The following is a 72,089-nucleotide window of genomic DNA, read 5'->3' on the forward strand; positions in this document are numbered from 1 at the left end:
TGGTCTTTTCGGTCTCCTTTTCCAGAAGTGATTGAAGATTGATTTAAAACGGGGTTAAAGTTGCTCAGAATACTTACATAATATACTAAAATCAGCCTAAACGTCAAAAATTTAAAAAAAATAAAAAATCATTTAGGGTTAAAATCGTACTTGTGACTAGTTTTTACCCATTTTTTTTTTTTTTTTTTTTGAAGAAAATACAACAACATTTTGAATTTTTTGTTCAAAATGTATGACTATTTATTCGGTAGATTTCTCTAACTTATGCTAAAAATTGATGGAGAATATTTTTGTTTCTTATATCTTTTTAAAACGACATCTTGTGGAAAAAATGGGTAAAATCTAGTAATTTTAGTATATTCTGAGACTTATAGTAAAACATTTCTGTACAATATTCTGAGCACCTTTAACCCCGTTTTAAATGAGTTTTCAATCATTTCTAGAAAAGGGGACCGAAAAAAACACTTCAATGAGTCGGTTGAGGGTATTATATACCAAAATGTTATCAGTAAAGGGCTAAGCAGAATGCTCGCGTTGAGCCATCCGTCGCGTTATATGTTATCGAAAATACAACAACCACAAGGGAACGATAACACAAACGCTCGAAGTTGATGTGCTCTGCGCTTCGGAGTAAAATATATTTTAACTTTTTGCGTGCGTTAACGCGATAGCAAAAAACGCTAAACGTGAACATTCTGTTTAGCCCTTAATATTGCCGAAGATACTATATACCTAAAATGCAAGGATTTCAAAATTATCAAAATTCTTGAAATTAAATCGGAGGAAAAAATATATATGGGATCTATAGGGGCTATATCTAATCGGAATCGATTTTCAGGAAACTTAACACACACCATTCTCGACCTAATTCATTACGCTATGCAAAATTTCATTCAAATCGAAAGAGATATATGGGCTTTACTGCACCATTTACATTAAATCAGAGGAAAATATATATGGGATCATAAATGCGACATGTACTTTGTTTACAATTTAACATGAACAGACATGCATAAATCGACTTAGAATGTGATTCTATGCATATTCTCAAAAGGAACCATACTTCTATCTCGTTTCCTTTTGCCTGTTACAAACATATGCACAAATACATAATACCCTGTGGTGAAGGGTATAAAAACTCACCCAACTGACGGGAGTTGGTAAAAAACTATTTGTTTTCTAAGAAATTTTAATGAAAACTTATAAAATCAAAAGAAATGGAAAAAAATTGTTGGGTGCAATTCAAGCGCTTGAAAAATGTTGAGCGCCTGAATTGCACCCAATTTTTTCGATTTCTTTTGATTTTATAAGTCTAGAATGGTATGTGACCGATCAAGGTCAGGATGAAAAAAATGTATCAGATTCGTAATATTATATTTATATATTTAATTCCATTGTTTTATAGAAAATGATCAACAAATGATCTTCGGCATATCAAAACGGATGCACAAGGTGCTAAAAAGGCTTATTAGTGACACCATATTTACATACATTTTTTTCTAAAGTTATTCGAGAGAAATATATTTTCCTTGAGGATCGAATTCCTTTCGGATATTCATGATAAGACTCTTTAACGAGATCGCCAAATTGAATTGAAAATGCATTAAAAATCTATGTCCTTTTATGTAAATTAAGAATATTGATGTTTAATTTCAATTCTATGTTGTATAATTGACTTTTTCTGATTACAAATGTACGGATTCATTCATTTAGTTTTGAAGATTTTAACTATTTTTTATTTGAACACTTTTTTTATAAATTACATAAACCATACACGTGTACACTTCCAGTAAAGTTGCGGCAAGTGGAACGCTACGGTTTTTAGTGTTCCGATTTTTAGTATACCAAGAACACTGTGATTTCGTTGTGCTATGAAACAATAACGTTGAAAAGATTTTATTGTTTGAGTCGTTGGGCACCGTTGAACACGTTTTCTAAATCGTAACTAATAGGCCATGATGTAACTTTGGATTTAAGCACGACTTTCTTTACGTTAATGCAGGAAGAACAGGGCTGGCATTGATTCTTGTAGTGATTATGTCCAAAATAAACCTAAATATATATATATATATATATATGGGCAATATTGCCAAATTTTTAACATAGCTGAAACGGAGGTTCACCCCTTTGTAACTCGGGAATTACTTAAGTATATGAAAAAAAGTGAATAGTTTTGGGTTAATTGGTCTGTCGTTGCAAACTTTTCATGATATTGACCACCAAACTTTATTTTGGTGGAAGCTGTGTCTACTTTAATGTATCATTTTTCAAAATTTTAACTGCATCTACCTTTAAATGATGCTGACATTTTGAAGCTCGATTTTTTTAATTTTTTTTTTTAATTTTACTTCTAGCTTTAATACGCAAAGAGGAATTTCCAAAATTATATTATTTCGATTATAAGATTATTGTAGTCGCGAATCTGCGATATGTATTTTGTGTATGTAGTATGCACAGCTTCAGAGTAGTACTCATCCGATGGTGAAAATTTTGTGCGATCAAATCTAAAAAACCTATTTTTCGGGCCAAATTTTTAGATCTGTCAACTGAATGATATGGGTACCCGCGATCAATAAGGTGTTTTACGTTTCGGATGATATAAAATCTTCTTCGTTAAAATTCATCTACTAAAACGGCGGGAACTGGCCTTCCAAAAACACGAAATTTGGCAAAAAATGGTTTTGAAAATATCGCGGATTTAATTGCGTTTTCTGTGGATCATTTCCGCTTCAATAAATGACCTCATACGGATTTTGATCTTTTTCGAAAAGAGAACTTTAAAAACTTTAGCCGAAAGAGAGATGTACCCAATATATCTCAAAAATAGTGTGAGCTGGCACATCCATGGTTCTTAATGGACTACATTGAAATCGGTATAGATCGATTTATTTTTTTAAGGTGCACACCGAAATCGGATGCGCGTTATGGCATATGGAGTTTTCGGAAATTATTCGCGTTTTACGATTTTTTGGGTACTGCAATGTAACGTGTGGCACATCTTAGCCGTCAAATGGAATTTCGCAAAATATATATATGGATTGGAAGATAAACTTCAGTACTTTCTGGAAACCGCATGGGCATAAAATGACTTTGAGAATTACGCGATTTAGACGCAACTTAAAATGTATATTTCGTAATATTATTTTATTTTAAGATTTATTCCTATTTATAGAACCCCAAGATTTATCGGAAGGGTCTTCATATAATCCGCAAGGAGTATACTTATACACAAAACGAATTTTTACATAGAGGAGATCGGGCCAAAGAATATGCATGCCTGTTTTGATAAAGATCGGTCGATATTTAGCGGGTCAAATGGACCCTGACTTTTGTGTGAAAAATTACAAAATTTGTAATCTATGACGTATATATTTTCTCATGAAGGTCATATATCCGAGAAGTTGATTATATATCCAAGAGGAGTGGTTGACCTTTTAATTGTTACCAATTATATTGTCGTATGTCCTCGGATGTGAGAGTTACACTTAAATATTTACAGGTACTTGCGTATTCACATATTAGTTAATAACCCATTACCACACTAGAGGGCGGAAATATAGCGCTGATCGCTTTGAAATGTTTCATGAGGTTCCAGTTATGGTCAAGTACAACGCTTATAAATTTCGGTGATGATCAGATAATAAGATAATAATTTTTTTTTTGTGGATGAAGTTACAATTATAAGCCGAACATCACAACACAACCCACGAAAACTGAATATTGGTTATTTTTTTTGTGTTTTTTTTCAATCTCTTTCAATCTCTTGCACTAATTATGAATTTTTCGATGTTTCATTTAGCGGCCAAAGTGTGCCGCTCGATGCACTTTACTATGCAAAAACCCTAAAAATGGCTAAAAATGACACAACGTGCATAAGATTTTTATGCGCATCAGATTTCAGTAATCTCCTATGAAAATACACAAAAGGACACCTATTTTAAAAGGATCGGTTAAGAACCGCGGATGTGCCACCACAATTATTTTTGGATAAAATAGGCATATTATTCGCGTATCGACCTATTTTCACACAGATTCGCGAATATGATAATACATGTATGAATGTATGTAAAATCAGTTCGAAGAAAAACGCGATTATATACGCGAATTCGACATTCAATCTACCTATATCCGCCGTACTATTGGGCGGAATTTAACATGGCTGGGCTCATTAGATTCGGCACGTGAGAAAACTAAAATCACGCTGGGTTCAACGGCATTTGAGTGGACCGTCTTAAATTTAGACTCCAAATATAGGGTTTTTATAAAAATTTACACACCAAATTTTCAAATTTTCGCGTCCTGATTATAAGAAAAATTAAAAAAAAAAACAACGAAATTCCGGCTTCAAAATGTCAGCATCCGTTTTGGGTGGATGCAGTTATTATATCGAAAAGTCTTACATTAGAACCATATTGTCCATGGAGTATTCTGTAACTTAGTCACTGATCACATGTGCGTGCGTTGTGTAGTTTAGCCACAAATCAGGAAAGAACACAAAAAAAAACTCGTTGGCTTCAACACATCTTCACCCATTTTTTCACATTATCACCATCATAGCTTCCACGCAACATATTATTTAATACCAATATTTTAAGATTTTGACAAGAACACTTCATTTTATAAAAATGAATTTAAATTATATACAATATGTTCATATTTCGCGTGTTATAAGCTTGCAAACCTCAGTTTCAGGGAATTTAAAAGATTTTTGTAATTTCCCATATATATATATATGCGAAAACGTGTTCACCCATTTATATTCGGTCGAAAAGCTAGCCAACGTTGTTGACGTTGCTGGAGAACAATATTGCCATATACAAAATTAGTTACTGGTCGGAAAATTTTTAAACCAAGGTGCACCCCACTCCCTCCCTATGGAACGGTACAATAGTGTTTACTTTCGAACACTGGTTATAATACAATTACAGGTTGGTATTAGAAACAACTTTACGACGTATAATAACATTTAAAGACGCTAAAAGAAAAATCATCACATTCGTTCAGAATAAAGCCATCATACTTTTATTCTCCCTACTGCAAATGTCGATTAGAGTAAAGTCGAGTAAGCCAACTCAACACACAGGTACGATAGAAGTTTCACTTGTATCCAATGTAAATTTACTATCAATATATATTTTTGAAATAAACCCAAATTAAATATTTCAGCATCATATTAAATACATTTTATTACTATTTTCAATTATTAAAACTAGTATAGTTTAAATAAGGATTATTGTAACTAGATCTAAGGGATATTGTTTATATTTTTAAAATTATCGATTATATACATAAATTGAGGAGTGAATGGAAGGCTAAGGGTAACTTCTTAAACGACTACACATGCGGAAAAGGATTCTTAATCAATTGATCGATCGCACGGCCAATGTATTTCCGCTAACGAACGAATAAATTCAAGCTAAATTCATAAGGAAACTGTATCGATCCTTGGGATGGTCGGCATTTGTATTGCCGTATGTTGATAACGTTAGTACTTATACTAAGAAGATTTGTCTTACTTCTATATTTAATTAATTTGTAATTAACATTTAATTTAAATACATCTAAGTGTCTTTTCTAGTTATGAGTTTCGATGATGACAATGAACAAGCTTTATACTCTATATAATTCATGGACAAATAAGATATATATATATATATCAGTATAGTTTGCAAAATAACACAAAAATGGAACGGGACAAGATAAAACATAAAAAAGGACTTTGAGTTTAATATAATATGCAGTGTTTGCTTATCACTTCTATTTTATCAGGTTTAAAGAAACGAAACCTGCTGTTAAACTATTCTGCTGTCTAATATTTCTTTGTCTGAAGGAAGGGTTAATCTACGTTTTCCTTCGCCTTAAAATAGCGAATCATTTATAAGTATGAGAAAACGATTTGGAATATGGATGAGAATCAATTATGGATACATTTAGTCTTGTATGTATCTGTTTCACTGTGAATATGATGTAGCTCCTTATATTTAAATACTTATTTATAAATGTACATAAATGTAATATGAACTTAAAATTAGGCCGGTATATGCCGACGAAGACGCATGGATGATAATGATTGGAGGTGGAGAAGAATGTGTTTTGTCTTGCACGTTGGTAACTTGGCAAACCAGTGAACCGATGAGCCCACACAAGATGTATGTTGCTTCCCCAATTAAAGTATATTCTTGAAACATTTGATGGTTCTTGTCTAACTCTAAATACAATTCGTTTGATTCCTCAAACTAGTTTAAATATTTACAAAATTCATTGAGTACTCATTGTGTGGCACTCAATCGGCAGATACGCTTGCCTTTCATGGAGGACTGTGTCTGGATTTATACACCGAGGTTTAATTAAAATCATATCAAGTTATTGCTGGTAAAACGTATTCGTGATGCCACATACAGTCAAGGCTACGACTAGGGGGTTTTGCATGTTACGAGTCCGCGTGTCAAGTTGTGTTTATGTGTGCGTATACGAAGGGAAGGCTAATATTGATATTCCTTTTGTATGCGGCTAATTTTACAACACCGCCCGCCCATCCATTCGTCAATGTTAAGTGGAAATCACCCACTTGCCTTGACTGCGGTGTGTTAAACAAACAAAATAACGAACAACGATTGCTAGTTTGGGTTTGTGCATCTAGGCAACAGGTGCTTATTTGTAGACATCCTAGGTCCTTTTCATTTCACAAATTTCCTTGAAATACTGATAGACGACAGCCACATGCCATTTGGGTACTTGTTTGCTTCTTATTGTTTCTCTATTTACAGATTTTGCTTATTTGCCTTTAAGACGTCTATGAGAAGACAGGAACGACATTCAACGTTTCGTTTCTACTCCATTCGACGGGACGGGGTAGCATAGTGAATTATTTCTATCGTGGCCTACGACGACATGCCCTATGACGTTATCGCAGCTGGATTGGGACCGTTGATTAAAGCGGGATTTGTATGCTTAGACTTTCCAGATAGAGAATCGGAATCATGCATTGTCAGTTCATGGGCTTCTGGTAGTGTTGCGTCCAAGGTCCGGGATGTTTCCATACTGTGTGATAAGTGTGGAGTTGGGCTGATGCTTTCGTTTCTTGAACACAGACTACTGATGTTTCCACTGATGTTGTCGTTACATTCCTTATCTTTGGCACTGGCTGTGGTTGGCGTACTCACCGCTGACGGCACATTCTTGGTGGTGTTCGCCACAAGAAGTCCAGAGTATTTGACGCCGTTTAATTCAAGGTTAACCACCAACTGTTGTTCACCATTTTCATTGGTACCTGTGTGAAAAATAAAAGGTTATGAGATGTAAATATTCCTGAATCCAATCCATCCACAAACTGACTAACTTACCGTTGCGGGTGACACGAAACTGCATACCCGACAATAAATTTAATGCATCCAAAGGATTCAGTGAAGAGTTGGCTGGCGAGAAACTGTTGTTGACTTCGTTGTTGCTTCCGCTAATGCCACTCGATTCACTTCCTTGATGTTGGCTGTGTTGCTTAGACAAGTGTATCTTTTTAGTAGACACTGGAGAAATGTGTTCGTTTCCACCAGACACTGCCGATGTGGAGGGCGAGTTTTCTATAGCAGAATCATCAGACTTATCGTTGTGAACGCTGCTATTACTACCGTGATGTCGAGGTGGCCTACCCGTCATGCCATTCATTTGTTGTCTTTCCATAGTGTCATCATGAGAAGAGTTCACTGTAGTATCGTGGTCACCTTCGTCGTCATGTCCTTCCTCACCCTCCGCATCGGAGTCTTGTTGGTTATCATTCTTGTAATGGAAGTTAACAGCTGCAGCAGCAGCGGCCATATTGGTGGGTATGTAAAAATTAGCGGGGAATCCGGCACGTTTTGCGGGTGGTGGTTGGTGGTGGAATTCCTTATTATCAGTCATGTCTGGGCTAGGTTCGCGTTCACGCTCACGCTTAATGGTGGTAACACCAGGTGGCGAATCCGATAGGTTCAGGGCTTCACTACTATAAAAAGAAGGTTCCGTTAGTTATTGTTTCGTTGTATTGTGGTGAATATATATTAGGTTTACAAATGGGCTACATTCGCCATGCATAATAGTGTGTGTACAGTACTGTACAGTACCATATTGTATAAAAATGGATACATTCACCATGAAGAATATTGTGTATACAGTACCATATTGTGTACATTACATTCTGCCTTGTTGTTAGCGGTCTTCAATGAAAAGCAGTGTTGCCATTTTGGGCATTTCGGACCAAATTTTGTCCGAAAACAAACAAAATCTATGATGGCCAGAATTACATTTGAATTTTCAATGTTGATCCGAAAATCTCTCTTTTTAACGTACATTTTGAGCTGATTTTTTTCGAACGCCACTACTTACAAGATTTCTACGATTATTACTAATGCGCCAACACTTACCTATTGTTTAGCACATTCTGCTCCTTTGAATCCGATGCTGGGGGACTGGTATTGTTGTGATACATTTGCCACAAGGCAACCCGTGACATTTCCAACGCATTAAAGGCCTCTCGGGGACTGATCTCTGGGCTCTGTGAACGCTGTCTTTGTTGTTGTTCTCGCTGTTGTTGTTGTTGATGTTGCTGCTGCTGATGGTGCGGCGATAAGCCCATGGCAGCAGAGCCATTGCCCATTGCATTTTGCTCCTTCTTCACTTGTATCAATTTCAAGTATTCTATCATTCGCTGCTCGATTTCTTGCGTCACTAAATTTGGCACTTGGCCGAATGTGGGGGCCATCAGTCTGTGATGGGCCGCCGCTGCTGCTGCAGCCGCCTGTGCCTGTTGATTATTTGCCGCTGCGGCATGTGTCACCAAAGCCAGAGGAGACATTTGCTGCATACCGCCGGGCAACGTTTGCCGCCCCAATGGTGGCTGCAATAAAAATGAATAATTTTATTATTGACCACCGCTTTCCCCTTTCCCTTTTCACACTTACCATTTGCATTTGATTGTGCATAGCTTCATATTGGCCATAACTCGAACGTCGGCCTTCGCGACGATTGCCATCGATAGCCGCCTGCAATTCAGCCGGCGTACTTAAATTTTTCTTTTCACATTCGTACGGATACAAGTATTTCATATATCTGAAAAAAAGAAAAAAACATAAAAGATAACACTTTAGTAGAGCAATTTCATCCTGGTGATATCTTCAAATCCGACCGAAGTGGATATGGTGCTTCGGTCTGGGTATTGATTGATTCAATGGCATTTATTGACAACAAAGGCGTAATGTTTAATGTTTGCAGACAAGCGGATAGCAGCAATAACGACTACGCCGGTATTGGAATAAATAACTCGGATCGCATACCACCTGTAGAGCACAAGCAGCACTCGCATCGTGCGACCACTAAATAAGGCAATCATAGTGGTTAATGGCCAGCGATGTTCTTGTTGCTCGCTGGTCTTCGTAGACGACCAACAATTTTCGTATAAAAAAGCATCGAGAATGCCGAGAAGTATAGACGCCAGCCTTTGTCGATAATGGAGTTGATGCATTTGTGCGTCGTTGTCGTTTATATGATCTTTGTTGTTTATTTTTCGGCATCTTGATCTCAAGATGATATGTATGTACATACAAATGTGGATATGTTGCACTCTGTGTTGTCGTAGCTGTTTGTCTGTCTGTGTTTATAATTCATCAACACATGCGTGCAATATTTTGCATTTAATTCAATAAACACTTAAGAACTCAACCAATAAATAAAGTATATTCACTCTCACAGCAGAAGTATAAAGGTAAGAATTAGGTATGCCAACAAAGATAAAATATATTATATAGGAGCGGAAACCCAGGTGGTGACTTTTTTTTGGTTTGCAAATTATTTATTTTGCGATTACTGATCCACGTTATAAATTCCAATAGAAACTTGAGGGCGCTACAGAAGCAAGAGTCGTTCCATGAACCTATGTAAATGATTAAAAGTTTGAAAGAGTTTCGATTTCATGTAGAAAACTAATTTCAGTTCCACGAAGAACGGCATCCCTAACACCTATATAGGAATTTAATAATCACGGAATGCTTGGTTTCATATTCATTAATATGTATATACAATCTATTTGTATGTCGGGACTCGTTATGTGCTGCTTAAACATAACCAATATTCATTTGAATATCAAGATCCTTTGTGTGGCCATCGATATGCCTACCTGGGTCTTCTGATTCGTGTCCGAATGTGAATTCATTCTGTGAATTATCAAGTAAACATTGGCATGTAAACAGTGTAAAGTGAAAAAAAGAAAAAAAATGTGTTTGTTCCGAGACGGTCGAATCACCACGAAGCACAAAAAACACAGACGTGAGGCATGATGCTAATTATTACAGGCATGATTGTACCTTATTGCGTGTCGTTGGTAAGAGGATTCGTGCATCGCCGTGGCAGAAGATGAGATGCCACCTGATAAGAGGGTTTCTGTTAAGCCTAATTTACCAAACATTACATTGACATTTCCTAATATCCGCGTTAACAAAAAATGTGGCAACTATGACAAATACAAAAGCAGAGATTTTGAAAAGACTTCGTCTGCATCGGCTTAGCTCAATTCACACAATTTGGAGTAAATAATGATTGCATATGTAGAAATGTACTAATTCTATTTATGACAGACCTAGGTAAACTCTTTATTACTTCAACGAAGAATAATATGCAACGAGTATGAGAAGAGATTTGGCCTTAGGACGACGATCACCACTTCATAGACTTATTAGCATTTGTTGTTGTGTCACTTTATTGTAAAACCAGCTTCTTGTTTAATTTTCAAGCATCCCTTGCGAAGGGCTAACACTATTAAAATCTAACCAACTATACTCTGTCGCGAAAGTATCGCACATGTTAACAAATACTAGTCACTAGTCTGCACGTTCTGATACATCTTCGATATCCAAATAAATGTCCATGCAAATTATCGGGAAATGTGGCCTGTACAGCAACTAGAAAACGGTTCGAAATTAATTTTTTTGTTCAGTTCGATCTTCTAAATTCTAACTGAAACCCACGACAAAAAATATATTAATTAAAATTATTAATAACAGGTTGGTATATGATGAATATAACAGAAAATTGATCTACTATCCTATTTTTCGGGAATTATTCTCACAACATAGTGAAACTATCACATATGGAGGAAAATTTCTAAAAACCCCACTAATCAGTTTTATTATACAACAAATTATTCCAATGTAATGTGATTTTATTAGAAAAATCAACACCATTAAAACAATCAATCGACATTTCCTCATCAAATAAATGGCATCATTTGTAACGAAGCTAGTTAATTATAAAATGAAGAAGAAGAATTACTATGTGCTTATATGTGTTTGAATAAATGCGCCATATTTAACACCTTTAGCTGAATGATGAGAGCGAGCCTCAACAACAATTCAAAACAAAAAATTGAAACTTTTTTTATTTCGAATATCAATTGTAGTATTAATATTCAAATTTTACATATGCTAAGCACGTAGCAATGTATGTGTTTGTGTGTGTACGAGTGTAAGCTCATATTGTGAGAAAGCACATTCGTACTCGTACTCACGATACGATACACTAACTGTTATCCAAGCAAACAACAATCGACTGGGAATCCATTATATGTACCCCCACTTGAGAGATACCCAATACACCGGACAAACATTCAGAATGCATAACCCCCACCACAACAATTTGTTTACATATATTGTTTATTAGATTAACAAATAAAAGTGTTATTTTGCAAATCAAGCACGACCATTGGCTGGTCCCCTCTGCCACGGCTTATTTTGTTCGAGTGTGTATGTGTCTCAGACACATGAGAATTTGACGGTTAAAAAGCAGACGCCATTTTTATTTGCTTCGAAAATAACGGTTGAATGTTCATAATGAAATACAATTAAATGCATTTGTGATATTGCATGTGCTTATACGTACGTACGCACATACATACATACAAATATGTAGTAGTAAAAAGGTGCAAACACTCAGTCTTTCGCTATAGCCTCGCTCGTATTCAACGAGAGACCCTACTACCAAAGACAGTTAATTTCTAGAAATACGTTGAGACTAGAGTCATTGACATATTCGCCAAGTAATGCCCATCCCACCGGGCTATATATATTATATACCAGTTGAGCGTACACTTCACGTTTATTGGACCAAGGGAGGTGTTGGTCGCGTATGTGATTTGAGACATTGAAACTCATAAAATTCACAACACTATACGACACTTTAAACATGATTGAGTGCCCGACAGAATGACGGCCGACGGAATTTGAATGCAATGCCGCGTGCGTTGTAGTTCATGCAACAACAAAACATCATACTAGAAAATTAAAATGCGAACACCCGAACTTTTCCAATTTGTGAACATTGTATGGTCGCTTATAGGAACGCTGAAGTTTTGGTAGTAGTGTTCACGAAACGCCAAGTAAAACATATATATATATATATATAATATGCATCTGAATTAGGCATCCGGTTTGTGACTTGTATTCTCTCTGTGCTTCAAACGTGCTATTCGAATCATCCCAGACAACCAAGTGATCTAAACAACAAATGCGAATGGCGAATTTTAAAATGTGGTCGAATACGTCATCAAAACAATATTTTTCCGCATACAATTTGCAACTGGCAACGCCCATGGCTAGAATAGCAGGCCGAGCCCTCTCTAGGCTTTCCCTATGACAAATCGTACGGCAAGGGATTGCCTGTTGCTTGGATTTGAATGGCATTTTTGACATGGCCTCGATGATGTTGGTTTCCATCATCATGTATTGAATATCTTTTATTGCTGTCAATAGATGTGGTCTTTGTTGTTGTTAGACAATAACCACCGTCTGCTTAAAAACCTATTCCGCCGTGGTTTGACAAACCGAAGACAAACGACAATGGCTATACGCAAATGACTCAACCGTCAGTACAACAAAGCTTGTCTGCATAATTTCCTTCATTATAATTATGGTAGAAAATAATAAAATGGAAAATATACAATAAAATTGAAAAGCAATAAAAATGCTATATTTTACATGCCAGTATTGCCTATACATACATATGTATGCATGCATGCAAATCGTTATATTTACATCTACCTAAATACATATACATATGTGGTAGTACTTACTGTGTTCTTAGCGTAAAAGCTGCACTCGTAATGCTTGATGGCAGATGCAAGCCTTTGATGATTTCTTGCCACAACTTCTTGTTGATGACATCCACCAAACCACCACGTGCAATTACCAGGTTATACAGCTCATACAGATCCAAAACAGATTTGGCCATAATTGGCAGGCGATTAATGGGCGTGCCTAAAATAAAAAGAAAAATCATTTTAGAAAAAAAACCGATACTATAATAACCAAATAAAAAAAAATAAATTAAAAGTGCAATCTGCATCCATCTACAATATCCATCTCCTGTTGGACAAATAGAATCTCAAAGCACAACAAAAATATTATAATAATGGCTGAAAAATAATTAATTAGTAGGTGTATATCGATATAATATTTGAAACGTTCAAATAGTAATAAATATTATTGAATTCTCCCTGTGTGGTTGGTTCTGTTTGATTATTAAACAAACCTCCCAGAAGGGATATCTCCTAATGATCTGCTTGAGATTTATTAGACAATCGGCAAATACAAATACAATCGGTGGTATTGTGAGATACCCAAATCGTTTATCATGATGCGTTCGTGGTGCTTAAACATCGACAATTATTGGCTGCTCTTCAAATTGTTTATAGAAACGAAATGTTTGGCTCGATTTATGATGCAATTCATCAATTTACCCATTTAATAGAAATGATCTTTTAATGACCTTTAAGTAGTGATCTCTAAACACCCTCACACCGACCAATTTGTAATAAAAAATCTAATTTGTAGTTTCACAAGGAATGATTTTCATACAACGTGTGCCTTTGTTGTAGCCGGGCAAAACTTGCCTGTTGTTGTGTTTTATAGATTTTTTTCTTATTCGTACATAATTTTATTGTTTTGTTTTTTTGGCCGTACTGCAACATTTATGGATCTCGTGTTCCCAATTTATTTTCGTTTTGGATTTGGATGGGTATAATGCCCCAAAGGTATCAATCAAAATACATACGTACATATTTATAATCAACTCGACATTCGGCAAGAAATACCGTGGCACATACCAAAACAAAATCAAACAAAAACGGCAATGCAAGTTGATGGACATGTTGATTGCGGAGTGTAACACTTCGACAAACGAAAATATCAGAAAAAAACACAAAACCAGAGCAAAGAACAAGAAATCGATACCCATGCATTTGTATGGTCATAAACAATAAGAAATGCATCTGCATGGCAGACTAACCACCTTCACGAAATGGGGGCGAGGCGCATACATACAACAGAAAAGTAATTAAGCATATGTAGACAGGTTATGAGTAATTATTAATGGAACTACAATTGACGGACGAAACATTCAATTGTAGCATATTCTAGGTCTCAAATGTATTATATTTTGATTAAAGTGTACATTTAATACACTGTGCTTATATTTTTACTCAACGTGCCGGGCGGGCGGCATTGCTGGATTGAATTTCAATATGTGTTTTCATACGAAACTATGACGATTTTGTTTGCACCCCCTCATATGTATGTAGATGGGTGACCGTGGATACTCGTATTACCGATCCATTTGAATAATTGAAACTAAATGTTGCCATCATTACCGGTAGATACCTTCCCGCAATGTGGGGAACCTCCATACCCCACTATGAATGTCATTCGAAAGGATGTGAACCATATGTTTTATAATATCGTACATACGAAATCAAAAGATGCATTCGGTACTCGTTGATTTGTTAGAACTTCGAAAATGTAACACAAATAGCACCACATTTTCCGAAATGCTTGCTAGTCTCGAGGAGACAATATTTGCCCCTAACAACGACACGCCAACATGTAGCATTATTGATGCCCTACTCTTTGTCATACTGATCGAAATGTCAAAATGACACTTTGATATGTGAAAATAATTTAAGAATAATGACTATTTTGGCTCTTTTATCAAATGACTGGTTCTTGGGTGTTTTTTGAAACCATCGGTGGTTCCTATTTTCTTTTTTTGGTTTCGTATGCTTAGTCTGCTTAGAACCGACAACCGTGAACACTAAGAGGGACAAGGTTGATTTGGCCCTACGTGCTTTGGCCCAATGAGCTGCACCAATTTCCTTCTATTAATAAAATAATTTTCAAATCCATCACACGTCATGAAGAATTTAAAATTTTTAATATGAAAACATTTCGAAATAAACATTTATGGTGTGATACATTGTGACACATTGACTGATGGATGCAGCATTAAATGAGTGCAACAACGTCCTGGTAGATAGTCTATGCGCGTATTCGATATTTGAGACCTATAGCTAAAAGGGTCCAAAACAAAATATTTCATGTGTTTGTGCTTATATACACACATACATATGAACATAATAAGTGTGTGCATCTGTATCGATTTGCATTTGACATTTGTGGACCAACAAACTTCCACTTTATTGAGAGAATATTTTATGTGGTAATTTCCCAAGTACAAGTGGAAATTTATGTCTATACATTGGACATTTAATTAACATAATTTGCTTGATCGAACTACCATCAAATACTACATAAACAATAAAATGAGAACGAACGACGTTCCTGATTGTGATTTCTTGTTTATTTATTTGTTTCCAAAATGCCACCGTTCACGTTTTGAGTGCATTTTTGCTTTCTGTTAGCTGAGCAACGAAAAATGCGTTGCTCAGGCTGGCAGACGGCAGGGGTAAGCAGTGAATACGTTTGTGTTTTTATGACATGCCTTGTGAAGTGACGAATCGTTCAAGTGTTGATCATGTCATTAGCAATCATGTTGACGTTGATGTTCTTGAAATTTTAATGAAATTGTACGACCGTGTCTTCCCCCTTCCATGAGGCAGACACCCCCAGACCTATCCTGTCGCCCCAATAATAATGGTTAGATGAATTCAAATGCAAGCATCAACACACTCAAAAATATTCCGGGGGCAAAAAAAAACTGACTTCCTAAGTAGAAAAGCCTGCTGCTGTACGTGTGTAGTGGGGACACGATGAGTCGTTAATAATGATGATGCCCCAATAGTCCGCGTATACCCGATGTCGTAGCGACGAAGGCATTGCAGTGGGCCTCCGTGTGTTTTGTTGGTGCAGTTTGTATGATATTCAATGCATAATGCGGTCCTCCCCAAATTGTTTTTTGTTTATTGTACGAATGCAACAACAACAATATTTAATGCATTTATAAATATTTTTTATTGCCAGTCATAACACTCACAATAAAAGTCCCAGAAATGCCTCAGAAGACGCCATTAAACAAACAACATTAACATTTACTCGTATTGATCTTGCCCTGACGTCACCCCTTCCCCCTTTCCACTTTGATGACAATTAATAAACTAAAAGATTCCCTGATATTAAAAATATGTGCGACCATGTCAATATTCTATCTTTTCGGGAACACTATTCATAAAAAGACGTGTAAGTATGTGCAGACCAAGTATTTTTTTAACATATTCCACGATAACATTTTAATTGACTGCAAATTATATTTTGAATTTAATTAAGTTCTTATTTTATTTTACTTACCTCTTTTCTGCATAAAAGAAAATAAATCATCTAAGAATTCTTTTCGCTTTGGGTCATCGTTGATTTCGTACAACTGCAAAGATAAATAAAGAGAAAATTACATTTAGACATCAACAGTACACACATTATTCGTTAAAAGGCATCACAAAGTGGAGAGGTAAATGCATTTGAAAAAGGAACCCGACAAAATAATATTTTGACACTTTCACAGATGCCGCCGCCTTATGATCTGAAAAACAATAAACTCTCCCAAAACCCGAAGTGTGTCAGGTTGTGTTGAAGTAAAATCACAATGAATCGACATTTCCCAACATCGCCTTTTATATCACGGTAGTACACGGTGGTGGGTTTATGCCGGTAAGAAGATCTTTATCATTCGGATGCTTGTTTACAGTAGCAGAATGAGTATCGTTTGTATTGCGCTCTTAAGCCTGTGTCCACAATCACCCAGGGTGGTGTTGATAATAAGCCCATGAATAGCCAGCCAATGTCAGAGCAACAGTGGGCAACGCACGCTTTCATCATTGGTGCTTGGCAAGGACGCATGCCTTTAACAGGATAATTATGTGCGCACTAACAAAGGAAAATGTGTATTCCCTCTAATTCCATTGCGATATTTGCCACCGTCGTGTTGCCCAATGTGGTAAGATCACCCAGGTATGTTTTTGTTTACTGTGTGATAATAGCATTTGAAGAGGGATAATCGGGATGAACAATCTAATTGGGCTATTCACAATGCCGTTGCAACCAATAAATCACTTAAATCCCCAGGAAAATATTTACATTAGCAAAATTGGTGTGCACTTAACACTGCTCAATTCCATTAAATGCCATAAATATGAGTTTCTTTCTGTCGAAAATTAAGCTCAAACCCTGAGCTTAGCTACTGGTCATGAAAAAGGCTTGCAACGCACGCAAATCATTATGCGCAAACGACTGTAATTTGACAACCGGTGTTTAACCGAATGAAACCTATAATCACCAAAAAAATGTCTGGTAAAGTAAAAGACGGCGACGACCGTATGAACCAAATGGCATATGAATATCAGAGAAATCACACTATCGTGAATAAATATGTATACACATATAATCACATAAATAAAAAATAATCACAAATGCATCAACAATCTTTATATATTGTTAATTAATTTAAGTAACACTCACAAATTTTTCCACAAAGATTATAAAACATAATCTATCGTATAGTTTAAGTTAATTTTAATAAATCTCAGGATCATTAAAATATCCATACCTAATAAATAGTTACATTTTAAGATACTAAATTCGTCTTAATAGGCATTGTTCTCTTGGCTTGATATAATTTGTATTTATTATTAATTATTCACTTCCATCTTCCATCTTTTGTTTATTTTTAATTTTTTCTAATGATAACCATATACCCAAACCGAATCATAGGCATATTATGGAAATGTTCTCGGGCAATGAATATTTTAACGACTTAAAAAATGATTAAAAACAAAATCAATATGGAGGTTTCAGAGGTAGAAGGCATGTACATTTTAAGATCGCCTCTGGGTGGAAACACACCAGAGAGAACGAAGTAAAATAATGAAAAATTGAATATTTAATTGAAAAATTAAATGAATCCATGAAAATGCCGCGAAGGCATTAAAACATTTTTGGTTGTACTTGATAGATTGCTCTCAGTCGATATATAGGCGATAAAGAAAATTAATAAAACTTCCAATTTAGTTGCACCCAAGATTACTATGACCATTACAGCTATTATAATTATATTGTTATATACTAGGTGGAGGATTTGGAAATTCATATAGTTTTCGTAGAATGGTTGAATGACTTCAATTCCCTCGTAAAATTTGTTGTAGACAAAATATTCTGTGCTATGTTAGTATTGACTTGCAGAAGTGTTAATGTATGCGGTTCTGTTTTTTCGCCTTCGCCGACTAAACTTTGGTTGCAACGAAATGATTTGGCTTTCATATTTTTGGTGTTGATCCGACTATACCACGAAGTAGAATAGTATTAATTTAAAGCATGCCTTTGTGAAAATAGCAGTGCGGTTTACACTACTGCATCTGCAGGTGCTAAGGATGGTCATAGAGATAGTATAGCAGATCACGATGGTGTCGATACCATCTTCTCTGCAGAAATATGTATCCCGGCAAGATTTTTCAAATATTAAGGCGTTTTTAGGAACTGCTTTTTTACTGTTGCTTCTTATGCCTTTGTTCTTTGTTTTTTCTTTTCTTTCAAAAAAAAAAGAGTTTATTATTAGCGCGGCCATAAATCCTGCTTTGTAGGCGTAGCAGTGTGGTATCAATCAAAAGTGAGTGACCATCCATCTTATCCGTGCAATGATCCAAAGCTGTTAAACTTACCTCTTGAATTTGATCCTCAGATATCAACATTTTGTTTGCAAAAGTTATCTCAAGGTTATGTCAAGCGACAGTGTAATGTTAATCCGACAAATGCAGAAACTTTGTATCTTCTTCTTCTTCACTTATGATATATGTTGTTGATGTTGTTTCGTAGTTATTGTTTATTTTAATTATTTGTTAATAATTTGCTATTGCCTATTTTTTCTAATCACTCGTGTACACTTTATTATTATTTATACTTGATTGACTAACATCACTGGGTGATGCTTTCAATTTGTTCGTATTTTTATTAAGTATTTCTTGCCGCACTGTTTGTAGTTTTATCCGCTTTTAATGGTCCAATGATGTTTCAATATCAAAGGTCTTTAATCGACTAAAAATAGAGAGACATACGCACAATCAACCAAATATTACGATGACGATGTCGACGGTACTCTCAGTGCGTTCAAAGAGCACATAAACACACACACAAACACAAATATTCACACGCTAAAGAGTGGTACGCACTTTCCATTCAGTACATAAAACACACATGCACACGACATTTATTTCTAATCGCATACAGTCTCAGACATACATACACACGCACTCGAAACGGACAAATTGAAAAACATTTATGGTTGACCTGAGTTCAAATATGGTGGTGTTAGTGTTATCGAATTGAAAACGTTGTTACTTTTTCTGTTAGAAATCGACGGCGGTAACGGCAAAACAAGCAGAAGACAAATGATATTAATGATCGTGCAACAACAACAACAGCAACCTCTCTTATAAAATAAGCGACACGCTAAACCTGCTTTTGAGTACAGAATAGATACGCTAACAACAACAACTCAGCGAACCAAACACACACGAAGAACAGAGAGGATTATAACGACGACGGCAGCAACAACAACGACGGCATCAATCATTCACAACAATAAGTTCTGTATATTAATCGTAGGGGAAATTTTTAGACCAATCAAAACCCGAATCCAGCCATAAAATAAAGCAGACATTTTTTCATAATCTGATCCAGTGATAAAATAAACGCGTTTATGCTACCTCTAACGTGGTGGCAAAAAGGTTGTGCTACCACTTTAGTTGTTGTTGTTTTCTTCCTTTGTTTCTAGTTACTCTGTCAGCCACGTAAGTAATAACCACCCGTCCGCTAATCCAGATAACTCTGTTCGGAGGATTTTTGAACCATTTTTAACCGTAATTATGTGCATATGCAGTATTCTTGGAAATCGAAATCATTATCTCGTTTGTCCAGTTTATTCATATTTTATTAGAGCCTACCTAAGTTTGTTTTTCTCGCTCGCTCGCTCGCTCACTCACTAACACACAAGTACCCGCCCGCCCATACACTCACTCCACTGCTGGATGCAATAAATGTGCTCGCTTTCAAACACATGTTGATGAATTTAAAACCGTGTTTGTTGAGTCCATTAATTGATGGTCATATATCCTATAGCGTTTTTATGTGTATGTGTATTAAATTCATGTTGCACATACACACTTATGCTCTTTTATATGGGTATTGGGTATTTTTATCCTAAACGATATGTTCAATAAAACGATATACGAGTATGCATATGCAGTGTATGTCATTTGTTCATATGACGATTAACGATTTCATATGAATTCAAGTATTCAGATTTCCATATGACTTGTCCCATGTTTCTTTTTTTTCTTCTTATTATTATTATTACAATTCTCAGTAATTCTGGTTTGTGTCATTTATTATGAGCTAAATGAAGAAAGGAATAACGTTAAATCGGAATATAAATTACATTGAAACGAGCATTTTCCTAATATCATCGACATACACACTCATCAGTACATTTTTTAAATGATATTTTTTTAATGAACATTTAAGTCGCATATTCAAACTTACAAAACTAAATCACCCCCTAATCTAAAGTACAGAGAAGTATTAAAATCAATATTTCGTATCCTTTATTCTGGAAGACACTAGCACATCCTTTACCCATATAGGGCATTACAGTATATTTCGTATCCTTTATTCTGGAAGACACTAGCACATCCTTTACCCATATAGGGCATTACAGTTTTAATTATTTCAGACGATATTGCTTTCCAGGATATTTTTCCTGTGGTTTTTGGTTAATTTTTGAGTTAATGAACTCCAACAAACTTTGCTTGTTCAGGCTGCAATTTGGTGCAAAATACATTAATAATCGATCAATAATTTCTAGGCTAGCTAACAAGTTTTTGCAACTTATAAACCCTCACGAATGATCGCGATGTGAATTAAAGACATTCCAGCGAGATAACGACACAAAACATACGCTAAATTTGGTTAAGCGTTCAATTCTCTGATATTAATCCAATCCAGAACTTGTTGCAGATCATAAACTCAACAATTAATCAAAAATGCCAAACCAATGAAGTTTTATTTGCAATAATAAATAATTGTATATCCTTTATATTTAAAAAATGTATAGTTGTCCTCCACAATAAAGAATATGTAACAAAATATGAATAGTTTTTTATGCTTTAAACTAGGGGGTGCTTTAGTTTTGTACGCCTGCATATCCGACTTAATATATATATATATATATACATATGTATATATATATATATATGTGTATATATATGTATATATATATATATATATTTTTTTTAATTTATAAAAAAATTATGTAAAGTTATAAATTAATTATATGAAAAATAAAAACAAATTGTATAACATTGTTTTCGTAAAAAATTATCATTTAAAAACCTGTACTAAGGGGTTTGGTTGGCCGATACTGTGCATGCATCTAATATCTCGTTTGCCTAGTTTTATGTTAAATTCTGCGATTGCCGATATTTTATCCGGTATTATAAGTAAATACTGCAGAATTCAATTATTTAATTTTTAGATGACAGCTTTTTATCAACTAAGAATCAAAGGTACAAGTAATTCGTTCGGCAATCGTGGCTAAAGAAGTAGACCAATACAAACAAGTTAATACAACAAATAACATAAATCTGAAAACAAATGTGAAATGTTTGTATGTAGCCATAACCTGTCATTAAAACATGATGTGAAAATCCAATTATTATTTAACAGTTTCGCAACATAACTGTAGACATATTGATTTCAAAATCAATTGATTTGTAACGAATTCTCAAATTCTTGAAGTTTAAAAAGGTTTACCGCCTAATCAAAAAATAATATTGAATTTTTACATTTAAACAATTTGAAAACAACCCATAGAAGACCGGCAGAGTCAACGTAGCAAAACGTAAGTATAGTCTGTATACTCGTTGTAATGTTGTAGTTTGCAAATTTCATATTGTTGTCGGTCCTTGTCGGTCAACAATAAATTTCGGCTCTACGACTACTCTGTAGATTTACAAACCCTACAAGTCCATATGTCTGTATCGGAACTAGTTTATATATATATATATATACATTTTACGTCTTCTTCTATATTAGATATACTTATTGGATTGATGTTGTTATCTCTTGTTTTGTATTTATTTTATAATTCGTAACATTTAGAACACTCACCACATTTATGTATGTTCATTTATAAACAGTAAGAAAAATAACAGTAATTATTAACAAAGCAAAGTTACAATTAAAAAAAAATATTTACGGAATATCCCGGGGAAATTCCATGTTATTGTTCATTGCCAGCTATTGAAATGCTTCAACTTCATTTTGAATAGGAAATCTTAATTTTAATAGTAATAATAACATTCAACAATTGCGAGGGAATTCCATAAATATTATGAAAAATATTGGAAATGCGATTGAAATTTAACATTTCCATTTCACTTCAATTCGCCCTATTATTAGAGATTATATATTTCAAACAATATTTTGTACCCAGTGTAATAAGCAATTCAGTAATTTCCGTTGATTTCAGAAGCAGTAAGACCGGACAATGGCATATATTTAAAAATAGTATACCAATGTCGGCATACAGTTCTTTGTTTCAGATAAAATTGAACATCAATAATGTATGTACATACTTATATTCTAAATTAACAACAGATTGAAATTAAATTACTCAGCATGGAAAACTCAACATAAACTGTAATTAAGGGATCCTATATATGTATATATCGACACATATATACATACATGCGAATGGATATTGGATTCTCATGGTTGTGTGGGGATACAAGACGTGAATACTCGCGCACATAATTACTCTGCACCAACAAAATATAAATAACAAATATAAAAATTGACATTGATTAATGAAAGTCAAAAATGTAAAAATAACTATGGCCACAAAAACAATACATCTTACAATGGACGTCTTTGGCTGGGTGAAGATCTCTTACGTAGTTCCCTCCCTTTGAGGGATTAAAATATGAAATTTCAATATACATAAACCTAACAGAACTGCTACAATTATATTTTTTGGTTTAATAAACGAAGTACTATGCAAAAAAAGCGTAATTATTTGCGTAACCGAAAATATTGTTTGTATTCAATAATCGGTTATTATTCAATATTATAAATAAAAGCGTTTCTTATAATGATTCATTTTGGCATTATTGGATTTCGAAATGTTTAAATCATACACGATGCATTTATTTTAAATGTTATTATTAGGAACTTGAAATTCAATAAACTAACACAATCCTCCAAAACCTGAAATGCAGCTTTTCTATCATATGTGGAAGGTCCACAGTTAAACTTAGTTTGATGATAAAAAAGTGAAAAGATTTTATATTTAATCACTTCATAGATGCCGTAAATTTATAAATATAGAATAATTTGTTTTATGGAAAATATTAAAACTATGAAAATGCACCCGATCAGAGCCTCCTGCAAACGACATTTTGTAAAACACATATTTACGTAATTTTGGCTAGGTCGAAATATTTGTATTGTGCTGAAGCCAACAACACATTTTCAATATTATGCTCAATGAAGCGCATCCATCTCATTATGGTATAGGTGCATCAGAAAATGCATTTCAAAAGTAAAATGTAACACAGACATCATTAGGCACCATAAATAGATTTTAAAACGTTGGTTATTGAATGCAGGAAATGTCATAAGATTACAGCTACAACTTTACAATCATTTGACATTATAGCCTCGTGTAAAAAACAATATTAAAACAATATTACAGCTATTTTGTATTATTGGGTATTGAAGAATCTCAGTGGGAAAATTTATTCAGTAAAGTTTTGTTCAAACAAAAAGCAATGGATATAAATGTCAACTCATGTATTTTTGAACAATTTTGAAATTTTGTACAAAATGCTGCCTTTATATGTTTTGTGCTCTTAATGTTTCAAGAAGAATAATCTCTCTTATTCTCACTGACTCTTACTGAGTAATCATTACTCGAAAAATGCGCAGACAGACCAAATATTGTCACTATTAATGCTATGTTCTGACGGGCATTCGAACAACGTAGTTCGCTCTCAGAATTACGTACATGAATTAACCCGTTCATACAACACTATTTTAAATTCATGTCATCAGAGTTTTTTATTTCAATTTTTTTGTTTCTAGTTTTACACCAAAATTGTAACATATATTTGCGTGAATCATATATGGATCTAAATAGAAAATATAATTATCTTTCTCCTGACTATAGTATGAACCCATATCTATTTACTTTTAATTCATGTTTTCCATTTTTTTCTGAAAGTATTGTTTTTTGAGTATATTTTCATTTATTCTCAATTGAAATGTCACATAAAAAAATTGGAGAATTTTTTGTTTGGGTTTCCCCAAATTGGTTTCTCGTTTTGTACGCTAATTAGAACCAAAGGGAAAGAAATACGTATTGCATTTTGTAGATTACAAAATTTACTTCCTTCTGCATATATAAAAAAAATAGAATTTTTTTTATTTTCATTCATCATTTTCAATTTTACTGAAAAAGTTTGAAAATTTCACAAATATTTTCATGCTGTCAAAATTAATTTATTTTCGATAAATTCTCTCAATTGTTAGGGTTGGGACAAATATCTTGGTTATTCGGAGAGTGATTCAAATTGAACAACGTACAAAAGTCGGTGTTCGCTCCGACAATTTTGTATGGGGAACTAAGTAATTACTTCATAATTAAGGGTCGAACAACGAATGAGAGAGCGAACGACGCCCGTCTGTACATGACATAAGTTCATCATTTAAAAACATGGCACAGTTTTACATATCTATAACAAAACCATAGTTGTAATTTACAGAGGCATCGATATAATTATCAATTTGTATACAAATTATTCTAATATGCCCAAATGTCAACGCTTTAAATATTGTTGAGCGTCTTCAAAAAGTGCAAAATACATTTAATGATATTTTCCGCACAACAACCTTTGACAGAAAATGTAAATACAGGGTAAGCCAGCTGAAGTCTTCATTGACTATCAAAATTTATTCTTTTGAAACAACAAATATTTTTACTATAATAACGTTTTTGAGAAAAATATTTTGAGTTTTATCTTTGTTGTATTAGTTCGGCTGTAGGCTTTTTAAAAGTAAAAATCGTTTTTAATTTTGATTTTTAATATTTATTGTTTCCAATATTTCGATTGGATTCTCAATCATCCTCAGGGAATTGAAGAAAGTTATGTTGTCTTTAAGTCAACGTTCTTACTTCAACTTTTTGTTTGAAGTTTTTATCCTGGTTGGTATTTCGCGACTAAAAAGTTGACAACAAAAGAAGACAAAGACATGAATTCGCCACCTGGTAAACCTTATTTATAGGGCATGATATAGGGTTGTGTATTTCTTGCAATTCGACTTAATGTCCGACATGTGCCCGCTTTATGTCAAAATTATTATGTTGGCATATTTTTGTTTAATAAATTTTGAATACCATAAAAAAAGGCGAAAATAAAATTGAAGGTTTTTCATCTCTAATATTGTTTTACAATACCATAAATATTATTTCTTTGTTTGCAATCGAATACTTTTAAACCTTTTATGATGATTTAGTATGATTTAGGTCTAGGTTTGTCCATTCCGGAAAATCATGGTACTGTCGATCAATAAGTTGTTAGTTCGATCACAAAGACAAAATAGTATATTAAAAATAATAGTCAATAATATGAAGAAGACAAACATGGAAACACATCTTTCAATATTCTCCCAATTTGAAAATAGTCAATGCTGTACGATGAGAATGAGTTGATGCCAAATGGCTTTAGGCCCCATTCGAACATCATTAAGTTTTTCATATGTAGAGCAGGGCGTAAGAGTGTATATGGTCCTATGTTCGTGTGAATAATTTTCATTATCTTCCGTCCACCATTAGACGCGTACTCGTACACACACACACCCATACCAAATGTGGATACATACATACAAACATGTGAGTAAATATTAAAAGATGAAATACGAATAATTAATTATTCGGTAACGCCTTCTAAAATACGTTGTTTGTGATCTACATACAAATGTATTTTAACGTTTCAATGTATCCACGTATATCGAAATACATACATAAACACAGGTATACTAAGTGTAGCAAATATGATGTTATTTTTATTTAAATTATTTTTTGGCCAAAAGATCGATGTTGTCATTGTTGACGACAGCGTTTGTTTCAATTCGGCAGTTCTAGAGAAAATATTTCTCTATGAAAAGAATGGAAAATAAATAAATTAAAAAATTTAACAAATTAAACAATATTTTTTAAATAAAACAACATTGTTTTTAACTAATTTTAAAAAACTCTCAAAAGTTTTCTATTTAGATTATAATTTTCATTACCCATAGTACCATATGCCATTTTACAGTTAAGCCAGTAAGCTTCTTATAAGGAAAGATATAAGTCAAAAAATAATATAGATTATTTACCAAGACCACTATGGAAAATATTCGAGTTCCAATTGTATTTTCTCTATAAGAAATAAATAGTTTGACGGAATACAGTCCATTGGATAACGTCTGTACATCTATTAGCTATACGCTGTTAAAAGTAAAGTAAACGTTTAACCGCAAAACACAGGCCAACGGCAATAGACTTAATAGAACAGTGGTTATCCTTCACAAATAGCACATATAAACTGGCCAATTCAATGCAATGTGGTATTCTTTGCAAAGGCTTACGAGACGAATTTACGTTAATTACCATCAACTTGATTACTTTCATCCTTAAAACGATGTAAACGAAGCTAGTTGAATGGTGGTGGATCGGTTTGTTGGATTTTTATATCCGTAGGCTGCTGTGGTTCACACTATTTATGGGTTGTATTTTTTTTAGTTAGATGTGGAAAGTTCCACTGTGAATTGCAACATAATTGAATTCGCCACAAATAATTTGCGTAGAGAATAAAAGGAATCGTCTTAGCGTGGTTGATGGGAAATTAGAAAAGCATATAATTGAGCCTGAGAGCAACCCAATTTGAAATAGAAATAACAGATGAACAGAATGAATTAAGTAGTTTGCCAACGTCTGAATATTCAAAACAACCACTTGCTGTTTGATATGTTTCAAATATGTCTTAATATAGCATATCAACAGGATGTTAAAAATAAAACGTATTATTTGCAGGAATTCACACCCCTTCTAGTATTTTTGGCAAAGTTACCATAGTGAAGGCAGCTTAACCAAAAACACCACGATTTAAAACATCGAATGTTGTAATTTCCGCTCTAAAAATAACTGATAACGGACAAATTGTATTTCTGTGATGCAACTCAACAAAAACAAGAAATTAAAAAATTTAGTCTTCATCTTCAATTTTAGAAAATGGTCGCCAAGGAATCATTGATTTTTTAAATACTTCCGGGTTTTTCGTGTATTTTATTGAAATATTGCTAATGATGCTGATGACAGAATTTCTTTAATTATGAACAAACGGCAAACAGACCGACCACATGGGTTTCACTTACCTGACGAACTTGTTTATACTGCTCTTCGAAACTCCAACCATTGTTTTGTTGCGACGAATTCGATGTTTCACTGGATGTTGAGGAATTTGAGGCAGGATTCGCTAAACGAAGGGACACAAGATAAAAAAATAAAAAACACACATTTTGTTAATTAGAAGGGTAGCTTCCAACGGGGTGCCTTAAACAAGTTAGATGAACTGATGAATAGAATTATTTCTTTAAAATCTGGGAATTTTAATGTTTCGTTTACTTACCGTCTTTTGGATTTGGTGCTGTAGGCGAGGTAAAGGAAAAGTTGGAATTGTTGTGGTTTCCATTCGAAAATGGCCCAGCTGCAGCAGACGTTGGAGCTGTCGGTGTACTTGCACTCAAATGGGAGCCTAGGTTATTGTTGGCCTGTGCTGCCAATGTCTGGGCGGCATGTGTAAAGGATGCCATTGTTGTGGGTGGCAGTGAAAACGCTGTATTTATTGGCGACGATAAAACATTTGCCCCAAAAGCTGCCGCGTGTGCAGCCGCGTATTCCTGATCCTAATGTGTGAAGAAGTCGTTATTTTATAGGTTTTCATTACATAAACAAAAATACAATCAGGTCCTACCATTAAGCCCACTTTCATGTCACGGACTTGCATTTTAAGCTTCTCCAATACGTCATTGTGCTGTAGACTGGGTATTCCATGCAAACCACCCATACCCATAATATTGTTGAGAGCATTTAGAGGATGATTTGCTGGGAACTGGTGATGGTGATGGCTATAGACGTGAAGAAATTTAAAGCGTTTACATAAACCGAAACCAACAAAAATGAGATTACAACAAGAAAAAGACAAACCTCATTTGCATATCGCTGGCGTGTTCATGCCCACTGATGTCACCACCACCATTGCTAGTCATGGACGCATTTAGGCGAGAACTAACTCTAGCCATGTGGTCTCCTTCGTCGGAATCGCAATCGCGTAGTTCATCATCCGAGTGGAGTTCGTGTGACTGCAAGAGAGAAGCAAACAAAGAAACAAATTGTAATTTCATTGGAGAAGTGCAAACCATAAGACATTTTAATTTTCCGCATGTACAGAGACAAGCAGTGCGCTTTGACCAATATTTGCTTAGAATCAACAAGCCAAGAGAAATTATTACAAATAAATAAAATAATTTTGTGGGAAAAATAAAAATGTCAATCTCTTCGTAGATTAAACCAAATTAAAACCAAAACATTGATTGTGAATAATAGAATTTAAAATTAAATCCGACCCTAACGTGTTAACCACAATATCTAGTTTAATGTCCGTTGCCCTTAGTTTAGATAATGAGAACAGTTTTGCAACATCATTTCCTGGCCGTTGAACTTTGTTGTTAATTCGTAAAGCCCCAATATCGCCGTTCATTCATGCGGATAGTTCGGCGAGCAAAGCAGAAAAGCTAGCAGTCGGCTATTCATTCATTCATTCATTCATTAAATCGATCGAACCAATGATCGATTGGTCGCTTACAAATGTCGATGTTATTGTCTTTCCCCTTGCCTCAGTGGATTAGCCTTTGCCGCGAAATGTTTGTTGGCCCACTGTTCCATTCATCCCTCTATCCATTTGGACTAAAATATGAATGAAAATATGATAAATGATTTCGTCGAACCACATTTGGTGGATTTTGCTATATTTTTTTCTCAAAGCCAATTCACGATTGTGAATGTTTAAGACGATACACAAACACACTCACACATCCACATACACTCTGAAACAATCGACTCTGATGATATTTATCATCTGCAGGGCATGAGAATGCTTTTGATTTAATTGAAGACAACACCATTAAAAAACATGCTATGACCCGTGGTCATTTTTAATCACACAAATATACATATCTACAAATAAATTTACCTATGCTCATATTAGTTAGGAATGTTTTAAATGATCTGAACACAAATATACACACACAATTATGATCAGTCCATGAGCGTTTGCGTCTTATAAATCTGCTCAACTATTTAATTATGATGAACGTGTTTTTATTGTGCTATATTAATGGTTTGTCGATGATTGTATCAGATTTTTCCTAATAAGAATCGATTCCATCTACGGTCGATAACGGGCCCAGGCAAGCAGACATCATTAGCGATAGCAGTTTATCGTGTTTATCTAACAACAAAAATAATTTGTCAAATATTTAATTGAACTCTTTTTTCGTGTTTACAAGTTAACTGACAAAAGCTCTACTGAACTCTTCGTGAATTTATGCTAATGGGGTTTTCGTTATTGGTCTTTTTTATTTTTTGTGCTATTGGCCACGTTAATGGAGTCAATGAACAATATAACAAGTTCATTATTATTGCTGATAAAGAGAATAGTGAATGATATTGATTTTGAACATTTGCAGTAAAAATGTGATTTTCGTGTAATTCAAGGAAGCCTATGTATTAGTACAATAAATATTGCATAAACAAAAACACTTGAAATATAAACATTATAGACAAAAAATTGTAATTGATTAAAAATATACTTCAGACATCACAACGTCTGCTGTTGTTGACATTTTTGATATCGAGATTTTCTAAGTCGCAGCTTACACATACAATTTTTGTTAGCAAATCTGATGAATTCTACGGATTTCTTAGGAGAAGGAGGTAAGAAGAATGAAAGGGAGAATAAATTCAAGAAAAAGGGTCGTAAAAAGTAGCAGGGGAGTTGCATGGACGAATGTATGTAACAATTTCATGTGTATAATTATTATGTTGATTTGTATTTATTATGCTGGTATTTATGCCCTATAAACATTAAAAATATAACATTTTCACATTATTCGTGAAACATTACGATAGTGGTTAGTAAAATTAGTAAAAATTCAATACAAATTCTAACAATTATCATTTTATAATTCATTGAAAAACTCATTAGGTAAATTCCCCATTCTTTTTTATCAAAAGTAAATAACTTGAAAATATTCTACCTGTTAAAATATTGATATTGATGTGTGTCGATGTTCAAATGCAATAAACCTAACAAAAGTAATTACAATATAATGTCATTTTTGTTGTTTTATGCATGTAGCTGTCACTTCGCTGAAACGTTATGCAGTTCTACAAATGTAAAGATAAACAAGAATACACACATACAATATATGTACGTATTATAGGTACATTACAAACTATTCCGATATAATTCCGATGATGGCGATACGGCTGCAATGCACGCCACAAACCGCGAATAGCCAAAACGCGGGTACTATGCGAAAATAACGTTTGAATATTTCCGAGGAAGTTTGTGTACAGCACTGTACTGTACATTGAATAGTAAAGTTTGCCCTGATATCGTGGATCGCTTTGCAAATGGTGGCTTCTTTGTTAAGTGGTTGGGCTTTATTGGCACAGTGGCAAAAATGAGAAGTTGGCGTCTCCTTCGCTCTTATCACTGCGCTACCTGCAATTTATATGTTTTGTTTTTTTAAAATACAAAACAAATGTCAATCATTTAATGCACATAAAACCCCCGCTATTGTCTTTATCTTATTGCATGTATGCCAGTGCACACAAACCCACAGCCATCAGCGAGCCCACCAGCGAACACATACACAACATATTTAATGGTGCATGTATGTACATGTGTTGTTACAAATGTAGTTGTGTCTAACAACGTGCTACGCCTGTAAAAATTGTTTGATAAAAACTCAATTAAATTTTTCCATTATCGGAATATAATTCATTGTAATTGTTGTGCATTTTGAGCACAATCATAAAACAAGAAGCAAATACGAAAACGGCTCGATTGATAGTAGGAAAATAGTCGTTGACAATGAAAATATTTATCTAGTCACCAACATATCCATTACAATGAGGAACTAATTGCTTATTTAAGTGGTCTTAGCGATTATTACAATTCAATGATTGAATTTTAATATTTATAAACTGGAAATAGTGTGCCATTTTTCCATTAAGTTCGGACACAATAAAAAAAAATCACCTACCAGAAATACTAGAAAATTTGGATCGGTATTCAAAAGAAATGTACATATGAATGGATATTTAAGGGAACACATTATTAGTTTTCGAGTTATCGTGCCCGTCATTCGCAAAAGAGAAAAACGGGTTTAAAGTTTGAGAAGCCCTTTAGCCTTCACTTGATGCTGACACAATAAATCGGCTATATCTTCAAGGGTTCTTGAGATTTTCACTTGAAATTTTGTAGGGACATTCTTGATTCGAATTAAATAAAAAAATGTTAACCACGAGAATTGGGGGGGGTCCCCTTTAGTTGTCTTGCAAACTAGGCATTAAAAGTTTATTTGGATGCATGATGTAAGCATATTAATTAAAAAGTCTACATCTACCATTGAATAATGCTGAATTTTAGGCGTTTTGTTACAGCGCCCTATCACAAATTTCTATTTTTGATTCGGGAAGATTTGGAATATATTATATGTATGTAGCATGCATAGCTTTGCAAGTAAATATTTTGTGAGATCATGTTTCTAAAATCCTATTTTTTGGGTCCAATATATTTTTATTTCCGGAATATATACATTGATTGGTACATAAGAATCAGTACTTCCATTTTTAAATATATATAAAGCAAAATAATTCCATTTCAAATTTATTTCCTATTTACAGTACCGCACAATTTAAAATTCAAATTATCATTAGCAAAAAAATAAATAAAATAAAATTTTTTATATCATATAGATATATTTAAATTTATTCTTAAGTCTTGAATACTAATGGAAAGAAGTATAACAAAATAATAATAAAACGGAATGTTTTCATATTTCATAAAGTAAACATTATATATTGAAGCTACTGATCGATATAATAAGTTGGGTTATTTGAAATGTTTTCTTATACTCAAAATTGAAACACCATTAACTTCTGTGCTCATCAGCCAAATAATGGTTCTAAAAAAAATTTGACGGAATATTAAAACTTAGCCATCATACCCAAATGTTGTTCTATCATTGGTTGTTCGACCCTTAACTAGTTCCCCATGCAGTTTTTCAGATACATATTTAAATCAATAGGGGATGTACGATATTATTTTGATGTACGATACGATATAATGTTTCGGTATAAAACTAAAAGTGGAAAATAATAACTGACGTGAGTAAAGAATAGTGTTAATTCATGTACGTAATTCTGAGAGCGAACAACGTTGTTCAAATTATATTAATTGTTCCAGAATTGCAAGAATCTACTAAATTGCACTATAGCTATCAAAGTAAAAATACAGTTCATTCTAGCAGGTTCTGCAGAGGCATAATATAAACTATTAAATCTGAAACTTATACGCTAATAAACTATGCTCGCACAATCATATAGTAGAATTCAATAACTGAACATAACAACAAATTGAGGGCGTGAATATCTTTTTATTATAATCCATTTGTCATGGTTAGAAGAATGAAAAAAGGAATTGCTTTTCCGGGCTGTAATCCGTTTATCATGTGACTACCGCATGCATTGATTTGAGCCTTTTGTGACCATTTATTTCCTAACGAGTTTTGTCGTCGGCCGAGAAATCCACTTCTGGTGTCATCTTCTATTCCTCGATGGACAAACAATACTCATTGACAACTGCGAAAAATAGGCGCAGCATGTTCAACTGGATTAGGATACCCAGGCTCAACATGCGCACACAGACGCTAGATTAAGAGTATTGTCACACAACGAGTAGCTACTCGAACTTAAAACAAATCCACCACTTCAGTTCCTGGAATTCTGGTCCTTAATCAGTTTGACACAATAACAACATTACAGAAATCCATCGATGACACATATTTAGTTTGTGTTTAGTAGGTACGAAAATTATACTAACACATCATCGGATCCTGTGCTCGTCTCTCTCGCCGTTCACAGTAATCATCAAATTATTATGAGTGTGTGTTTTCCAGATTATGGGCGCATGCGCGCAACATTTGACACTCGAAATCACCCAGGCTACCAGGGTATTTTTGTGGTGCACATACGTGACATATGGTACCTAAATATTATACATAAATACATACATACTCTTATATACATACAAATTTATGTGTTTTTATTTTATGTTTATGATTTCCCGACAAATTATTTTCGAAAATCCACTTAGTTGCCAAGCATACAGACATATGTATGCATGTATGGCATCCACGACGCAGAATGCATACATGTATATAAAGATGTTGCAGAGGTCTTATAATATACATTGTATTGTATGTATTATACGATTATTAATAATTGCATATATAACAAATTATAATTGCTGTTATTCTCGAATCGATTTAAAAATCGGTGCTTGTAAAACTACAAAACCTAAATCTAAATTTCGGTCGGCTATCACCATATGACAGGACCATCATCGTCATATTGTATTTATGTATTTGAAATCATTGAAAATTTTCTATTTCAAATTTTTTAACATAGTCAACGTTGAAAATGCTTAAATAGGGAACATACAATAATTGTTTTGACATGGTACATTAAGCTAGTGTTGCACTTGTATTAAAATTAATATAATTGTACTTAGATAAGTAAATTTACGGAAACAAGTACAGTATTTAAGTTCTTAGCTTAAATACTCAAGTAATGACTACGCATATAGATAATGCAGACACTGCAAAAATTCGCGTGGGTTGCCAAGACAAAATCTTCGCAGAAAAGGCAGTCTCAATTTTGAAAAATCATAAGTTCCATATTAAGGGTCGTACCTAAATTCATGCGTACGATTTTATTCGCCTCAAAAGTTAAATAAATGTATTTCAATAAATGTTGCCCAAATACGCATTGCGTATCAAAACACAAAATTGAAGTTGTGTAAAAAATATTTCAATTTCAAAACATTCGCACAATTCGCAGAGTTTTTCCATTATTTGCAATGATGTCTATTTGAGGTTGCGTTCTTTTGAGGCTTTTATCTCCAAATATAAATTCCGGCATGTATGTCAAAAGATAAAACAAAAAAAGGTTTATTTAACCTTAATGATTTATTTAAAATTTTATTTTGCCACCGAAAGTCGTGTAAGTAACCGCTGAAATTAGGCATTGAAAAACATTTTTTGTAGCGTATGTGGAGGTCAGCAAATTTCTTCTTGTGGTATTTTGGTTATGATTCCGAAAAATATAGACAAAAACGACGCACAAGGACTCGAGATAGAAGGTGAATACACCTAGGTCTGTTTTTACACGATCTTTTTGTACACGGTTTTGATATAACACGGTTTGAAAATTGAATATTTTTAATTTTTTTACACGATTTTATTCAATTTAGCACGATTTGAAATTTTATGTACTTAAATTTATTTGTCAAATTTAATTTTTGCGAAGTATGTTCATATCACAAAAAAGTATTTATGAAAGAAAACAGTCTGAAACCATCGATAGTATCGATAGTTGGCGAACACAAGCTTAAAGATTTAAGTGAATTCCCCTTTAGCGCGTACAAACAATTTTTACTGGTCAATGCAAATGTGAATAGCACTAATTTAGGGGAATTCCCTTTATGTATAAGATCAATGTCTTTTTGTACACAGTTTACACGGCTTCTGCCTAACAGAGTAACTGCAAGGAGATCAGCAAAAAATCCAACACGCTATAACTCAAAAACAATGGTGGGTTTGTCCTTCTAGACTGTTAATGTATTCGCCTTCAAGAGCCTTCATTTCCAAAAGGAGTTTTCCACCCCCACACTATTCACTTTCCACTTTGTAATTAACAATAACTAATGGGTTATATATATATATATATATTCAATTAAACTCTCATTAATCACAGTGCCTTCTTAATCGCCATATAAAACAAACGATTAACAACCACAACAACAAAATAAATAATTTAAATGATTAAAATATATTATTGAAATTCGACATTTTCAATGTATCCGTAATTCATCAAATATTCGGTTTGTAAATAATAATAGCGAATTATGAATTTTAATTCAACTATGACATATTGACAAATGTTTGCAAGCAATTCCTAAGCATGAAGCAAACACTCAAAATAAAAAAGCAACAACAACACGCGAACAGAACAATGGTGGAAATGCAGGATTTTGCAGTTGTATTGCTATACATCGCAAGCCATGCAAGCGAACACCACCTCTCTTTTCACTGCCACGTTGGATTATTCCCAGTTGTGCCTCTGATCATGCCACAAACAAAACGATATTGCAAGCGTTGCAATATTATGGTGGCGGCGAAATAGTGCTGTTTTATTTTTATGCGCTTTTATTAACCACGCCCATGGCCATTAATTTTGATGCATATGTACGCATACAGGCACATAATGTACACGTTCTTCGTATATGTGTCCGACTGAATACATACATGCCTGCACAAATCACACAATTGATAATTGGTTTTTTAATGATTCCGTTTTAGCAGCTGATTCTTTTTTTCAACATTTTCGATTCGCCTTTTTCTTTGACGGTTTTATTAACATTTTTATTCGCTCGTTTATTTTGAAAAATTGAAAGAACGACATATATGCATATATGCATGCGTGTATATATATATATATATATACAGTGATGGACACAGCACAGTATATATATGAGTATTTCAAACAAAAAATGTAGGGCTGATCAAAAAAGTTTACCACCGGTCATGTTTTAATTATGTGACCATCACTGTATATATGGGCAATATTGCCAATTTTTTAATATTCCATTTTCAAAAAATCAGCTTTTTTATTTTTGTGGCACATCAATGATTTTTGGTACACATATAGAGAAAAATGTTCTGACTCCGAGACCGTTCGCGATCAAATTTTTGGTTGATGCGCGCAAAAGTTATCGAGATTTTAATTATGTGCATAAGAAAAAAATCTTAAAATTACGCCGTTTATTATATTGACCAAAAACGTTGATATATATCTTCCTCCGTAAAATAAGAATATGAATATATTATAATAATCACGATAAAGTTGCACATATTCGCGAAATATGAGAAAAATAAAAACATATAGCAGATTACAACAATATTTTCATTATATTAATGACATACACACACCTAAAAATTAATTTAAAAATATCTACATAATCTAAACACCATGATGAATCAAATGATATCAAAATCACACAAGTCCGTGTAGCGGTTTCTAAATCACAGCGACAACAAAACAAGATATTGAGGAAAAATATTTGTTTTTGGTTCGAAAAAATAATGTCATCAAATTTATTTTTATACCCTACACAACTATGTTGTCAGGGTATTATAGCTTTGTGCAGCCCCAAATGTTTGTAACGCCGCGAAATATTGGTCCTAGACCCACCTTTAAGTATACCGATCGTCATATCTCGACTAGCTGAGTCGATCTAGACATGTGTGTCCGTCCGTCCGTCCGTCCGTCCGTCCGTCCGTCTGTCCATTATAATTTGTAAACACGATACAGGCCACAGTTATGGACCAATCTTCACGAAATTTTGCATGTAGGATGGGTTCTGGCCAATGAAGACCCCTATTGTTTTTGGAAAAGATCGGTTAATATTTAGGGGATGAAATGGACCAAATACTAAATTTTTGTCGGTTTTTCTGGTCGCTCCAGAGGCCGCAATTATGGCCCAAACACCGCGAATTTTTGCATGGAGAAGGGGATCGGGTCAGAGAATAAGCGTGCATGTTTTGATAAAGATCGGTCAATATTTAGCGGGTCAAATGGACCCTGACTTTTGTGTGAAAAATGACAAAATTTGTATTCTATGGCATATATATTTACTCCTGGAGGATGTAGACCCTAGGAGTTGATAACATATCCAAGAGGAGTGGTTGACCTTTAAATTGATACCAAATATAGTGATGTATCTACTCAGATGTGGGAGTTACAGTCAAATATTTACATGTGCTTACGTATTCAGATATTATTTAGTAATCCATTACCACATTAAAGGGAGAAATATCGCGCTGATGGCTTTGACATTTTTCATGAAGTTCCAGTTATGGTCAAAAACAACGCCTACAATTTTCGGTGATGATCAGATTAAAATTTTGGGATGAAATGGACCGAAAACATAATTTTTTGTGTGTTTTCGAGTAGAGTATAATCCGAAAATCACAACACACCCACCGTGAAGGTAATCTGGACAAGTAATTAGAAGGACTGTTCAAGAGGGGGCTGTACAAGAGGGGGAAAATATCAGGAAATATTACTCAGACTCGGAATAAACATCCTCAGAAAGTTAGAGTTCGTGGTAGTTGTGTAGGGTATCGTATGGTCGGCCCCGTCCGACTATACTGCTCCGCTCACTGGTTTAATTTTTTACAAGAAATTTCTGAAAAAAAATGTTGGGATTATTCTGCTTTTTTACCCGAATTTCGCCGAAAAATTGACATATATAATAATAATCACTTTTTGTGTATAAGTATACCCCTTGCGGATTATATCAAGACCCTTCCGATAAATCTTAGAATTCTATAAATAGGAATAAAACTTAAAATAAAATAATATTATGAAATATACATTTTAAATTGCGTGTAAATCGCGTAATTCTCAAAATCATTTGATGCGCATGCGGTTTCCAGGAAGTACTGAAGTTTATCTTCCAATCCATATATATTTTGCGAAATTTCATTTGACGGCTAAGATGTGCCACACGTTACATTGAAGTACCCAAAAAATCATAAAACGCGAATAATTTCAGAAAACTCCATATGCCATTAACGCGCATCCGATTTCGGTGTGCACCCTAAAAAAATACATCGATCTATACCATTTCAATGTGGTCCATTAAGAACCATGGATGTGCCAGCAAAATCTATTTTTGAGAAAAATTGCGTACATCTCTCTTTCGGCTGAAGTTTTTAAAGTTCTCTTTTCGAAAAAGATCAAAATCCGTATGAGGTCATTTATTGAAGCGGAAATGATACACAGAAAACACAAAAAAATCCGCCATATTTTCAAAAACATTTTTTGCCAAATTTCGTGTTTTTGGAAGGCCAGTTCCCGCCGTTCTAGTAGATGGATTTTCACGAAGAAGATTTTATATCATCCGAAACTTAAAAACCTTATTGATCGCGGGTACCCATATCATTCAGTTGACAGATCTAAAAATTTGGCCCCAAAAATAGGTTTTTTAGAAATTTGATCGCACAAATTTCGCACCTTCGGATGAGTATTACTCTGAAGCTGTGCATACTACATACACAAAATACATATCAAATTACGCAGATTCGCGACTACAATAATCTTATAATCGATTTTTATAAATACCTGTTTGCGTATTAAAGCTAGAAGTTAAATTCAAAAAACACTCAAAATCGAGCTTCAAAATGTCAGCATCATTTAAAGGTAGATGCAGTGAAAATTTTGAAAAATGATACATAAGGGGCGTAGTCCCCATTTTTTTGGCTTCTAGTTTTATTTTGACACGAAGACCGTGCAATGAGAGGCTTAGTCACAAATCGACAGAGAACATAAAAAACTGGTTCGCCTCAACGTGTTTTTACACATTTTTTTACATTAAAGTAGACACAGCTTCCACCAAAATAAAGTTTGGAGGTCAAAATCATGAACAGTTTGCAACGACAGATCAATTAACCCAATACTATTTACTTTTTTTCATATACTTAAGTAATTCCCGAGTTATATTAATATTGCCCATATATATATATATATATATATATATGTATATATATATATATATATATTATTCCTTCAATACACGCATGTGGTTTTTAACAGATTTATTTTATGTAAATGTACTTGAAAAGACCAAGCTGATGGTATCAACGCGTAAGACGTCCAGTAGACTCGGATCAACTGTGGAAATTGAAAATTACAGCTTCGAGATAGTGCACGATTTTATATACCTCGGTACCGCCATAAAGCAATAGGGCTGCTACAACAACAACAACGGTCTGAGCAAGCAACTCAAAAGCAAGGTCACCTCTCGCCAGAACAATCTCACACTCTACAAGACGCTGATATTACCCGTGCTGTTGTATGTATCTGAAGCATGGGTACTTGCGCAAGCGTATGCGGCAGCTCTTGGAGTGTTTGAGAGAAAAATTCTCCGGAAGATCTATGGGTCAATTTGCGTCAATGGTGAATATCGCCGTTGTGAATGTATATCATCTCTTCTTGGACATCGGCATAGTCAGACGGATCGAGCTGCAGCGACTATGTTAGCTAGGCCATCTTGTGAGAATGGATGAAGATGCGCCAGCTCAAAAGGCATATAAAAGCGAGCCAGGTGATGGTTCACGCAGAGGGTGAAGGCCACGAATCCGATGGAGAGATCAAGAAAAAGACAAAATCTCGAATAATGGTATTTCAAATTGGATGAGATGCGCACAATACCGACGCGCCTGGAAATCACTAATGGCTAATGGAACAACCTTTCTGTCATAAGCCAGCTAATTAAGTAAGCTCTAGAAATGCTAATATCCAAAAAAAAATTTAAAATACATAAAAAATTTGGATGTTGATGATATTTACAAAAAATGGAAAATATTATATTAGCAAGGGAAAATCATTAAAAGTACATATGCGAAAAAGCACAATTGCAAGAAAGATAATATGTAGCAACATTACCAACGCCACCCTAAAATGTTTGCAAATACATTTTCTATTCGTTTTGAATAAGTCTCTACTTATTTTACAGAAGAAAAATAAATAAAATATTATCTGGAAAATATTATCTTAATAAAATAGTATATATTACCTAAAAACGAAAATGATTAACAACTTTTGGTAGTGGTTCTATTGTGGTCTATATATATTTTTGACAACACATTCTATATGTACAAAGGCTACGTATAGTTGCGAATGTGATGTTTGATGTCTATGTAATGAAAATTTCAAAATTTCTATTTATGTGTGCAAGCATTTCAATATTCGTGTATTAATCCATGTTCACGTTAAATAAATGACTTGAAATATAGAAATACAATTTGTTTTTAAAACTGGTGAGAAAATGTGAAACTGAGATTTAATGGGAGAACCATTCATGTGGACGCACAGCACGTGGTAATGCCGCTGTCGTTATGTTCGCTATTGAACTAAAGGTCGGTCAAGCTCTTTTCAAACAATTTGCCCCCATCTGTATGTAGTGATAACCATGAATGAGTATGTGATTTGGGGGGAATCCATGTTGTCGGCCAATATATACACACACCGTATTTATGTACGTATCTAAACATATTTCGGCTTAAGCAGCTTGTTAATATTAGCAAATAAGTAATATTTGGTAAGAATATTGGTTTGTATAAAAAGAATTGATATAAACAAATAAATCAAATATAGTTCTTTAAATAAACGATCATTAAATTGCTAAAGTTTTGAATGAAAATTATATATCTATATATTTATTTATGGATGTTTACAAAAGCAAGCAGTTAAGACAAGTTCAGCCGTCCGATAAAATATTGTTTTTGGAAAACGAGATGTGAGGGAAATAATGAATTTCCACAACGATTAAGAGCCAAATATTTTTACGTCCACATAAATTGTAATTGAGCAATAATTGGAACATAAATATAAGTGTAAATACTATATTTGCTAAAATAACATTAAGCGTCTATATTTTGCACAACTATACACTTTGAAAATAAAGAACTTCTCATAACTTTTCTTAAAAATTTTGCTACAGATTTTTTTGCGGGAGAGTATCTATATATACAATTCTGTTGTCACAGTGTTCGGGCTTCCACTGCCAAGAGAATACTGTTCGGATTCCAGAACAACTCTTAGACAATTGTGAGCTTAAAGTTTCACAATTTGGTTGCAAGGTGTGCCTAAAAAAGCTGGGAAGAAATCATAACATTCCATTTATTTTTCACGTTTTTAGTTATGTGCTGAAATATCCAATAAACACAACCACTTGTTGTGTTGTCTGACAAATCCTCTACATACTTACTTGATTTTTTGTTATTCACCTCAAGTTGTCCTACCTTGCATTCTTGTACCATGTTTGCATTCGTAGTCAGTCTAAACCTATTTTTATACCCTACACAACTATGTTGTCAGGGTATTATAGCTTTGTGCAGCCCCAAAAGTTTGTAACGCCGCGAAATATTGGTCCTAGACCCACCTTTAAGTATACCGATCGTCATATCTCGACTAGCTGAGTCGATCTAGACATGTGTGTCCGTCCGTCCGTCCGTCTGTCCATTATAATTTGTAAACACGATACAGGCCACAGTTATGGACCAATCTTCACGAAATTTTGCATGTAGGATGGGTTCTGGACAATGAAGACCCCTATTGTTTTTGGGAAAGATCGTTTAATATTTAGGGGATGAAATGGACCAAATACTAAATTTTTGTCGGTTTTTCTGGTCGCTCCAGAGGCCGCAACAATGGACCGTACATCGTGAAATTTTGCATGGAGAAGCGGATCGGGCCAAAGAATAAGCATGCCTGTTTGGAGAAAGATCGGTCAATATTTAGCCGGTCAAATGGACCCTGACTTTTGTGTGAAAAATGACAAAATTTGTATTCTATGGCGTATATATTTACCCCTGAAGGACATATACCCGAGAAGTTGATATTATATCCAAGAAGAGTGGTTGACCGTTAAATTAAGACCAATTATATTGTTGTATGCGCTCCGATGTGGGAGTTACACCTAAATATTTACAGGTATTTCCATATTCGTATATTATTAAGTAACCCATTATCACTCTGGAGAGCGGAACTATAGCGCTGATCGCTTCGAAATGTTCCATGAGGTTCCAGTTATGGTCAAGGACAACGTCTATAATTTTCGGTGATGATCAGATAATAATTTTGGAATGAAGTGGACCGAAAACTTAATTTTTTGTGTTATTTTCGAGTCGATCTATAGACCTCAAATGAAAGCCGAACATCACAACACAACCCACGGTGAAGGGAATCTGGGCAATAACTGTACTGAATACTCGTAATATTCGGAAAATATGTCAGTGTGAGGAAAAGGTGCTGTTTACCTTTAATCGGGTAAGAGGGTGCAAATATCACGAAATATTGCCCAGTCTCGGAATAAACATCCGCAGATAATTTGAGTTCCGTGGTAGTTGTGTAGGGTATCGTATGGTCGGCCCCGTCCGACTATACTGCTCCGCTCACTGGTTTAATGTTAAGTATAGCCTGTGTATAACCTATCAAAACAAGAACCAATTGAATATTGTATTGGAAGATGATCAACCAATTCTAAACGTAAAACAGAAATAATCGGAATGTATCGAATGGCCAAACTTGGAGAGATTTCAAATCCAACATTTTAAGAATTCCGAGCACGATTGTGATTCGGCATTGCAAGTGCAATTCACTTGAAAACCAAGAATGTATTTTCTACGTACACGACATAAATCAGTGTGAGTAAGAACGTTGTCTATGTAAGACTATAATATAGGCCGTTAATCGCGGCCTACTAACAACAATATGTTCCCAAAATTTGAAGTCTCATACACACACACATACGTGCCGTCTGTCAGCATGCTTGTTGCTTGATCTAATCGATTGCCCGTCAGCATCTTTATTAACGCTTGTTTGTGTATTTTGTTGTTGTAATTGTTTATTTTCATTCCCAAATGCCACCACAACGCGGTGCAACGAAAAGTGTAGTTCCCCACAGAATTTATGGCTTTTTAAGTGCCACTATTTAATTTTTCTGTAAAATCATGAAATGAGTGAATTTTGCCAAGAAAATAAAAATCACACGATTTGATTTTTCAATTAAAAACGAATGAAATTCGTTACCGCATGAGATTGCTGGTGATACCCGTATCATAAAGGATTTATTAATTTCACACTCACGGAAATCTCCCTTCTTTAGTAAAATGTGGGTGCTCAAAGTTTGAAATTAAATTCAATTTAATTGGCCACAAAATATATTTATTCGGAATGTGTCAATGATTATGATGTAGGCGAACGTGATTAATATAGAATTCATTTTTTTCAGATTTATATAAACATTATTTCCGCTCGTTTGTTTCATTTCAAATTTCAGGGTAGTGCTGTAGTTGGACTTTGATTTCTTAATTAATGGTCTTAGTTAATGAAACTCCAATAATCTTTAAATCATGTTTAATATTAATTGCGTTTCATTTTCCTCATTGCTCGTTGCAAATTACACAATAATTTTCGTGATTTTGTTGGCATTTCAGAAAAATGTGTCCAACATTTCAATATGTTGCCGAAAAGCGAAACACAAAATAAGTAGCAACGACATGAAACTAAAAAAACTAGAAAAATACATTATAAAACCAGTGAGCGGAGCAGTATAGTCGGACGGGGCCGACCATACGATACCCTACACAACTACCACGAACTCTAACTTTCTGAGGATGTTTATTCTGAGTCTGAGTAGTATTTCGTGATATTTGCCCCCTGTTGTCCGATTAGAGGTCAACAACACCTCTTTCTTAATTTTTTCGAATATTCAGTACAGTCCTTCTAATTACTTGTCCAGATTACCTTCACGGTGGGTTGTGTTGTGATTTTCGGATTATACTCTACTCGAAAACACACAAAAAGATATGTTTTCCGTCCATTTCATCCCAAAATTGTATCCTGATCATCACCGAAAATTGTAGACGTTGTTCTTGACTATAACTGGAACTTCATGAAAAATTTCAAAGCCATCAGCGCGATATTTCTCCCTCTAATGTGGTAATGGGTTACTAAATAATATCTGAATACGTAAGCACCTGTAAATATTTGACTGTAACTCCCACATCTGAGTAGATACATCACTATATTTGGTATCAATTTAAAGGCGAACCACTCCTCTTGGATATGCTATCAACTCCTGGGGTCTACATCCTCCAGGAGTAAATATATATGCCATAGAATACAAATTTTGCCATTTTTCACACAAAAGTCAGTGTCCATTTGACCCGCTAAATATTGACCGATCTTTATCAAAACATACATGCTTATTCTCTGGCCCGATCCCCTTCTCCATGCAAAATTTCGCGGTGTTTGGGCCATAATTGCGGCCTCTGGAGCGACCAGAAAAACCGACAAAAATTTAGTATTTGGTCCATTTCATCCCCTAAATATTAACCGATCTTTTCCAAAAACAATAGGGGTCTTCATTGGCCAGAACCCATCCTACATGCAAAATTTCGTGAAGATTGGTCCATAACTGTGGCCTGTATCGTGTTTACAAATTATAATGGACAGACGGACGGACGGACGGACGGACGGACGGACACACATGTCTAGATCGACTCAGCTAGTCGAGATATGACGATCGGTATACTTAAAGGTGGGTCTAGGACCAATATTTCGCGGCGTTACAAACATTTGGGGCTGCACAAAGCTATAATACCCTGACAACATAGTTGTGTAGGGTATAAAAATACATGAATCTATATACATATATTAAAATGTAGCCAAAAAAATGTATACTAACTCATCACTTGAGAACGGCTGGACAGATGTGACTCCAAATTTCTTTCAGTTGTCAGTAATTACGGTAGGTAGGTTTTTATGAAAGACATTTTTGAGAAAAATCCGCGAAAATCTTGCAAAAATTATTTTAAAGAAACGGCTGGACCGATTTGACTTAAAGTTTCTGTTAGTAGCCTGTAATTGAAGTGGAAAGGTTTTAACGAAAGAACATTTTGAGAAAAATTCGCGAAAATGTTGCAAAATATATTTTGAAAGATATTAGCATTTCCACACATTTTATATCGAACCTTTATGATTTCATCTCTTCGTTGTTCTTTTTGGACATATTTTGTGCGAAAATTGTTTATGTTTTTATATGTTTTAGTAAAAACGAAAACGACTACAACAAAATACGATTCAAAGGACTTATAAATCGTATGTGGTCAGAATAGGAAAATATGCAAACTAATTGTGGGATTCCGCCAAAACAAATATATTCACTAATATTTATAATTTCCCAATTTTTGTATCTAGCTTTAATGTTTAAATAAATTGTTGGTTTTTTAAGACATATGGTTAGTTAGATCAAAACGTATAATTTCATAAAAATATGTATGTTCTAATACTAATAATGCGAAAATTAACATCAACGAAAATAATGGTAATGATAGCATTATTAGTACTCCCGTCAGATATTTGAAGTTTTGTCTTATTTTCATCAGAGTCCAAGCTGTTGGATATGAAATCTCATTTTCATATTTGTCAAAAAAGTGTATTATTTTTTCGACAATCGTTCTTTTTTTTGCCGTCAACTTGAAGTTTGGATGTGGACCTATGTAACCTTAAACAACAACTTATTCAAGTGTTAAATTGAAATCAAGTTGTTAAACAACGTGAGGATATAACAAATCCGATTACATTTCACGATTTAGAGTTAAGAGTAAAACTGGCATTTACAATTAAATTAAAAATTTCCCCTTAACTGTCAAAAACTGAATATAGAATGTATAGCAAACATATACAAATCTATAACGGCAATGTACCTATAACTGAGCGGAAACCATTAAATTTCTATGCCAATTTTTTTGGAGTTTTATACTGATTTCAATATAAAAATCAAAGGGACCATTTGACATGAATAAAATGATATTGTAATAAGATAATGTAAAGAAGTTGGAGCTATAAGAATACATTATCTTCTATTGAAAAAAAAAACATTTGTTGGAATAAGTTCTACCAAATTATAAACTGTTACGTGCTTGGGCTTGCAAGCTTATATTGATGCAATATTGATAAGGCAAAACAACGTTTGCCGGGTCAGCTAGTATCATATATATTTCATATTGTATAACATAGCAACATAAAGTTTTACAAGTGTAAACATCGTTAAGCTCAGTCGGGCCGAATTTTGTATACCCTCCAACATTTAAAATACCTGTAATCAGAGATAGTCTATCAGAAACAGTTACGTAACTGACATACATTTGCGAAGTATAATACGTACGTCAGAAACGTCGAAAACACATGCAATACCATTAGGTTTTTAACAAAAGATGTATTTCCATTTGGGAATATGGAAATTGGATATTCATTAATGAAACCCATATCAAATTTTAAAATTTTCTTCCTCGCAAAAAAAGTTTAGAATTTTCTGTCGGGACTAGTATGTAATAGTTAGAAATTATCTGTATATGGTGAAAATAGTGAATTAAATCACGATTCCTACATTTTATACAGCCAAATGACGTTTTCGGCGTTTACAACTATTTGACAGCCGAAACAGTAAAAATTCGTCAATCGGGCCATCCCTGCCTGATTGTTCGGCAGGGATGGTCCCCAAATACGGAATAATGAAGGGTGCCGTTATTTGGGTCAACCAAAAAAAAAAAAAATGTACCAATATTGAAAATGAAAAATTATAATAATAACAAATTTGGAAGGGGCCATATCCAAAGAGAATTCAATACTTATTAGGAATTAAATTATTACTAATTGGGTTGAAAAAAGTGCCCAAAATACCGAATAATTGGTAGGAAGATTTGCTACACAATGGAAGCCCAAAGTACAGTAAAATATCGCTAAACCGGACAATTGATTGCATACCCCAATCCGGATTGCCAAAATATCCGTATTGGCATAACTTTTTATCAGTTTAGTGATGCGTCAAATAGTTTAAAAAATAAAAATGTTCATTGCAAAAATATGATTGTGGAGACTTTAATGTACTAAATTATGTCAATTTCGTTAAAAACGTACCAAAAATTACCAAACTACCGAAAATATAAAGGTGCAGTCCAAACATTCCCATGAAGTGTATGCTTATCACGAATATATTCATTTTATGTGTTCTCAGACCCATATTACGATGTGCTTGCAGCACTAAATGACAGAATTCGTATAACCTATAAATTACAAATGTATGCCTTCACACCAATTTCCACGTAAACACGTTTACTATAACTATATGGGATTGTCAAGCTGAATCGACCAAACACAAATTTCACATACTAATCAAAAGTCGATAGCAGTCAACAACAAACACGCAATTGATTCTCTGTCAAATAATTTGGAATCTGTGAGATTTTATTTCAGATTTTATAAACAACGACAAACGTTTATTAAAGTCCCAAATATCATTTAATATTCATTTAAGTTGCTAACAAATAATCCAAATATTTGAACAATTAATTTACGTGTGAAACTCATCAAACTTTAGAAATAATATAAAAACAACAACAACAACGACAACACTCTAAAGGTGGAAAGACAAACGGACAAAACAACTTAACTAGAAGTAAACACAATACATCAAAGAATTAAATGCTGTACAGCATATTGTAAGTAATGTGTATGGGGGGGTTTGGTGGTGTTATCGGATGTCTACGAATGCAAATGCTTTACTTATTTTTTCGCAGCCAGTATTATTTTTTAAATTAATTCAGAATAACTTTATACACTCAGCAATTTAAAAAGAAATCCCTTTCAGATATTATTCATCTTCACTATAAGTATACCCACAAAATGTCAGTGTCCACGTACATACATACATATACACACAATTTGAAAACAGAAATGTCAACTAACAGTTTCAATTCAAATTAATACGCCAGTTTTGTTGACCAGAACCGATAACCGACCATTGTTTATTCTCCATAGACTTGGCTGTAGCTATTTGGGCGCTTTATTTGTTTCCATATCTAAAATATCTACATTAAGAGGAAATTTAAATTTTTATAAGCCCATCCAACGATGATGTAGGTAGACAAATGTCAATAAAACAACGATGCAGCAACAATTCCCGGTGAATGAAGTTTATTTATTAAATCAATTTTCATAGAAATCATCATTTGATTGTTTACCCCTTTCTTAGGCGAAGTGATAATTTCTTCAAAATACTTCAACAATACCCAATTATTGTCAGGCGGCATGGGAACCGCTTCTAATCGTTTTTATTTGTATGTGAGCGGTAATTGATATTTGCTAAGTTTTGAAATTTTACAAGACGAGAAAAAAACGAGCGATTGTATGGAACATTTTCATTTCATATTCGTATATACGGTTTTTATTGGTATTTAGATATTTAACACTTCTTTGAAATTGAGTATTGTTAAAATCTGGGTATTGATGTATACATATTCGAATTCGTCATATATACATACTAAATATAGTGATTTTGCGGTGGAAGTTGACAATTGGAATCGACTGATATTAATTACTGATATCTATTAATTAGAAATATGTAACTGTAAAATAACCCAAAAACTCCTATCATTTACATTTTGCTGGATTTCGTTAACCTTGTGGGTTTGAATTGCCATTTTGCCAAGAAAGTCCTCATAAAGCAGATTGATCCGATAAAAAGTTCTAATGTGCACGCCGTTTTAACCACCTCTATGCGGATTTATGTCACATATATAAGCAACGGAATTGACAATAATGTAAATGTAGTATTAGGAACAATAAAGGTGTGGAAAATAATAGTATTTGGTCGACAAATGGGTGGAAAAAAATAATGTTATCAATATTGAGAAAATAAATTTTGTACTGCTTTTCTCAACATCAGGTTTGGAGTTTATCGAAAAACCCATTAATCATTCAATTTAATACATTGATAAATAAAAAAATGTAAGATGCAATGCCGACCATTGGAAACTGTTGCGACTTATGGACCATGCCACATGTAAGAGGGAAATGCACTAGAAACAACAAACTAATGAAGTTTTGGAAATCCTTAAATTGTCGACGACGGTTTGCTTGCCCTTGTTACAATTTACAAATTTTTATTTCAATATGTACATATGTATGTATGATTCGTATATACACCCGTCGGAATGAAAAACAAAACAAACAAATTATTCCGACGGCAATTAAAAAAAAATAAATAAATATTTATTTCGATTTTCACTTACCATATCATCGCCCAGGTCCCCTTCACGGTCAGGTGCATTTGAACGCCCTGTACAGTCCATCGTATTGAGTTGCATTAGATGTAAAATGATGAAGGTTTTCTCCCTTGGTACACACACACGAACAGTAACAATTTAATTCGACACTGAGTGCTACACAAATTTACAAAATATATTTTACTTGGAATTTCTAATTATATTTTATTTGTTTCGCAAATAATTAAAAATTGCGCCAAAAATTGTCACAAAACACACAAAATACACGGCGAGCGAAGGCTGTAGTGAATATCATCAAATCATGGTCAACCACTCAACCGGTAGAACACCATACAGACGTTGTCACTCGCGAGAATGGGAATCGGAATCAGATCACTGAAACCCGTTAGGTATTGCGTGGTGATAATGTAGTTGTTGTAATATTTGTGATGTTATCGTCAGAGAAAATGTTTATGTTTCAATATTTTTGGGACAAGTTGAATTTTTGCACCGTTGATTTCGGTATTGCATGGAACTTAATGTTGTATTTGGCTCTTTCACTTCTTCCTCTTCTTTCTTATTACATAGCTTGCTTTGATTTGAATTCGTTTTTTTTGTTTTTGCTACTGATTTATATGAAATGTTGTCACAATAATTTTATTATTTTCAAGACAATTTAATTTACTGCAAAGTTGGAGGAATATAGTTGTTTTTATATTTTATTTGCTTTTGTTGTTGATATTTTTCCTATTTTGTCATTAATCAAACAAAAACACTCAAATTCCGCACAAAAACGACGCCGTTGCGTGGACAACGACGATCACAATCCGAATGAGAAATGGAATTAAACAAGAAATTAACCACCAGCACAGCAGTTGTTGGGGCAAAGGCGCGAGGGCCGAAGGTGAGGTTGAAATGGATTGAGGCAACAGCAACAACAAATATATAGCGAGCTACCACCACATCAACGAAGACGACGACCGACAAGCTCAGCAATAACACAATTCATTTGTTGTATTTTTTATTTGATTCATATTGGAATCGAATTGAGAAATGAACTCTCCCGTGTTTGCTCGCTCGCGCAGCCCACTCGGGTACGTTTGATTTCTCTGGTTGGTATTTGTCCGCGATGTTTTTGTTGTTGTTGGGTGCATTGTGGAATGGAGCGTTGCCGTTTTTCTTTATCGAATTATACGGAAAAGAAAACAAAAACAATGCCAAATAAATTCCAATAGGATTTACTATTTATTTCAAATTGTTCCGTTTCCAATTTATTTCTGCAATTTCATTTCCATTTATTCCGTCCTCCGTTATTGCTATGTTCTCTGTTCACATTACCCAGACGGGCAACCGCAACAAACTGTATACAGTGGTGGTCATATAAATTGCACACCTCAGGCAGGCAAAATATTTTCATTAAGTCTAGTTTGGAATACTTTTATACGAAATCTTTTTTATAACTTTTTAGAAAAGTTTAATGTGAAAATTGCTTTTGTTAAAAACAATGGTTTTTATGAAGACTTCTTTTTTAGATAACGACAGTTTTATTGTTGCAATTATAGAAACTATCGCCTTTTGTCCAAAAAGAAGTGACGCCGAAGTGACTTATTAGGCGAGGGAGTGAGAAACTCACTTCCAAAAGCTTGCATGGTTATTAATCTCTATGATTTCAAAAAATTCTGGTAAATTTGCGCCTTCTTTTTTAATTTTTAATGTTAAAATTTGAATACTAATACAATATAATTTACGTTAGCGATCGTGTTATTATATGCGGCATATTTTCGATGTTTCATTTAGAGCTTTTTACTAGTGCGCTCTGTGATTTAAAGTATTCTTGAATTCTTGTAACATAATTTTTAAATTAGGAGGTGAAACTTTACAAGCTCTCATTGTACATCACAAGCTTTGATACATAGAAATTGAATTTCAAAATATATAACTGTCGCAATGTTTAAAATCCCTAGCTAATAAGCGTATTTAGTTGTACGGGTTTTTATATTTTTACCGATGTTTTTGAAATATTTCCATTCCGATGTCTAAGTAATTCGTGTATAAAACTTTTAAAATTTTAGGGCAATGTTATCTATAAAAATCATTGATTACAATGTATTTTCTTACAAAAGATAAGTAAAACCTTAATGTTTTTTGAAGATTGATAAACAAAAATGAAAAAAAAAATACAGAAAATACCTTTGGGGTAGATTCGGCATTTTAAATTGGGCTACAATCGGTCAAATACCGAATATGGCCGATTCTTTTTAGATTTCCCTTTAATAAATATTTAATATAGTTCGAAATTACAAACATAAGGCTAAACGTTCATCTATTGCCAAAAATGATATTGTGTGTGGTCTAGAGATGTCAACGTCTGCCACTAGAAAACATAGCCGTAAAATAAGGTGACCAGATTTTGAAAATTAAAATAAAGGACTGAATGAAAAAAATATATTTTTAATAAAAATAATAGTATGCGTATAAAATGTCCATTTTGATTTACTTATAAATATATAATAATAATTTATAACTAGTGAAAAAGCGTTAAGTTCGGCCGGGCCGAACTTTCGATACCCTCCATCATAGATATACTGACAGGTACTTGAAATGAAAATATATGGAGCATATGACAGGTACTTGAAATGAAAATATATGGAGCATATATAAATCGCTAATGAGTGCATACACTTTTACAAGGTGAAAATGTGCCTCATCGAAATATTGGATCTAGACCCCATGTTTCTTAGGACCAAATACGTTTCAGAAAATTTGCATTTTATCCAAACTTTGCCCAACCTATTATTTCTTCCAAACTTAGTTCAAGTTCGAAGATGGGGAATATCGGTCCCCGCCTTCTGGTACCTTCCACACAGGGGCTAGGGCTTGACCAAATTCGGGCTATAGTTCATATAAAGTTCATTATGGAACCACACGTTCTATTTTTTTTTTATTTCGATTTCCTCCGCAGGTGAAATGATTACAACAGAACCAAACCCAAAACGCGGAACAAATCGGATAACGATTTTAATATGAGAAAGGGGGTTATATGGGGACTACCCCAAAAAGGGGGCGAATATTAATACAAAAATACAAAATACCAAATTGCAACGAATTCGGTTCAGAAACGCGCCCAAGAACCCCAAAATACCGAAATACCCTTATATGAAGGCAATCCGAAAAAATTTACAGCCAAAATATTGAAAATTTGGAGGTACCGTTATATGGGGGCCAGCAGAATAAGTGAACCTATGTTTACAATTTTCTGTGGATAAATTTAGTACCCAATAAGAACCCAATGTACCAAATTTCAGCGAATTCGGTTGAAAAACGCGCTCAAGAACCCCAAAATACCGAACATTGGGGGGTATTCTTATATGGGAGCTATGGCAATGCAAAATTTCAGCACCCTATCTCAATTCCAACAGAAGATAGCGTGATTACAACAGAAGATAGCGTGATTGATGAGTTACAAACGGAATATCAAAATTAATATACCATCCATACTATGGTGTAGGGTATAAAAATAAATATTGAGTCGCGTATTAAAACAAAATAGACCCTTTAAAGTATCAGAATTTCAATTAGACTGATAACAATGATAATTACCAAGCTATGCCATTTACTTTATTATGAAAACAAGTAAAAAATGTCGTTAAGTTCGGGCAGGGCGAACCTGAGATGGAATATAAAACTCTGTTTTATATTCACCTCAGGGTCAAATTGTATAAACTACCCCTTTTACACATGTTATTCAAAACATATCAAATGTAATTCGAAAATTCCATTTGTAATTCACAACATATAATTTGCAATTCGAGAATTCTATTTGCAATTCACAACATATCAGCTGTAATTCGAGAATTTCAAATTCATTTGAAATTCAAATTCCATTTGAAATTTGAAATTCATAAAATTCCATTTGAAATTCTTAACATTTGTTTTGAAATACATAACATTCCATTTGTTCTTCATAACATTTAATTTTAAATTCGAAAAATATTATTGGTAACACAAAGGAATATGTATGAATTTGAAATAAATTGTTATGTATTACAACTGAAATTTTATGAATTACAAGTGAAATGTTATGAATTTCAAATGGATTTCTTTGAATTTCAAATGGATTTCTTTGAATTTCAAATGAAATTCTACGAAATTCAAATTGAAATATTCGAATTACGAATGAAATTTTTTAAATTTCAAATGTAATTTTTTGAATTTCATACGGAAAGTTTAAAATTACAAATGAAATGTTGTGAATTACAAATTACATACTCGAATTACAAGTGAAATGTTATGAATTGCAAATTGAGTTTTCGAATTACAAATGAAATTCTCGAATTGCAATTGAAATGTTTTGAATAACATTTGTAAAAGGTGTAGTAAAGTATTCCAAAGTTTATTTTCTCAATGAAAAGTGCACTCAAAAAACACCCCAAACTATTAAAATTGCCAAGTCAGCAAACAACATGTATCCCCACATTTAATACTGGTCGCAAACTCTCCCTTAAAGCTTGTTTTTTAATTGAAATCATGGTTATTAGTTAGTTAGTTATTACCCGAAACTGCCATGAGTTACGCTATTTGAGCGCCAAAATACAACACTTTGCAAGTGTCTGGCTGTTTCTTCCCAATAGTTTTTATTTTTCGCACGTTTCATTTCATTTGTTTTCATTATTAGAGAGGGTACATGAGAGAGGGAGAGAGTAAGTAGGAGAGAGGTGGAACACGCTTTATTTTTGTTCGTTGCTTTTTATTTTATTCGACTGAAGGTTTGTCTGTGCGTGTTATAAATTAATTTCAGCTATTCTTTTCTCTCTCTCTCTCTCACTCTTTTTGCTCTTTTGCTCTTTCATTCTGTCATGGTTCCGGGCTTATCAATATAATCATTATACTGTGTATTTCCTTTCCCTTGCTGTTGTTGTTATATAAAATTTATTTGAACGGTGTTCAGCCAATCAGAGTAGGTTGTCTAGTCGTCAGTTAGTGGATGAGATGCGCGATTGTTGTTATGTAAGTATGTACCACGGAATTGTTAGATATGTGTATATGCATGTGTCATGGGTATTTCACCTCTCTGCATTTAATTTGTAATTGTATCTTGTATTTATAAGTGGGCATATGTTTGTTGGCTAGCGATTATGCGTCAGAGAAAGGTTGTTTCTGCTTTCGTTCGTTGGTCCGTTTGCTTTGTATTTTTTTGTTGATAGGGCTTCAGTTCAAACCAACTTAACAATAATAAATATACACTGGCGATTTGCTATGTGTTGATTGTGTGTGTGTGTGTGTTGGGTTATACAAAAAGTAATTTCCCCAACATTGTATGGCATAGAACGCCCTTCACATTATAAGTCTACTGCGGACCGATTGTCTGGATTACCGTGATTGTCGTGGCATATTGAGGTGTGTTCGTATAAATGTGTTTGTATTTGTACGATGTGTATATGTACTTCTATGCGGATACTAAAGTTACTATAGCAATTGTGATGTATGTATATGGGCGTATACAACCCACAAAGTTGTATGGATGGAAGTTAATATTTTCGGAAGAAAACAAATTAAATTAATTATTATTAAATAATGTAAGCGTCATATATTGTATATAACCTGAAATAACTAAAAATTCCTATAACTAAATATGAAAATTAGTTAGAATAATCCTCAACAACATGATGATGAGCCATCCCTGTTAATAATTTAATCAAACTAAGTTCATTTATTAAGTAAAAATTCAGCTCTTTGTCGAGCAGGACTAGAAATAGTACACATTTCTGAAGAAATAATTAGTGGAAACGCCGAATATAAAATGTTGCAATAATAAATATACAATAAAACTAAATATTTCTTATACAGATTGGTCCGTAATTGTAAGGAACGTGCGGAAGAAAACTTTCGAATTTATTATTATTAAATATTTGTAATTATTCTATTTTCCCCATATCGTCCATTGGTTTTCCTCTAGTCGGCATATGGGTGGAAAACGAGCTTTTTGTTGATAATGTTTAGCTCAAATTAAAGAAGCTATCTAAAGTCAGATTGGCAATACAAATTAATTTACGAAAAACGGTAACAACTGTTTGCGGTTACGTTAGTTTCCGGGTTATAACGTTTTTTTATGATAAAGACGTGGGGAATCTACCAAAATTGTGATTATCTTTTGGGTAAAAACTTCGACAGGGCATTCGAATTTTAGCTTTTAGATCGAGGTGCCAATGTTAGATACTTGCAAATTTTTCAAAACTATACTAGCGGCAAACTCTAAGAACGCCCAAGTTTCATAAAATAATTTTAGTGTGGATAGGGAGTAGGAAAAAATATGATGACATTATTGTTGGAACAACTAAAATAGTTTTTCTTAATATGTGATTTGGTTTTGGATTTTTTTCATTTGATTTATTTATTTATTTAAAAAAATGTACGTATTTTTTAACTAATTTAGGTCATAATCATGTAAAATCCCGTAGTGATATTTCATAATTATTAAAATATGTATGTTTTCATATTTCTTGAAGGAACTTCAAGTACTTTGGGCGCTTCAATAAAAAATGGGATGGCGAACGTATTCAAAGTCTAGAATTTTTTCAAACCTATGTACCAGAAACTATAGATGTAGCACGAACATATTCATTGTTATTGGAAGACAGACAGACAGTTTTTGTGGTTTCCATTAACTTGCCTTGCCTCTAGGATTTTGTATATACTTGATCCCCTGTGCTCAATGGTTCAATCGATTTCAAACTAATTGAACGTCTGTTTCTGAATCATCAGATAGTTCAACTTTGATATCTGGGAAAAACCATCAATATAAATAGTTTTTTTTTAACTATACACACATGTGTAATTTATTTGCTGGTAAATCAAGTAGGAGAATTAAACAAAATGTTCATGATATTAGAAGAAGATATGTTTTAAAAACTCTTCATGTACTGGTACCCTGAATAACATGTGTGAAGGCTTTCCAAATGTTTCAGATTTCGGTTTGTGTATGTTATTAGGTATTAGTTTTCAATTGTTTTCTATTAAATTATTTCTTTATTTTTGTTTTTTTTTTTTTTTTTTGTTATTTAAATTCGCCGTAGGTAGATAAAAAGTGAATTTAAATTTCAATACAAAAAACAATGCGTTCAAAATTTTATTGAAATAAATTTTATGAAAAAAACAATGAAAAAAGAAGTATAGCCGGACGGGCCGTTAATATAAATCTGGGACAATGGACCTAAATTTTTTTCCGGAGCATAATCCCGATCCGGTTCAAAACCATGAGGCGATTGTCTCATACTTCAGCCTCTGACAATACCATTTTGGTCCATTTCATAATATCACTGCCAAAATTATTGATTTTGCCTTTGTCCAGAACGGAAGGAACATACATCATAACTTAATAAAGTACCGATGGATGGGCACACAGATATGACTTGAACAGCAAACAGAGGAACAAGTTATATCCTTCAAGAAAAAATAGTGGGAACACTTGAATGGTAAAACGGATGGTGTTCGTTTTATTTTATTATTATTATTTTTTTTTTTTTTTCAAAATGATAATTACAGTGACTTCCGTTGACTAGAACGGTACCGTCTCTAAGCCCAAATCTGTATGAATATTGACTGTTTCGGTGATGACCCACCCTTTTACAATACTAAATGTCATAATCTTCAAATATTGGCGTTGTCGATACTGGGCCTTTTGCAATATATTCCATTCTACATGAAGTTATGTCTGTGGAAAGGTTAAAGACTCCAACTGTTCTGTAGTGGTTTTAATAGGGGTCATAGATGACGATTTTGTGGTTTTGCATACCACAAGACCTGTAACCATTAAGAACAAAGCGCTTTTTGCATACTTAAATATATTTTTAATTCATAATTTTAGGATTTTGACAAAATTATACAATTTAGCAAAAATGTAAAAAAAATTTTAATACTTCAAAAATACATTGTTCTGATTGGTGGATGGGTAACTCGCTTCAAATTTCATATATTACGGCAAATTAATAATTATTCGCTTTGCTTACAATTACGGCATGTCATGTTCCCAATTCGCCGATGCGGCTACCTTATATATCTACCTTGGCTTTGGTATAATCATAATGATATATTGTTGCCTGAGCTATTATATGTTTTTTCTCTAATAATATTCATATTTGACGTGTATTTTGCGTTTGAATGTAATATTAAAATTTCACACCACCTATATTTAAATGCGAGCTTTTGTTTATTGTTGTTATTGTTAGACTGGTTAAATCTACGTCAAAGTAAACAGCTATGCACACTTATTACTATATTCGACGTTATGTCCACATTGAAATATTTGCTTGGAAAAAACGTTTTGTGGACATTTTTGGTGCGTACTTCCGCTTTATGTTCACACTAATAGTTTATTTTTACACTTTGTCAAAAGTTCGGTAAGATCAGATTCAAAACGGGCGGCAATTAGTTGTGTAAAAATTGGTAATATTATTAATAGTTATTCGACTTCAAACATATTTTAACGACACCGGTATCAATTCAGGCAATGGACATATCTACACCAACTCGGATACACCAAAATAGAAAATAAAGACAATACAAATATATTGTTCATCAATGATTCTTTTGAAAACTCCAGGGCCAACGGCAACACTCTATGGTCGATCTTATAGTAACACATAATAAGTTATATATTATGTTATATATTGGCGTTATTGTGGCTTGTTATATCAAAGGCATTCAGCTAATAATATTTGCGGAGGGCTCTGATAACAGATTTTTTCCGAGATTTTTCCGAAGTTTTTTCAGTGTAAACTGTACATATCTACTCAGAAGGGAAATTTAATTGAAAAACACACACACACACACATATCTGCAGAGAGTTAACTCGAAAAAAACCACGTATCGACGGAAGAAAATTATTCGGTTTGCCAATGCAAGAAAAAATAGAAGTCCCAACCCTAATGTTCAAATGTAGCCTTCGATTAGTCAAGGAGAAGAACGCATACATGATAGTATAAAATATGTTTAAGATTTTTATAATAAAACAATCCATTTATTTTGAGATTGAGTTCAGATATTTTGTTGTTTATTTATGATTTTCAATACAAAAATTGTTGACATTAATGACACAGAACGCAAAGAAGGTGACGAATAAATTAAGATGTTTATCATGGCTTATTAAATAAGGTCCACCGGTTGGCGAATTCTTGCCTTAGTGTTCTCTTGCAGTGAACATTTTAACTTTACGGTCAATAACCAAAAAAATATACGTAGATCAATAACCGTGGTACTTTTGCACTCATCCAAAGTAATTCATAAAAAAATGGACTATCGTCCGGTTTTTTGTATTAAATAAGTCTACACGGATCTAATCTAGATGTAGGAACTCAAAATAAAAAAGTACACAATGATTATTGTCAATTACTCACATTTAAGAGATTGTGATTAGAGCATTTTTAACATTCTTTAATACTTTAAAACGTTGTTTTATGTTAGTTTATATACAATTTGATTATAGAAAAAGTACGGACAATAATCATTTCTTTAGTCCCTGAATACCTTCTACGAGTCGCCCTAATGGCCCCATGTTTTCTAAGGCCACAAAAATAAATAAGAAGCATATAAAAAATAATTAAAAAAGCTTAACCCATTTGAAAGCTACAACGAAATGACTTTCATTGTTTTAGATAGATTATCATTTAAACATTTTATTCTTTTAATGTAAAGCAACTTCGAGTAATGTGGACTATGCGTCTAATGTGGACCACCCCCATATCTAAGAAATCGCTTGAAATATGTCAATGCCGCCTTGATATATGTTTTCCTGATTAGTAAAAACAAACATATAACATGCTTTTTAGTACAAACTGCAATGTTAAAAAATTAGTTAAGCTCTTATTGAAATCTGTGATTTGAAATTTTTTATCACAAGAGTCAAACGATTTGTTTTTTCTCAATTATAAAGAAATTATATAGAACTTTATTTTCTTTAATAAAAATGTACGTTTAGCCGTAATTAAAACCAAAAAATGTTTTTAAATAAAAAATGCAAAGTCGAGTAATGTGGACCACTATAAAAAACGGGACATTTTCATGGGGACAAGTTTCAAACATGGTCCCATATTTCTATGAGGGGTGTTCTATCCACTGAAAATATGCGAAATTACAGCTGCTTCGGTTGGTTATTGAAGCTAGGACCTTCAAAATACCGCAAATGGGGCGGTATCCTTAAATGGGGGCTTTTCCATTTTTGCATTCATTGTTACCCAAGATTGCAATAAATTGAAATTTATCACAAAACAATATATATATATATATAGATATTTATATTTTTTCGTTAATTAAGGGTGAAAATATCTCATGTTTCTTAAGAATGATTCATCATAATTTGATCCAAAAATCTCCATTATTGAAAATTTTACAGCATTTTTATTCAAAATAAAAGGTAAAAAAAAAACTAGTCTTCTCTTGCGCGAAATACGAATTCGCCTCTCTGGTAACCTAATGAATAAACCTTTATTTTTATATAAACACTAACTGTCCCGGTAAAAGTTATTTTGACTTTACTGAATATAATTTATAAATTCGTTGAAGATATATTTGAGAAAGTATAAAAACGTATATTAGACATTAAGAGCTTCTCCTTTAGTAGATTCAGTACCCCCGATTATCACACTATAGTGTATTTATGGTTCCAGGTTCCTTGTAGATTAAAAACTAGAAATTTGAATTCATAGTTCTGCTGGAGGTTGTAACATGATCAGTTTGGCATTAGTTAACGACGTTTTTACTTCTTCTATAGATGTCTCCTATATTTGGTGGGGACCGCGGAGTTGGTTCGATTTTATACCCCCTGCAGTGTAAGGTTAAATTCCAATATGGACTATGTACGATTTGATATTTGCAGTCCAAAAAGTTTTAAACTTAATAATAATTGTTGGTACAGGTCCACATTTTGCATAGTGAATGTACGTATAATAATTCTAGATATTTTTTATTGTCATGCTTACGATAAGACTTTCTTGCTAATTGTCGGTATATGTCCATTATGATAAGGTACTTTCAATGTTCACTATACGATATTTTTTCAAATATCTTCGCTGGACGGCATGCATTTTAGGCGATTCTGGTTACATACATATGTATATAATTTCACCTAGAAACAATTCTTATATTTTTCACAAACTGACAACAAAATAATAACCAATACGTGTATACATACATGTATGTATGTACAAAATATCCACAAAACAAAATTGCACGAACAATTGAAACATCCTGTGTTTTCTCAATGGCGGTAACTTGAACTGCGTGAATGGATAATGGCTTTTCCATTATTACCATAAAATATAAATGATCTGGCTCACGCCATAGCACTATAGGTCAAATGACCACTTTTTCTGTGCAAAATTAATAGCGGCAACATAATCATAGTATTCATCATGAAATTTGCCCCAACTGATTTTTTTTTGTTACTAGAATTGTTATTGTTGGAAGAAATCGGTTAAGATTTGGATATAGCTCCCATATATATTTTCATCCGATTTCAGGTTTAAGATGCACCAAATCGGTAATATACAACGGATTGCGTGAAATTTGGTTGGTACATTTTTTTTTTGAGTCTGCAAATAAAGTTGTCGAATTTGGATGAAATCGGTTCAGATTTGGATATGGCGCCTATATATATTTCCATCCGATTTCAGGTTTAATGGATGGCGATGAAATTTGGTTTATAATATTTTTTTAACCTGCAAATAAGTGTGTCGAATTTGGTTCAAAGTAGTTCAGATTTAGATAAAGCTCCAATATATATGCTCTATCCGATTTCACATCTAAGTAACTCAAAACCCACAAAATACATCCGACCTTCGTAAAATTTAGTTTGCATGTTTTTTATAGGCTAAAAACAACTCAGAAAAATGTTTTGCAGTTCGGTTCAGATTTAGATATAACATCCATATATATATATATATATATATATATGTTCCATCCGATTTCACGTTTAAACCACGCCAAAATCACAATATACACCCGATTATAACGAAAGTCAGAAATGTCTCTGCCAAATTTGGTTCAAATCGGATCTGATTTTGATATAGCTCTCATATATATGTTCTATCCGATTTCAACTTCAACCACTCGTTTGCATTATATTATATTCTAGAAGGAAAGCTAGAGCTTCATCCGCAGAAAGTAGAATAGGCTTTTGGAGTTCTTGAGGTGTCACGTTTCTCAGTTGAAAGGTCAGTAGCTTCTTTTCTTTTACCAAATTTTAAGTTTTTATAAGGTGCCGTTTTTTCAGAACAATTCTTAAGCAAAAAATTTAAATCCGAATATAGCTATTCATAATTTTTGTCTTTGAAAACATTCATGTTTCTGTGACATTTTTACCAACTTTGCGCTAATTTTCAGCAAAATAAATGAACTGTTTGCTTTAAATATTTCTCCCTTTCATTCGAAATTTTTTCGACAGCAATTTTGCTCACTTAATGTTTGAAAACAGCATCAGCTTTTTTCTTTTTGTTACCTTCTTTTCGCCATATTTCAAAAAGATCGATTTTTTTATACGGAGGTTGCCTAGAAAAAGAGGCATTACTCGCAAAACGCAAAAAATCGCAATTTGAAATAAAGTGAAAATAACTCATTAGTTATCACTTAATTTATGTGCAAAATTTCAAAGAGGTCATATTGGGTCATTTTTTTAAAGTTTACTGAAAGTCAATATATCAAATTACTTTAACTCTTTAAAGTCTTCATAGGCTAAACGGCTATTTTCAAGTATAGTGTCGCAAACATAAAAATGCTTTGATTTAATATAAAAATGCTCACTTGTATCTATATTTTCCATTTTACACTAATTAATTATTGTAAACACAATCGAAATAATACGCACTCAAAGTTGACTAATCACCACAACAATATAAGCATATTTATAGAATAAATTGTATTGAGCGACTTGCACGGCCAGATGTGTAACGGTACATAATCTTTAGCACTAATAAATAATAATATTGGGGTGTTCTAAATACAACAAGAACAACTCTTGAAAAGCGACACTTTGATTTTTTCAATTTTCCACAGAAAAACCGGTCATTTGACCTATAGTGCATAGTTCCGTATAACAATTTTATAATAGATAATTTTATAGGTTTCCCGAAAACCGAAAAACACCAAGAATGCCAGCAAGGAGAGCAAGTAAATGGTGCACTAAAGACCCAAAACTAGGCCGATTGACACAACAAGGTGCAAACGTACTGAAGTTAATATACATTAATCTCTGGCAAGTTTCGTTGAAAAGGGTTCAGATTTAGATATAGCTCCCATATATATTTTCGTCCGATTTTAGGAAAACGGTTCGACGCATGTTAATATACATATGTGGTGAAGGGTATCATATAGTCGCCCAGTCCGACTTTACAGGTTTTTAGGTGGGTATAGGTTTTAATAATAATGATTTAAACGCCCATATGGTATTTCCAAAAAGTGCTACTTTTAGAACACAATGTACATGAAATCGAATGAAAATATATATCAAACATTAAATTTCTAATTATGGGAATTATGGTGCAACATTTCACTGAAATTAGATGATGATAGAATCGACCGGCTAATACAGTGAGCTCTCGATAATGTGGACATTACTTTGTTCACATTATCGAGAGTTCACTCTATTTGATGTTCACATTATCCAGAGTTCCCTGTATGTACAAAATTGGATGTCAATCAGGCCCACATAACCTCTTTGATGCTCCATTTATATAAAATCGGACGAAAACATATTTATAAATATATGTATATAAAAAGGTTTTTGTGAAAGATATTTTGAGTTTTTATCCTGTTCTGGTTGGTATTTCGCGATTAATAAATTCACAGCAAAAGACGACTAAAGCATTACAATTGTAACAAGAATTATAAACACATTTTTGTGAACAAACTTTCGTGTTTAGAATCTCTATAATATATATTTTACATGACTTTAACAACAACTTAGTTTTCTATAATAAATTATCAGACCCTGGAAATCATTAACAACGCCTATTAAATTACACATTCCTTTAATTTCAATATTTGTGGATTTGAGAGAAGGGCAAAAAGAATTTTTAATTTTATTAATGACTGTTTGTAATCGATTTAAATTGTAACATCGCAAGGAGTTGTTCACGAATTAATTAAATACCAGCTGAAACATCATTAATAACTTTATCAGCAACAACAACAGCATTTCTATTTGTCAGTTTAAGTATTTTTTGGAAGCAATTACATATCGTTGGCCACCAAGTGAATATTTTCGTTCCTCGATTTTCTAACATAAACATTTAGGGTGGTGGTGGTGGTTCGGGTTATGTTGAATTGTGGCAAGTGAGGATGTTACTTGCGTTACAAAGAACCAATGGCAGCATCCCAGTACGGTTAAACTTATAATTAATAACCCAAGGGAGGGATCAGTGCTTATGTTAAGTAGGATGTATCTAACGTCCTAAAAACCGAAAACGGAATACTGAACATGCGCGTAGTATTCGTTGTTGAAAGTATTCTGCGAATGCTATGAAAATGTTATCTGTCGCCGGAGATGATTCGGCACTTCCGACAATGAAAATGTTTCTGAATTGTATCTATTGTTGGTACATTCCATACAAGATAACGGTGGTGACAAATAGTTAAACGTTCACGTTTTTAAAAGATGTTAATGAAACATGATATGTAAACATTTATACTGCGGGTTCAAAATATACGCTAATTTTAATATAGAGTAAAATAGAATTTCCAAAAGAGACTTATGAGCATATGGTCAATACACAAATTTACCAATTGATTAATACGTATTGAAAATCTTGCCATAACAATGGTAAGTGTGTTTAGACTAGTATGGGGTTAAATGCTACCGAATTGTAGTATTTATTAAGTTAGAAATTTAATTTTTTTCATAATAATAGTAAGTTTGATAAGTACTCACGTCGCATTTAGGAGAAATATAAATAATAACTATTAAATTAGGTAAACCTGATAGACATGTATATATAAGTTTTCACTTAAGTTATATTTTTCAAAAATGTTTATTTAATCATATTTCCGAACAAAAAAGCTTACAAAATGTCATAATTGTTTTGCAATTTCACTATTTAATAGCTGTAGTTCATATTTTTTGTCATGGAAATTTTTTATTATAATTATACCCTACACAACTATGTTGTCAGGGTATTACGGCTTTGTGCAGCCCCAAGAGTTGGTCCTAGACCCACCTTTAAGTATACCGATCGTCATATCTGGACTAGCTGATTCGATCTAGACATGTGTGTCCGTCTGTCTGTCCATTATAATTTGTAAACACGATACAGGCCACAATTATGGTGCAATCTTCACGAAGGTTAGCATAGGCAATTAAGACCCCTATTGTTTTTGGTAAAGATCGGTTAATATTTAGGGGATGAAATGGGCCAAAAACTTTATATTTGTCTGATTTTCTGGTCGCTCAAGAGGCCGCAGTTATAGCCCAAACATCGCGATTTTTTACACGAAGAAGGGTATCGGGAATATGCATGCCTGTTTTTTTTAGAAAGATCGGCCAATATTTAGCGGGTCAAATGGACCCTGACTTTTGTGTCAAATTTATAATTTATAAATTTATAATAAAATTTGTATAATACGCCCCAGAGTATATATTTACCCCTGAAGGTCATAGACCCGAGGAGTTGATAGTATATCAAATTTCAACAAAACGCAATAACGTCATTCACGTCTTAATTTGACACGTTGTGCAAACTTTCGTGTTAATGGGACAAACAATAGGTGTTTGGTACACCATTTATCTAAAATCGGACGAATATATATGTATATGTGGAAGCTATATCGAAATCTGTCCCGATTTTCCCGAAACTTACCACATATCATTCTAGACTCAAGTCAGTACGCTATGCCAAAATTCGTGCAAATCGAAGGATATAAAGGGACTTTGGAGTGCTATTTAACTAAAATCGGACGAAAACATATATGGGAGCTATATGAAAATCTGAACCGATTTTCACGAAATTTAACACACACCGTTGTGGACTTAATTCAGTACGCTATGCCAAATGTGACCTGTACTTTGTTCACAAAAATACATGGACGGACAGACGGACGGACATGCATAAATCGACTCAGAAAGTGATTTTAAAAAAGGAACCATGGGTCTATCTCGATTCCTTTTGCCTCTTACAAACATATGCAGAAAGACATAATACCCTGTACCACAGTGTGGTGAAGGGTATAATAAGTAAATAAAAAGATTGTACATAGAAGTGAACCGATTTTAACCAAATTTGGTAATTTTTTAACCTCCTCCCTAAGGTGGAGCGCATATTAAATATGTTTGCAACCCCTCGAAATATTCACTGGAGACTTCGTAAGATATATATGGGTAATATTGCCAATTTTTTAATATTCCATTTTCAAAAAATCAGCTTTTTTGTTTTTGTGGCACATCTATGATTTTTGGTACGCATATAGATAAAAATGTTCTGACTCCGAAACCGTTTGCGATCAAATTTTTGGTTGATGCGCGCAAAAGTTATCGAGGTTTTAATTTTGGGCATAAGAAAAAAATCTTAAAATTACGCCGTTTATTATATTGACCAAAAACGTTGATATATATCTTCCTCCGTAAAATAAGAATATGAATATATTATAATAATAACGATAAAGTTGCACATATTCGCGAAATATGAGAAATATATAAAAACATATAGCAGATTACAACATATATTTTCATTATATTAATGACATACACACACCTAAAAATTAATTTAAAAATATCTACATAATCTAAACACGATGGTGAATCAAATGATATAAAAATCACACAAGTCCGTGTAGCGGTTTCTAAATCACAGCGACAACAAAACAAGATATTGAGGAAAAATATTTGTTTTTGGTTCGAAAAAATAATGTCATCATATTTATTTTTTTAATTTTTTACAAGAAATTTCAGAAAAAAATGTTGGTGTTATTCTTCTATTTTACCCGAATTTCGCCGAAAAATCGACATATATAAAAATAATCACTTTTTGTGTACAAGTATACGCCTTGCGGATTATATCAAGACCCTTCCGATAAATCTTAGGTTTCTATAAATAGGAATAAATCTTAAAATAAAATAATATTATGAAATATACATTTTAAATTGCGTGTAAATCGCGTAATTCTCAAAATCATTTGATGCGCATGCGGTTTCCAGGAAGTACTGAAGTTTATCTTCCAATCCATATATATTTTTCGAAATTCCATTTGACGGCTAAGATGTACCACACGTTGCATTGAAGTACCCAAAAAATCATAAAACGCGAATAATTTCCGAAAACTCCATATGCCATTAACGCGCATCCGATTTCGGTGTGCAACCTAAAAAAATACATCGATCTATACCGAACCATGGATGTGTCAGCTCACACTATTTTTGAGATAAATTTTGTAGATCTCTTTTTCGGCTGAAGTTTTTAAAGTTATCTTTTCGAAAAAGATCAAAATCCGTATGAGGACATTTATTGAAGCGGAAATGATACACAGAAAACGCAAATAAATCCGCGATATTTTCAAAACCATTTTTTGCCAAATTTCGTGTTTTTGGAAGGCCAGTTTCCCCCGTTCTAGTAGATGGATTTTCACGAAGAAGATTGTATATTATCCGAAACGTAAAAAACCTTATTGATCGCGGGTACCCATATCATTCATTTGACAGATCTAAAAATTTGGCCCAAAAAATAGGTTTTTTAGAAATTTGATCGCACAAATTTCCACCTTCGGATGAGTATTACTCTGAAGCTGTACATACTACATACACAAAATATATATCAAATTAGCAGATTCGCGACAAAAAGAATCTTATAATCGATTTTTAGAAATTCCTGTTTGCGTATTAAAGCTAGAAGTAAAATTAAAAAAAAAAAACACTCAAAATCGAGCTTCAAAATGTCAGCATCATTTAAAGGTAGATGCAGTTAAAATTTTGAAAAATGATACATAAGGGGCCTAGTCCCCATTTTGTTGGCTTCTAGCAATTTTTCGGCGAAATTCGGGTAAAATAAAAGAATAAGCCCAACATTTTTTCTGAAATTTCTTGTATAAAATAAAGAAATAAATATGATGACATTATTTTTTCGAACCAAAAACAAATATATACATATACATTATTTGGTATATTATGTTTTGATTTAACTTTTTACGATATAACGGTATTCGTTACCAAGAAATAACATATTCATACACTTCTTAAGATAGCTCCCATAGGTCAGTAACTACATAATTTCGGTATTTTGGGGAGTTTGGACACAGGGTAGAAAATCTTCCTACAAATATTTTGGGACTTATGAACCCGTTTTACGCGAATTATTTGTAATGTCGTTATCATCGTGTTTCATATCTTTCTAACAAAAAATTTACCATGACACAGCCCATGATATAAATAAAGATACGAACGATTACAGGTAAATTAAATGTCCACTTCAAATTACAAAAATATAGTTCTGTATGGTCTTTGAATTCTAGTTTTTTGTAACGGCATTAATATTCAATCAATGTTAAAACAATTTAAAATGTAATAAACTCAAGGGAGTACTTTTCCATCACACACTTGAAGTTCACCATTCACAGACTAAAATTCAGCAGTGTAGGCAACTGAAATACATATTTCCATATTTGCGTGTCTACACTGTTCAAATTTCGAAATCCAATTATGTCAGACTTGTCAAAAACTAACATCAAATGTGTCAACCGATCATATTGAATATTTTTGGATTCTCTTACGTTGGACTTATTATTTGTCCCCGCTAGATGACAGACCGACTTCTTTAATTGCGTGCGTATCAAGCCATATGTACATATCTTGTGTGTATTGTTGTGGAATGGCGACGTCCTAGTTTCTCATTTCCGCCTATTCCATGTGTAGTTTAGAGTCTATTTTTCAAAATTTATTTCAGATTTTCACTGTTTGTCACTTAATCAATCACACAAGTTTAGTGATTGACAGGAATCCATTAAAAATAGACAAACTATGGAAATTATAATACGTACATACATATGTATAAGGGAAATCATTAAATCCCGACCAAAAGACTCACATGCACATTGGTTAGTGTGTATCTTCTTCCAAATGTGTCTCATGTGTATTTTGAATAACAGCTCTCTTAGGTTCTCCCAGACATACACATCTAGATACTAACTTAACAAATAGTGGAAATCGAATAAATAATGGAATTGATTTCTACGATCGTACCTCCTCTCATTCGTATGAGTACCAACGATTTTATTCCCATCAAAAGTTCAATAAATCGACGCCTCCGAACCATAGTATGCTAAGTCTGAAAAGTGAGTTTTTCAGTTGAAGCTTTCAAAGTATGGAAGTTTCTTTAATCGTACGTGCCATGCTAAGTACATTTTTGCTTATAACTTTGGTTTGGATTGGCCGATGATTACCAAAATATCAGTGAATTTAAATTAAGGACCGTAGTATCTAAAAACCTGAAGAACTTTAAAACATGCTAAGTCGACTTAGCATACTATGGAGGCGACGAAATGTATTTCAATGAAAGTTTTTTGGATACGTAATGCGCATAGTAATATAACTGCATGGTTCAATAATACAAGGTAGGATAATTGGAGGCGAATAACAAAAAAAAAAAAAAAAAAAAAACAATTCTGTAGGTAGTTGCTTCCTCTGTCAAATACAAAATAAATATACGCAACAGGTTGTTGTGTTAATTTGACACTTTTTCAACACATAACTGAAAACTGAGCGCATAATTATTAAAAATATATGCAAACCCCTAAAAAGGGCGCTAGCGAAGGAGCTCGAAGAAGATTGTGGTGTTAAAGTTGGTCACGAAACAATTCGACAGACTATATTATACTCATCATGAAGAGCACGCAAAGAACCAATTCTATATGCAGCAAATATATAGGTTTTCGTTCGCCAATATGAACGTTCCACACTCGACTCGATATTAGGCATAAGGCAGAACATCATCATCAAATTTGGAAAATGTCAACAATGTCAACACTTTACTTGAAATTAAAGTTCAAAACTTCCGATGTAAACAAAACTGGGTTGGATATTTATATAGGGTATATGCAATTTGACGACCACAAAAATTAAAAAAAAATATTAATATTAATATTAAATTCCAATACCACACCACTACTATACTGTCGAGACTTCCGATGTAAGGATACTAAAGAGTAGGCCTATACCGACAATTGTACCAAGATATTGTTGTAAGCAGTAGTGAACACGAAATAGAAATCTCACCAATTTTTAATGGAGATTCTTTCTAAAATCTCAAAACCCCAAATCGTGGTCCCATATTGATAACGCATGTAGTGTGCAACATATGTATAATATGCTCAAAATAATGAAATTATATGTATGTGGGGCTATACCTAAAGGGTGACCAATATTGATAATATCGTGTAGGAATTACCGAATATTTGGAGTTATCTTTCTAAGTAGGACCGATATAGCTCAATTTCGAACTTAATATTTTCGTTTTCCTTCACGCTAAATATTCCTTCACGCTAAATATTAAAGAAGCCTAGGCCTAAATGCGGACCGAAATAGTTCATTCTCGAACCTGATGCTCTAGTTTTTTATCTCGATATTTCTGAACCAGTAATGAAAATTCAAAAGTCGGACGGGCCGACTATATGATACCCTTCACCACTTTGTGTTCATACAAGATTTGGTAATATGTACAATATTCTGTAGATAGGACAGACTAAATTAAATGTGTGATCTACATAGATATTTCAACTAATAAAAAAACCATACACATATCATTCTGATGTCTATGAAAAATTGCTTGTTAATCGGACAGCCTCTTTGATTCTTTGTATGAAATCGAGAAAAATTGTGTATGGGAGCTATATGTAAATCCGGACCTATTTGATCGACATTGGCATACACCATTTAGTATGCTACAGCACAGTGCGCTGTTCACAATTTTATACGCATTATTGTAGCTCCGGAAAAACTTTTGTTATTTGGAACACCCTAAACATAACATCGGACTAAAGTATTTATGAGACCTATATCTAAATCTGAACCGATTTCAACAAAACTTCACAGACATCAAACTGGACTTTATTCAGTATAATTTGCAAAATTGTGATCCAATCGGACAAATATTGGGAGTTTGTGGCACCATTAAAATAAAATCAGACCGAAATATATATGGGAGCCATGGACGTAAGTTTAGACGAAATCATAATAAAATTAGGAGAGAATATGTCCAACCACATTAAAAGTGTAAAGAAGAGTATAGATTGTGGAATCGCTTATTTTTTTTCTTATACGTGCAAAAGTCGAGTTGAGTTGTGTGCATTTTAATTATACCCAGCCCGGCCTCCGGGTTTCTTGTATCGCATATTTAGATGTTTCAAAACGTATAGAACATGTTACGAACAAACAAGTTTCAGATATATTAAAAGAACAAATGTAAAAAGTTTAAAGTATCCATTGAGAAAATTTTATTGTGTGAAAAGGGATGACATCGCCTTGATGGGAAGTAAAGCCACTGAATACTGTCGTTAGACATAAGCTTAGGCAATGTTTAGGAAGTACACCCAAAAATGCAACATACCCGAGTCCCAGAATACAGAACAGAACTAATTGGAGAATACATCCAGAAAGAAGCCAATTGTTGAAGAAGTGAAAAGTGCTGTATTCTCTTCGGTTTTAGTGAATGAAAATATATACATATGTATAAGATTTTTGACAAGGTATCTAAAAAGGACAAGGAATGTTTCCTAACTTTTCTCAGTTGCCGTCGATAAGACTGTTTTGACACTTCTTCAGCTAGAAATATTGTAAACAAACAAAAAATTGAATAGAAAATTTAAGAAAACTAATTATAAATGATGATAAGCTCATTGGAACTATTTGTTGGTGATGAAAATGATGTACAAGGCGTGGAATCTATTACAAGGCATTTAAGAGATAAATCCATTAGAACTACCATCAGTACTGTGAGTAGATGCTTATGTTTAGAAAAATGTTCAATCAACTGCTCCTTTTAACTTGAAGGCGTATTTTCGGTTACCAAAAGTTGCTGTTGTGTACTTAGTTGAAGCTTTAAACCCTGCTTTCCGAAGAGCCCGGCGGTCAACAGCAATTCCTCCTCTCTTAAAAGTGTGTGCAGCTCTGGGGTTTTTTGCGGAGGGAAGTTTCCAAAGGTCCCATGGCAATAACCTCAACCTTGGCATGGTTTCGGCCGAAGTTGTCCTGCTAATAGAGGAAAAACTGTGTAAAAATTGGATTGTTTCCAAATTAACACTAGAACGCCGAAGGCGGTTATTTTAACCGCTTTCCAATTTCAAGTACAAAAGCAACTGTGCATTTAATGACACTTTTTTTTTAAATTTAGTGAATTTTTTATAATAAACGTAATTCTATGAGGTACAAAAAGTCACCATATTTCAAAAAAAAAGTGTCATTAAATGCACAGTTGCTTTTGTACTTGAAATTGGAAAGCGGTCAAAATGACCGCCTTCGGCGTTCTAGTGTTAACAGAGAAGGAAAAAGGTAGGAATAAAATTTTTTTATTCGAAAACAAAGTTCCCGGGTTTTGTCGGATGTATTGATGACATACACGTGCACATCATGGACCCACTTTCTGCCATTCATTTGGAATGCGTGTTGGTGGGCCATAGCAGTTAAGGTCTTCTGAAATGGCCTTC

General features: G+C 33.5%; 1 protein-coding gene across 1 annotated transcript; it reads right to left on the reverse strand.

Annotated features, from left to right (window-relative positions):
* Positions 1–6,896: 6,896 nt before the first annotated feature.
* On the reverse strand, positions 6,897–49,560 carry LOC133323567 (protein dead ringer). The gene is made up of 11 exons (XM_061532482.1): positions 49,449–49,560; positions 28,600–28,754; positions 28,367–28,520; positions 28,022–28,298; positions 27,768–27,868; positions 16,596–16,668; positions 13,091–13,274; positions 8,934–9,081; positions 8,397–8,869; positions 7,344–7,978; positions 6,897–7,270 (listed from the first exon to the last, which is right to left on the reverse strand). Exons 1-11 carry the CDS (start codon positions 49,521–49,523, stop codon positions 6,897–6,899), a joined length of 2,649 nt encoding a protein of 882 aa, XP_061388466.1. The 5' UTR covers positions 49,524–49,560.
* Positions 49,561–72,089: the final 22,529 nt, after the last annotated feature.

Source organism: Musca vetustissima, unplaced genomic scaffold (genome assembly GCF_032173495.1).
Source record: "Musca vetustissima isolate MV318-11 ecotype Yass unplaced genomic scaffold, APGP_CSIRO_Mvet_v1 utg19604, whole genome shotgun sequence".
Taxonomy (NCBI): Eukaryota; Metazoa; Arthropoda; class Insecta; order Diptera; family Muscidae; genus Musca; species Musca vetustissima.

What these genes read in the sequence shown, in the direction of transcription:
- LOC133323567 (XM_061532482.1), bottom strand. Translation starts at nt 49,523, where the DNA reads ATGCAACTCAATACGATGGACTGTACAGGGCGTTCAAATGCACCTGAC. An exon ending in TGCACAATCAAATGCAAATG is followed by an intron (nt 8,870 to 8,933) that starts GTAAGTGTGAAA and finishes TTTTTATTGCAG; the next exon opens with CCACCATTGGGGCGGCAAAC. An exon ending in CAGAATGTGCTAAACAATAG is followed by an intron (nt 7,979 to 8,396) that starts GTAAGTGTTGGC and finishes TTCTTTTTATAG; the next exon opens with TAGTGAAGCCCTGAACCTAT.